Raw genomic sequence first — 70737 nt, forward strand, 5'->3', positions numbered from 1 at the left:
CTTCTGTGTTACACAGTGAAGCATTATAGGCTTTAGAGAGATAGACTTTAATGTATTGACACAGTAGTTTTCTAATTAATTGGCTCTGTGGTTGTGTACTGGAAGGCAGAGTAATTGCCTGCGCTGGCACTTTAAATTCACACGTAGCTGATGGCAGCAGAGAGTGGTGAGAGTTTGCCTCTTAGTGACTGTCTTATGTGGAAATTACAGACCTGTGAGTTGACTTTCTTTGTGAAAACCTTTGCTGCATGTAGCTGAGAGAGTAAAATACCCAATTTCACTCAGTTGTGCATGAGCTAAGTTGTATTTTACAAATTTGCAATTCCATTAATTGTCTCTTTTTTTGTTTTGTGAGGCTTTACAGTGTATGCTCTAGCACTTACCAAAGAGAATCTGATGAAATCCTGTTTCTTATGGTCTTTGTCTTAATTATTTTACTGTACATCTGATGCTGAAATTATCTCCATTTGGAAGTTTAGGTGAATAGTTGGAGTAGCCTTGTAAAGCTTTGAGTAATGCAGAACTCAGAGCGGCTGAGACAGGGGACAGGTCTGTCCTTGTGAGAAAATGGATTAAGAACCTTTATCTGCTTTTCAGGTGTCCATGGGCAAAGCATCTTTGCAATTTCTTTCACAATGCGGTGAGTATCTCTAGTTTAAAATGTAACAGCAAAGCATGTCAATGACAACTGTATTACTTGTCAATTAGATATTTAAATATATCATTCAATAGATCATGTATCAAATATATCATATGTCAATGTAATTTATTATAACATTATTATAAAAATTACTGAAGTATACTAGCAAGTATGCTAACTAGTTTTTTTTCCTCTGCCCAGGGATTAAGGCAGCTGCCCCTTGGCACCACAGCTCATCATGAAATCTTGAAGTTCATGAACATCTTTGAAAAACTGTAGTTTGGCAAAATCTTCAGGAATATTTTCCAGTGTATCTTAACCTGAGAAATCTCTTCCTGAAGTCTCTTGTGTTTTACTTCGGTTGACATCTCCAAAATCATTCAGCTAAAAACTGACTTCAGACAAACCCACACCTGAGATCCTGGGTGAAGATGGTGAACAGTGGCTGCATTGTAGCAGATGTGTTTGGGAAATGTCGTCTCCTGCAGGTCTATGTATTAAGTAGCTGTTTAAAGAGGGAGTGGGTTTAAGTCTTGGATTGGGTTTGTTTTGTTTTAAAATGGTCTACAGAGAGATGCTGACCAGGGAGGAAGGAGGAGAGAGGCACACAGATGAAGTAGGAAAGCACCACAAGTCTTTACTTCTGTGTTGCACAGATGCGCTGTGGGCGAGATATTTGCAGCAGAATAACTGCTGAGAGAGGAAATAAATTTTAAAAAGAAACCTGTGTCTCCACAGGTGTACAACAGTGTGTGCTAAAGCTCAGTTTGCACACTTTTACTTAATGTACAGGGTGTTTCAAAGAGATGGACCCGATTTTGTTGAATTGCAGGCTTCAGATTGGGTCTTTTTGAAACACCCTGTGTAGTTATAAAGAACAAGCTACTCTTGAGATGGAAGGACACGAAATGAGGCTTTCTTGCTCACTTCAAGAATCAAGATTCAGGAAGACTTAATGCAGTAAATAGCTTCTTTTCTTTGTAAATAAAAATGGAGGTCTAGTTTTCGAGGTTTTTCAATACTGGGGCTTTGCTTTTGTTTTCTGCGGTAGGTGACTTAGACCGATGCTGACGGTTCTCTGGGTTTCTCAAATCCTTATTATAACGGTAAGTTTAGGAGTTAACTTTTGTACTGTGGAAGGAGAAAGACAGCAATATTTCTGGGCTGGTTTCTGCCCTTTGCTACGATACCGTCTGCATTGGCTTGGCAATAAGGGGAAAAAAATCCTAATACGCGATGAGCTGTATTTTGCACATTTAAGGCTTTCAGTGGCTTTTGCTGCTTTTGTCCTAAATAAGCAATGCTATTCAAGTCTTCTGCTAATGTGTACATGCATCTAAATCAACATAATGTTCAGTAAAACTCTAGAAATTCTGTTGTTGGTTCTGTTTGGGTATTTTTTTGTGGGTATTCTGGGGTTGGGATTTTTGAGGGATTTTTTTGTGTGTGTTTTTTGGTTTTGATGGGGCTTGGAGGTTCTTTTGTGGTGTGCTGGTGTTGGTTTTGTTTTGTTGTTTTTCTATAAAGCAGTTACTGTACCTTTATCTCGTGCTACCCATGTTGTGGCTGAGGGAGAATAAAAAAGGGAGGAGGAGGCTGCAAACACTGATCTTTGTAGGTGCTGTATTGACATTCTCTGCTGTGCCCCGGTATCGCAAATGCTCTGAGGCTCTCCCAGCCATGCAGGGCTTGGGCAGCCAACTGCTCTGAAGGCTCCTTAGCTCCCCAAAATAATCTGTAGGGTGTCATATCATGCTTTGTCACTTTGCTGTGGGTGTAAAAAGGCAACAGCAAACCCCTAAATAATACCAGCAAACCCACGTAAGCCCTGACTGATGTCAGACTGAACCTGGACTGGGCACAGACCTCATTGTCACCCTGTTCGGTGCCCTGTGCAAGAGGGCGCAGGGAGAGGGGTGTTTTGTTACCCCTGGATTTACCAGCACAAAGAAAGGCTTGGAACTCCTTATTTACTGTAAGTAATATCATATCTATTCATTATTTATCCACTTCTGAATTGTAATGAATGATGGCAACCCTTATGGTGAGGGTTATACTGTAGATAATGATATAATCTTTTATGTATGAGAAAAAGACTTTCTCTGAAGATCTGCACTTTGGACACAGGTTGGAGAGACAAGTATCATCATTACAGTCAACCCCAGCAGAAAACATCTTCCCGGTACCCGGAGACTGTGACTAGTGTAACCCCAAAGGTAAACTGGAGGCTGATCTTGTCTCCTTTGCTCCAGGTATAACTGAGATAAGCAGAGCTCATTAAAAATGGAAATGCGTGGTTTGGAGAGGAAAACAGGCGCCTGGAGCTTTCTTGTCCAAATATTGTATTTTAGCAAACAGAACTCTGCTGTTTTAGCAAGTGTGTGTATAGCTGATCCTGCCAAACAATAAATAGAACATTGGCAAAGAAGTGTCAGTACTGAAAATGAAATTTCATCTGAAAATAGTGAAATTGTCCGTATGTTCTTGAGGTCTGGAAGGGGAATGCCATCAGCTAATGGCCTGATGGGCCTGCGGGCCAAGGAGCTGCCTGCCTGTGGGCAGGAGACCTGACTGTGCATCACCATTGATTAGGGACAGGGTTTCTGAAATATATTGCTAATCAGCTAATTGTTTACAGGCCAGAGGGGGAAGTTCTCAGTATAATATTTAAGAACAAATAAACAACCCCCCCCAGTCTAGTGCTGCCAGGAACCCCCTGTGGCTCTTCCATCTCTGCTCAAGGGGTTGGTGATGGGTAAGTGAACAATGAGGCTGAGAGGATGAGAGTTGTGGGCAACTTTATCATCTCAACTAGATGGACTAGATGATTGGGATTGGACTAGATGATCTTTTGAGGTCCCTTCCAATCCCAAACATACTGTGATGGACAAAAAAATAGAGTTTGCAGCCTCAGCACCAGCATTATCCTTCCTCTGCTTGGGACAGTGCTGACAGCATTTCTACCAAGGACACTAATTAACCTCTGAAATTAGTTTATCCCTTTGGAGTACGCACCAGAGACCAGAGTTCTCTAAAATACCATCCCAAAGAGCCAGAATTAGCAGCTGGTGCTGAGGAGAGACCCTGCACTTCCCTGGGGTGAAGGTGGTGGGAGCTGGTGGTTCCTTGCTCGTGCTGTCCCTCATCCCTTGACAACACCCCGGGTTGTGCACAGTGTTTGTCACCCCCAGCATCCCTGTCCTCTCCCCCAGCATCCCTGTCCTCTCCCCCAGCATCCCTGTCCTCTCCCCCAGCATCCCTGTCATCTCCCGCCACAACAGGGAGGGGGATGCAAGTCCTTCCCCAGCTACCCCAGGACACGAAGCGGTCACACTCCTCCAGCTGCCTGCCAAACCAAAAATACTCAGTTTTAATAACTGGAGTAAGCAAAGTCAAAAATGGGCTCATTGCTGGCTGCCAGATTAACAGATGGCTACAATCATTAATATTGCAAACCTTCAGGAGTTCATAATTCTTTAATCTACAAAGCCAGTGGGGGTGGTTAATGCAGACCCAGCAATCTGCTGTCCTGGGAGGTGCCACCCGCCCCGTCCCCATCCGTCCCAGACCCCCAGGAGTCAGCTGCCTGGCCAGGACAAGGCTCCTGTCTGCAGCAGTGGATCCTGCAGCTGGGCAGATGTTGCCTGCAGGAGGAATGGGCTCGATGAACCCCCAGGCTTAGGGCTGGTGTTGATGGTGGCTCTCAAATTCACCCGTGTGGCTCCACCAGCCCTACTCAGCCCTTGCTGCCATCAGATTGTGGAAAATCCACAGAAACCCAATAACCCGTCTCCAGCGTCATTTTCTCGTTAAACCCAAGCCTTTCCCATAATTGTTTGGAGGCAGCGCGGGGAGATTACGATTGATGTCAACAGCGGATAATCTGCCCCTGATCATCAGCGCTGGTGGCGTTTGGAGCATAGAGAGGGTGCCCTGAGCCCCAAAGGAGCCCCACACCACGCCACTATTTGCAACAAAGAAAAGCCCAGCATTGGTGTTACAGCAAAAATATCTATTATTTCACTTGGATGAAAAAGTATGCAACGGGTTCAGAGTTCGGCCCCAAACAGCTCCATTGATCCCTGGCCCAGCCCCAGGCTCCAGGTTTCTCTAGAAGGGCCCGTGGCTCCGTGAGGCTGCAGGAGCCTCTTCCAGCATCGATCGGGGCTGGGGGAGCCTGGCTTGGCCCCCATGCTCATAGAAGTGTGTGTGTATTATTATATATGTATATATATATATATATATATATATAAAATGTATTTATGTATGTTATATAGTATATAATACATTTTATATAATATAAATTCCAAATACACACATATATCCTATGAATGTATCTACCTCCACATATATGATATATATGTTTTTATGTGTAAATATATATGTGTATTTATACACACACATACTCCTCTTTTTTTCCAGTGTATCTGTTCATTAGACATTTGCATGTGTTTGCATAATTGGCCAAATCCTGCCCAGGTGTGCTGCAGAGAGGACAAACAGCCACCCATACAGACACAGGTAGGCTTAGGGCAGCTTTTCCTTGTGCAAACCTTGCTTTCCTTTTGCTTCAGCAGAAAAGCTGCTATCACCAAAATTACCTGAAGTTGGTTTTTTTAAATTTCCTAATGAATGGTAGAGGGCTGGTGGAGGATTTTTTCACTTCTTTGTGGTTTTGCTTTTGCATCAATTATATTCCTTTAATCAGTTAACTCCTACCATGCTTTTGTCCCTCCCTGTAAGTTGCACATTATTATTTTTTAACATTATTGCACTTTTCCCTTTGTGCTGACCCTGCCTCATCACCCACCATATGTTTAGTCTCCAACTACTCACTTTGTGCATTGATTTTTTAATCATTATTTATTTCTTTTAACAACCCCGTCTCAGAAGCATCCCTGCATCTCCCTGCCCCCAGCCCGGGGAAGCGGGAAGAAACAGATAATCCAGGCACGGCAGCTGGGAGGGGATGCAGGCAGGGATGCAGGCAGCAGCACCGGCCTCCCTGGGGTGTCCCACCCCGTCACCCCCTCTCCTTTTGTCCCCTAGGGCGGTGGAGGACGCTGGGTAACCCCCTTTTGACAGCTCGGCCGCTGGGTACCAGGATGCTGCTTCCATCCCGGGCACTTCACGTTCAGCGGAGCCAAATCCCCCGGGAGCAGCGGGGGGAGGACGTTCCCATTATCCGGCTCCTGCCGTGGCGGAGGCAGCTGGACCAGCTGCGCATTAATAGATTACACGGAGGATTTGGGCTCTTCGGCAGCGAGGGGAGCGCTCGCAGGAGGGAAGGCCAGGGCGGCTCGGGGACGGACGCAGCTCCCGCTCCACACTGACACCTTCTCCAGCCAAGGTCGGTGGAGGGCTCGGCCACGGGGCTGGGGTGCTACTGGGATGGCTGGAGCGGGGATGCTGGTTCGTGGTCAGCGGGGAATAGGAGCCCTGGGGAGGCCAAACTGCAGGTGGGGGTTGCTGGGCACTGGGTGCTTGTCTTCCCCCTGCCTGGCTGTTTTTTGGGGGGATGCTCTGCAGAGAAGTCGGGCTGGGCGAGCTGGGGCGGCTGCTGAGCTGTGCCAGCGTGTGGTTGGATTTAAGTTGTGTCCGTGCATGGCTGGATTGGAGCTGCTGTGTGGTTGGGTTTGTGCCGTGGCACTGGGGGCTGCAGCTTGGTCAGGTCTGCAGGATGGGGTGCGTGGTCATCCCCAGATTTCAGCCCCCCCAGGTGCAAAATGAAGTTGCTGGATGCTGCCTCTGCATGCTGGAGGGTCTGGGGTCACGGCAGGCCATGGGCAGGGGACGGTCCCCTTGTGCCACCAGTTCTTGGGGTGCTGCATGGAGCCAGGTGCTCACGGGTTTCATGTGACTATCATCACAGCTTGTGTCCTATCAGTTGCTGTGCCTCAGTTTCCCCATCATTCACATCCTCACTGTTAGCTGCTACCCAGGGCCACTGGTGTGGGGTGGAGGGAGAAAATGCCCATGTGGAAGCCCAGAAATTCCTGCTGGCCCTGCTTGGGGCTGTGTCTGGGCAGGCGAGGGACACACACCCCCCACTCCCCAAATAGCCTCGGGTTACTGTTTGCTGCTCTCCATCCCAAGCAACAGCAGCACCCAAATTCAGTCAAATCTGGCCCAGCCCTCGGGTTTTGCATGTACCCCCAGGTGCGGCTACAAAAGGGCAGCACAGGGCACCTGCCCCACACCCCCAGGTAAGTGCAGCCTTTGCCTTGTGAAATCAACCCCAAAGGCTCCCAGAACTGTGGGTTTGGGTTGGAAGTCTCCCCCGGAACATGGTGACACGCTGTCCCCACCCTGGGGGTGCAGAGCTGTTGGGGTGGGTTGGAGTAGGACACAGCTGTGGGGCATGGCACCAAAGTTCTCGTTTTCAGCCCCGCAGAGCCCCGAGCTGAGCCATGGACGAGTGGGACCTCCCGCAATGGAAGAAGGAGGTGGAAAGCCTCAAGTACCAGCTGGCCTACAAGCGGGAGATGTCCTCCAAGACCATCCCTGAGTGAGTGCTGCCCGCCCTCCCCTCCCAGTACCCCCAGTCCAGCCCAGTAGCAGGACATGGCTTTGCCCAGCCAGGAGCAGAGTCCGGCTCTTCTCCACCCCGTCCCTCTCCAGATTCACCTGGGAGCTCTCAAAATAAGTCAGGTTTAGAGATTTATTTTTTTTTAAGTCACTTTATTGTTCAAGTCCTCCAACCCCTGGCACTGGGGTTTAAGATTTTAAGCTCCCCCTGAGCTTAAAGACTTATAAACCTGGAAAACAGTTACAGAAAGGTTTTTGTCTCCCCTCCCTGGTTTGTACCTTGTTGCCTGGGACAAGTCTCAGCCCATGGCCCTCTCATCTCTTAAAAGGGAGGGAAATAGAAAAAGAGCAACTTTAGTGAGTAAGTTTTAAAACCCAACACAAAGTCTGTCCCCATGCTGAAAGCCACAGATATGGGGACAAAAGGCTTTTATTAGAATTTTCTTGTGCTTAACTCCCCCATCTGAAAACGCGTGCAGCTCCTGCACGCCGCCCCCAGAGCCCGGTGACACGTTCACAAAGCGCTGGGGGTGCAGCTGGGGGCTGCGCCCACCCTTGGCTCCGTCTCTGCAGGTTTGTGAAGTGGATCGAGGACGGCATCCCCGAGGATCCCTTCCTCAACCCCGAGCTGATGAAAAACAACCCCTGGGTGGAGAAAGGAAAATGCACCATCCTCTGAGGGACCGACCCCCCGCGGCACCTCCTGCTGCCCTCGCTCCCCATCACTGAATGTACTTTTTTATTAGCTAGCTTCCGAATATGACTACCTGAACAAAAACCCTACCCTCATCTGGTCTTATTATTTTTAGAAGTGTTTCTTTTTTATATAGAGGGGCAATGGGGAAAACAGGGGGGTGGGCAGGGTGGGGGGACAGGAGCAGCAAAGGGTCCAGTCTCAGCCCTGCGCTATTGCCATCGAGCTGGCACGTTTGAACTTGCAAAGGAAGAAAACTTTTATAAAACATTTTCAGTGATTTTAAATAGTCTTTTGTATATTGTAGAATACAATTTTGCAGGGAAAAAAAAGGGTAAAATACGGCAAACAAGCGATTATAAATGAAATAAACAGAACAATACTTCATGATTATTTTATATATATATATTTTATTTTTTTTTAACAAAATAAATGTATACCAAAAAAACAACTGGGGATCATGCACACACACACCCCATCCATGGGTTAGAAAGTCAAGTCAGCTTTATCCCTTCAGTTCCACCTATAGAATGTCCAGGGGTCCATCGCTGCCCCGCTAGAGCAGGTCCCTGATGTAGATATTCCTCCTGACGGCATTGGAAACCCCTTCGTTAAAGCGGAACCAGACATCGCTCTTGCCCACCGCCTTTCCCATCTGGCTCTCGATCGACTCTTCCTTGGAGGCCTGAGGGGCTGCGGGGGGAAAACTGATGTCAAAAACTTGCAGAAACTCTGAAGCTGTGACGTTACACCCTGCGCAGGGAGGTTTGCAAGGGCAGAGCTGATGCTCCTGAAGCCCAGATCAGCAAACACATGTGGTACCCACATCAGTGCTCCCCAGCTATGGGTATTTTCTGGCCCTTTGGATGCTGCCAAAATTTGAGGGGCAGTTCCCTCAAATATTCCCACGCCACTGATTCCACCCCACCCCGTTCAGCATTTGGAGACAGAACCCTAGTTTGGGCATCAATGTGAGGTCCAGGGACCACCCCAAAGCAGCACCCATGGTCCCCATATCCCTCTGCCACCTACCTGGAGCTGCAGCCACACGCTGAATCGGCCGCCCGAAAAAGTCAGTCTCGGGCTGCAAAGAAAAACAACAAAAAAGCAGGAGGTGAGCACAGCTCCCATTCACAAACAGCCAAAAGCCACCCCGGTGTCTCTCCATGCAAAGCTAGACACTTGTGACGGGCCTAGGCAGGGTCTAAAGCAGGGTCTAAGGGTCCACTCGCTGGGGTCGTGCTCAGGGCTGCTCCAGCTCCTTCCTCCAAGCCCCCGGTGCTGGAGCTGGATGCAAATCCTGCAGAAAGGGCCAGCGGCCTCAGGAAATAAAAAAAAATGCAATCTGCATTCAAAATAGGGTGGGGAATACAAAATGTAAGGCTTGTGGTGCTAAAGCAGGTTTTACAGACAGCTGAGGTCTCAAAGCTGAGCCTGCAGAGAGGGGACGTGGCCCAGGACCCCTCTTGTGTGCAAACCCTCCCCAGCACACAAGCAGCTCTTCCACTGAGCCAAAATTCAGCTTTTTGAGCCCAAACATCCCCCTCTCTTTCCCTCCCGAGCCCTGAAAGCTTTGCATGGCACATAATTGCAACCCCCCCAGCCCGGATCCAATTCATCCCCATCTTTAAATGCAGTGATGCATTTATGGGACATGTGGTGTTCAACTACTCTCATAAAGGAAAATGTACTAAAAATAAATAAATACCAACGGAGCCAGCCAGTCTCTAGCACACGCTGGTAGGAAATGGGGGTGTAAATCTCAGCCCCCCCCTCACCTTGTCCTCCCGCGCAGCCGCTCTCCGGACGATGTGCTCCAGCCACTGCTGGTGGTTGGGGGGCTCAGCGCCCCCATCAGCTGGGTCCCCTGCCTCGCCATGGCCATTCCCAGGCTCCTGTGGGGAGGAGAGATCTGAAACAGGGCTCTGAGGTTTGGGCATCCCCCTTAGCTGCTGCAGGCTTTGATTACAATATCCAAACAATACATTAAGTATTGTTTTTAGCCTTTTCTGCCTCACAGCAGCACACGGGATCAGCCCCGGTGACGCTTCAGGCACGTGCATGTTTGCAGCCCTTTCCCTGGGCCTTCACAGTCTGCACTGTGTAAACAAGGAGCCTCCAGAGATGTTCTTACAGCATCTCTTTACCCCATACATCCCCCAAGATGCTCCAAGAAGAGGCTCCCGGGGTTTAATTATCCCCGCAGCACCAGGGCAGGGCAGGCAGCAGATACACCTGAGCCACTTCTCAGCTTTTTCCACCCATTTCTACCTTCTCCTGCCTTCTGCCTGCTGCTCCACACAGGGTTTGTGGCGGGCAGAGTGATTCTGCTCCTGCCGGGGGCTTTGGGAATAGGTAAGTGAAGCAACGAGGGAATGTGCAGGCAGGAGAGGCGCTCGGCTCCCTCATGGACATGAACAAATCACAGCCAGATGAACTAAACTTCCCTTCTCATCGCAACCCTCGTTAGAGAGTTTAAAGCTTTAATTTACAGTGAGCATTTCCTTCCCGAATTCCTGCACAAACATGAGCCCTTCAGGCTGATGACCCAGCACAGCTGTGCTGCCCGCAGGCAGATGTGCAACCAGACGCTGCGCCTGGGAGGGGGGGGTTTAATCCTGGATTTCCATTTGCAGAGCAAAAGCCACCGAGTCCCCACCCCAGCCCTAAGAACTTTATCCCCATCAACAGATCCACCATCCCCCCCAAACCCACAGCCGTCCCTACCTGGCCCAGGTTTCGCGCCTGCAGCAAAGCCTCCGTCCTCCTCATCTTCTCCAGCTCGATCTCCCTGGCGATGAGCTGCTTGGCCTGGTAGCTCAGCTGCCGGCGAGCCGGCAGGTCCGGGAACCGGCACACGGCCTCCACGTTCCTGCACCGTGGCGGAAACAGACAAAAAACCATCAATATTGAAAATCAAAAAGCATTCTGCAAACCACAGCCTTGCACAGAGAGACCCGCCAGACTCCAAGCCCTGTCCCCACCAGTGTGATCCTGGCCCCTGTGCCTCAGTTTCCCCATCACTGCTCTCTCCGTTATACCTGCTACAGCGGAGCCAGGCTGCTGCAGGGCATCTCAGCTGAATGGGAACTCAGAAGGGATTAACGCGCTTTTTTCATCTCGGTTTTAATGCAAGAAGAGGAAACCACAGGCAGGTCTGTGCCGAACAGATTGCCCTGAAGAAGCCGTGGTCACATCCCAGCGTGGGCACAAGTGGCACCATGAACCTTCATGTGAACACTGAGGTGTCCACAGGGAGCTGTTTAATTAAGATATGGCCATAAGCAGTAGTTCTGGCTACTCAGAGAAGTCCTATTGCTAACAAGGCTGGTGCACCACGTCTGGAATGAAGCCTTTTCCAGCACTGCGACAGCCCCGGTTCCTCCCGGTTCCTCCGCCAGCTGTAAATATTTCACACTTTATGCACATTCAATATTATTCCCCTTAAAATAAAGGCAACAAAACAGATTACCAGAGAGCTTTGCAGTCATTCAGAAATCAGCTGTCAAATCTATGATTTAAAAAGTTTTACAGAGAAAACATGAGTTTTGTTGTCAACAACAACTCTGCTTGTCAGAGAGATGCTGGGACGTGACTTGCAGGTGGCACCAGTACGTGACACCCCCACCATCCCGGTCATCACCTGCATGGCCTGCAAACCAGCTCAGACTTTGCCAAACAAGCAAAGCAAAACAAAGCAAAGCAACGGGTCTGCTTGTGCCACATGGCTCCTGGTGTCTCATGGTTTCCCTATGGCCACATTTTGGTGGCACAGCCTGGCATGGGGAGGGCAAGAGAGGACGGTTCTCTGCAGCCCCTGCAGGCCTTTCCATGGCAAAAAAACCCAAACATAAAGTGCTTCACTGTAATTAGATACAGCTGCTCAATTTAACAGAGGCTAATTTTTGTAATTAACTTTGCACCAGGAAGACATTAGCCTTGCTCCTAGCTGTGGATGGGTCTGTATTACTTCATTGAAGCCTTGGGAGTGTTTACAGCTCTGTATATACTTAAAGCACAGTGTATACACTTAAAGCGAGACTTAACTCTAGCAAGGGCTGGCTATTAATATACAAATTAACTGTGGCTACAGTGAGCTCCTGTGTGCGATGTGCCCAGGTGGACCTGCTCTGCTCAGCAGCTTCAGTCTCTCCTCTGCCAGCTCCGGTGAGAGCCAAAGGCAGCTGCTGCTTTTCCTTTAATCCCATTAAAGCAAAACCAGCCTTGCTTTGGGTTCCTGGGCTCCTCTTTTTAAAAAATTACAGCAGAAAAACAGAAAATCCCTGCAGAGTCACTCTCATGGAATCATAGAATCATTTTGGTTTGAAAAGAAGCTCAAGATCATTAAGTGCAGCCAATCCCCCACCTCCCTGAGAACGTCATCTCCATGTCTGTTCAACCCCTCCAGGGATGGTGACTCCACCACTGCTCTGGGCACCCTGTTCCTTTTAGGAACCCCCCAGGTCCCTCAGCCGCTCCCATCACACCTGTGTTCCAGCCCCTTCCCCAGCTCCGTTCCCTTCTCTCAACTCGCTCCAGCACCTCAAGGGCTTCTTGGCATGAGGGACCCAAAACCGAGCCCAGGATTCGAGAAACCTCTGGCTGCAGGAAACCAGCTCAAACCCACGATGCCTTTGGGCTCAAACTCCTCTCTGAACTCTCTGCTGTTTCTTTGGAGCCCAACACCTTCTCCCCGCCCTCGGGACTTACGGGTCCAGCTTGTAGCCGTAGTGGCCCTCGGGCAGGCGCTCCTGGCGGTAGGTGAGGTTGTAGGCCAGCATGGTGCTGATGAGCTCCGCCAGCTGCTGCTTCTCCTTCAGGCTGTAGAGCTGCGTGTTCACCTGGGGAGGAGAGCCAGGCCCAGCATCACTGACCCAGAATGACTTTGAAACATAAAAATAACCTGAAGTGGGAGGTTTGGCTCTATCTGAGGAAGGACAGTTAACACCAGCGAGGTTCAGACCAAGTTTAGTTTCCTGTCACAGAATTACAGACTAGTTTGGGTTGGCAGGGACCTTCCCAGCTCCCCCAGTGCCACCCCTGCCATGAGCAGGGACATCTTCACCAGCTCAGGTTGCTCAGAGCCCCGTCCAGCCTGGCCTGGGATGTCTCCAGGGATGGTTCATCCACCACCTCTCTGGCCAACCTGGGCCAGGCTCTCACCACCCTCAGGGGCAACAATTTCTTCCTTGTGTCTGGCCTGAGTCTCCCTTGTGTATCAGGGACACAGGTACATCACAGAGCAGGGACAGACCTTTCTGATAGCCTAAAGGGTAAACGCAACCAACACAACTGTGTGTGCAGGTGAGGTGCTGCAAGGAGACAGTGACAGTCCCCAAACCCACGCTCAGGCCAAGGCCACCCCTGGTGCAGGTATCTGGGAGGTGCAGGACACCGTCTCCCACCCCCAGCACTTGCGTATCTCAGCACTGTATCACCGGCTTTCACCCAGCCTCTGCTCCAGGTGTACATCAAACAGATCCCAAATTTGGGACAGAAGTCTGGGTCAGGGAGAGGGGGCCAGTGGGGACTCACCGGTCGGAGCTTCGGGGCGATGATGTCCAGGAGCAGACACAGCACCTCCAGGATGAAGGACTGCTGCCCCGTGCGGCTGCGGGCGCTGGGCGTTATCCCCAGCATCATGGACATGACGAGGTTCTGCATGTGGTTCAGCTTGGCCAGGGCCTGAGTGGGGAGTGCAGGGACGGCTCAGCCACGGCTGCAACCGCAGACATCCCCGCAGGGGACAGAGCTGGAGCCACGCAGCCACCATGCCCTCCCCCGTACTTAGGATCATAAAATCATAGAATCATTTTGGTTGAAAAAGACCCTCAAGATCATCGAGTCCAACTGTTACCCCACTCCTGGCACTACCCCATGTCCCTGAGAAGCTCTTCTCCGTGTCTGTTCAACCCCTCCAGGGATGGTGACTCCAGCACTGCCCTGGGCAGCCTGTTCCAATGCCCAACAGCCCTTTGGGGAAGAAATTGTTCCCAAGATCCAACCTCAACCTCCCCTGGCGCAACTTGAGGCCGTTTCCTCTCGTCCTGGCGCTTGTTCCTGGGGAGCAGAGCCCGACCCCCCCTGGCTCCAAGCTCCTTTCAGGCAGTTCAGAGATCAGAAGGTCTCCCCTCAGCTCCTGTTCTCCAGCTGAACGCCCCAGGTCCCTCAGCCGCTCCCATCACACTTGTGCTCCAGCCCCCCACCAGCTCCGTTCCCTTCTCTCAGCTCGCTCCAGCACCTCAAGAGCTTTCTTGGCATGAGAGGCCCAAAACTGACCCCAGGATTCTAAGTGCTCACCTCGTGCTGGCTGCTGGGATAAGCCAGCCGGGGGACGCTGGTGGCTGCGAAGAGCAGGTGAAAAGCCACGGGCAGGAAGGGCAGGTATCGCAGCAGCTGGAAGCTCTGCCGGTGCAGGACAGCCTGGCCCAGCAGGTCGGAGAAGCCCAACCACTCCAGCGCCAAACAGACTGAGCCGAGACTGGAGTCCCGCAGCTTCATGTTCAGGAAATTCTCGTACAGACCCTAGAAGCGAACACAGGATTAGAGAAGGCTCGAGGTCATGCAGATGGTCATAGAATGATCAAATAGTTTGGGTTGGAAGGAATCTTTAAGGCTCAACCAGTCCAACCCCCTGCCACAAGCAGGGACATCTTCACACAGATCAAGTTGCCCATTGTAGCATCCCACTACAACACCCCAACGCTCCAACCCAAATTAGCACAATCCAACTGCAGGGAGGGACCTCCCCAGGCACCCATCAGCCATGGACCCACCAGATCAGGAGCCATCCTTGCTCTGGCTGGCACAGCCCAGTTCTTACTCCCTAAACCATCTGATCTACCTGGGCCAACTTCTCCTGCTCCCCCGAGGACGTGGCGAGGTGCAGGACGTGGTGGAAGCGCTGGGAGGACACGTTGAAGCCAGCTGTCCCCCCGAGGTGTGCCAGGTCCTCATCGCCCACCAGTAGTTGGGTTGGCAAAGTGGGATCCATCCCGATCCTGTGCCTGGGGGGAGCACAAAGGGAAGGAAGAGCTTAGAGTGCCCTCAGCCCTATAATGACCAGCAAGGAATATTTGGACCCTTGCAAACTGGGCTGAAAACAATAACAACGCCAAATTATTGGGCAGTAAAGAAAGCGGCCAAAGAGCATCTGGACACGCAAACCTGTGACAAAGCCAGGTCTGCTGCAACTCTCCAGGATCCTTCAGGTTTTTCTGCTGTAGGTCTTGCAATACCACAAATCAGCGTGCCCCAAGCAGACAGCAGACCTTATAAATCACCCCCCTTTACCTCTGGACCCTTGGGAGCTGGAAGATCTCTTGCCAGATGGAGAAGAGCCCCTTGTTTTGGTCCTTCAAGCCGATCTTCATGGTCTGCACCATCTGCATGTTCAGCTCCTTCTGGCCCCGGCCATGCAGGAACTGCAACAGGAGAGAGGGGCTGGGGGGACACAGCCATGGAGAGAGGAAGGGGATGCCCCCCACAGCCTGTTGGTGCTGGGAAAGACACGGACACCTTGCTCTTCCTCATGTCGTAGGCGAACTGAGGTTAAAAATAACACAGGGAACAGGGTGGATCTGCCTGGGACACAGATTTTTTCCTCCATCCCCATCTGAGCCACAGCAAGTCTGTTGGTGATTGTTTCCCTGTGCTAGGCACTAGGGAAGCCAAATCTTGAATCCTGGGGTGAGCTTTCGGCCTCTCAGGACAAGAAAGCCCTTGAGGGTCTTTTCCAACCAAAATGATTCTGTGATTCCAAGTCTGTGTCCCCCAGAACCCTCCAGCGACCCCTGTACCTGCAGGGTGTTGATGCAGGAGCGAATGTCGTTCTCTGTCTTCTCGCACAGGGCCAGCAGCGCGCCCGTGTCCGCCCGCATGCCCTGCCGCAGGGCGATCTGCGGGAGAGGGGGTCAGGAGGGGGGTTCCCTGCCCGGGGAGGGGCAGAGGAGCCCTGGGCTGTGCCGCACCTCGCAGAGCCGCTGGGCCAGCCGCGACGGGGCCGTCCGGGGGAAGGTGAGCAGGAAGGATTGCTGCCGCAGCGGCCGCAGGGCAGGGACGTACCTGGCAAAGGGAAGCACAGGGGTCTCTGAGTGACCCTAGCAGAGGAAAATATCCAGCTATTAATGCTCTGTTCTGAGAGAGATGGATTATTTATCAGCTGCACGGACATCGCTGCATGTCTGGGCATGCACAAATGCAACCATACGCCCACACCCAGCTACAAGTCACCCCAGATACAAAACCTGGAGGGGTTGAGGAAAGCTGAGCATGTTGTAGTTTTACTTTTCATAAAGTACTTCTCAGCTCTCCAGCCCTCCCCAGCCCCGCGGGTGACACTCACTGGTCGTTGCAGATGCAGATGATGGGCCGGAGCAGCAGCCCACCCTCGCGCCGTCTCCTCCGGCCCGCGCTGGCTGCTGCCTCGCCCTCCGCATCCTTCTGGTTGATGATGTTGAGCAGCACGTTGATAGATGCCTTGGGGAAAAAAATACAAACTCAAGGACAGAAGGGATGTATTCTTGCTGTTCGGTGGCAAGAACCCACTCGTAAAGGGGATGAGCTGCCAAGAGGGCAACAATCAGCACGGCCTGTTGTGACAGGACAAGGGGTGATGGTTTTAAACTAAAGGAGGGAGATTCAGGCCAGACATGAGGAAGAAATTTTTGTCTCTGAGGGTGGTGAGAGCCTGGCCCAGGTTGGCCAGAGAGGTGGTGGATGAACCATCCCTGGAGACATGCCAGGCCAGGCTGGACGGGGCTCTGAGCAACCTGAGCTGGTGAAGATGTCCCTGCTCATGGCAGGGGGGGCACTGGGGGAGCTGGGAAGGTCCCTCCAACCCAAACTATTCTATAATTCTATGAATTAAGTGGTTACTGCAAAAGCTGGCCAGGTCTATGCTGGGCTTACCGTGGGTGCACCATCTATCTCATCGATGATCAGGCAGTTGGGCTTCTCGTTGGCACCCAGCACAGACTTCATCTGGGTGGCAGCTTCAATGCGAGTTTTGAAGACCTCAGGACTGCGGTCATCACTGCAAGACAAATCAGTGACAGGCTGCTGTGGCATCACCTTCATCGCAATATCACTTTCATCAAAGCATCATCTCCATCACAGCATCACCTCCATCACAGCATCACCTCCATCACAGCATCACCTCCATCACAGCATCACCCCCAGCAGCTCCTGGGCTGTGCAGCCAGTGCAGACTCACCTGGCATTCATCTCCACAGCGTTGTATCCCGCATGCTTCGCGATGACGTGGGCCAGTGTGGTCTTTCCCAAGCCAGGCGGGCCACAGAGCAAGGCTACCTGAGGCAGGGAGGGGGGGTCAGTGGGGCAGCGCTGCCTCCAGCACCCTCCGAAGCTGCTGAGCAAGGAGATGAGCATCTACAACCTGAAAAATGGGCTTGGAAGCTGCTGCACTGATTTGCAGACACACAGGAAGAAGGGAAAGTCACTGGACGAAGTAGACTGTAACAGAAACTCATCCTGGCAGTTATCTCTTGTGCATATGTTCAAGTTTGCAGAGCAATAGATAGAAAAGGCTGAACAAAATCCCTTCCCGAATTACATTCCTGAGAGGCAATGCTGTTAACATTTATACTGGTTTCCACTTTTTTACATCCTCTCACTGGGCAGGCTGAAGCTGGTAAGCTGGCCTGGGTGTGTTATGTCTGCTCCCTTTAGGTTTTGAGCATCATTGCTCTTTTCTAGATGCAGAAACTCTGGCTCAAATGTATGTCATATCTGCCCCTAACAGATAAAGTCAGGACCAACATCTTCTAAAAAGGGTACATCTTTCCTCAACTGGCCAATTAATTTGGCTGGAGGAAGTCTGTTCCCCTCCCATTGTTATCACATTACTCAAGCTAAAATAGAACAGGCAATGAGAAAATCTCATAATTGCCAAAAGGAAACAAGGAATCCAGTTTCTCCTAGATCTGTCCTGGAAGAGAAAGGGAAGACCCTGCTCCTCACCTTGGTGGCAGGATGAGTGGGACAGGAGAGGAGACCCCCCCAGCAGCCCCCTGTCCTGCTCACCTTGTATTTGGGTCTCTTGTGCTGGTCCAGCTCAGCCTCCAGAATCTCCTCAGTGAGCTGAACCTTTGTTTTCCACTTATTCTGCTGCTCCTTGGGCTGGTTGAACGGAGGACGAGCTTCAGTGCTGGGCTTGCTCTTCTTCACAGCATTCTCCTTCCCGAACACCACCGTGTCCCAGAGCTTCAGCCACTTCAGAAGGCAGCGGTTTGTGTACTGCATGGTGGGCAGGAAAGCAAGGAAACCACATCAAACCTCGGAAGGATCCAGCCAAGGACAGAGAAAGGCCTCTCCATGGCTTAAATCCAGCATGGTCTGCAGAGGAAGGAGCAGGGAGGCAACGCAGAGCATGTCTGCCCAGAGCAGACCCATCCCCACCGTCCCTCATCTGTCTTGGCTCAACCCAGCACTTCCCAGCCTCCTCCATAATTTCCAATTCCCTAGAAAACTTACAATACTCCAGAAAAACCAAAATAGCCAGCAATTCCTAGCTAAGGTCCACCCAATCTTTTTTTGTGCTGAAAGCCTCACAACCAAAGGCAGCACCTTTGTGATCCCACCGCATGAAGCGTTATAGAAACGGTAAAGCCACCCGAACCCCAAGCCCCCACCTATCCCAGCACCTCACATCATCACTGAGCAGCTCCATGTAGCGCCGGGGAGTGAACTTGTCCACCCAGAGACAATGCAGCCCAGACTCCTCCTCGTCTGCTGGCTCCACGTCCCCGCTGGGCTCCGGGCTCTCGGTGCTGGTCTCGCTCTCGAGGCAACTGCAAGAAAGAATTAACTTGACCCAAACCACCCAGAGAGTCACAGAATCATAGAATCATTTCAGTTGGAAGAGACCCTCAGGATCATCAAGTCCAACCATTACGTAGGTCCAGCACTAACCCATGTCCCTAAGAACCTCTAAACACCTTTTAAACACCTCCAGGGACGGTGACTCCACCACTGCCAGGGGCAACACGTTCTAACACCTGACAGCCCTTTTTGTGAAGAATTTTTTCATAATATCCTTTTAAACACCTCCAGGGAGAGTCAGAGCAGAGCTGGGAATTACAGCCAGACTTTCCCAGCTGGGGATGCTGAGAGCAAAGAGGCTCCTCTGCCTACCAGTCCCCAAAACCTGGACCCCCACTGGAGCATCTTGACAGCGTGGCAGGGATAGGAATACGATTTCATCCCAACATCTCACCTGTTAATTATCTCTGTCAGCTGCTGCGACGCCTGCAGAACGTGTCTTCGACGCTTGAGCACAAGGAGGGCAAGAAGGGAATCAGAGACACCCCGTTAACCCACAGCTGGGTGGAGCAGGGATTCGAGAGCCAACGCTGTGTCTATCCAGGGGTGGCAGGGGAAGATGGGAAGGTGGGCATAAGATGTGATACCTCTTCATTCACTTGTTCCTTCAGGTAGGAGAAAGGCACCCCCAGCAAGTGGAGTGGTCTGCGTGCATTCCAGCCCAGGCAGCTGGAGAGCTGCGAGGACCAGAAGACACACATCAATGATGCTCAGCACAAATATCCCCTCCCGAACTGGATGGAGGTCACTGAGAAGCAAGCCCAGCATTCAGATCCCTCCTTACCTCCACCCCTGTCCTGGAAGGATCATCCTTCACCACCATGAAGACTCTGGTGCCCTCACTGGACGTCACGTTGACATAGTCCTCCAGGATGGGCGGCCGCTTGAGGACTCGCTTCTTGGAGGATGGTGTTGTCTGTAGTGGGACCATGCCGCTCATCTCCAGGTGGTCTGAGCTGGAAAGCATCAAATTCCTTTAGCAGGGGCGAGGGAAAAAGCCCTCGAACCCAACCTTTGGTGGGGTTCGAGGGCTTTTTCCCTCGCCCCTGCTAAAAGTAGGGTTCAAGGTGGCCAACCTGGTAGTGTGGGGAGCAGAAGGTGCCTCTGCACCAGCATCCTGGAGGATGTCAGAAGCCAACTCATCATCCGCACCAAAGCTGAGCTTCTTAACAGCTTCCAGGCGCTGCCGCTTCGGTTTCGGGGCTCAAGGAAGGGAAGAGGAGAACAAGAAGGGGAGGGCAGAAGGAAGAGGAGAAGCACCGTTGGTTGAAGGTTGGTACCTGCTGCTCCTCTAGCAGCACCAGGTGGGTGGGAGAGGGGTCAGCAGCACCCGGGGAGCCACCGGGGCTGCTCACCTGGCTTTGACCAAACCTACTGTGGGCTGTGGGTGGCGATGGGGAGCCGGGGGGGACACAGCCCCGGTCCCTCTTCCTGGGGTTGGTGCCCCCAGGGTCGCTGCCCTCGGGGGGGACGTCGGGTTCATCCGGTGGGTGCCTCCTGCCCCGGAATTGGGAGAGTTTGGGGCCAGCGAGTGGGGATGGATCATCTGCAAGATGTTACACGGCGGTACCGATCACCGGAGGGGACGCGCGGTAGGGCGGGCACAGGCGGCTCCGCTGCCCGCCGCGCAAAGCCCGGCTCCTGCCCGCGCCCTCCCTCCTTCCGCCACCGTCTCCGGTACCGGACACGGCGCCGCAGCAGCACCCACCTCCCAGCTCGGCCAGCACCTCCAGCTCGTCCGCGAACCGCTCGTAGAAATCATCGTCGGGACCCTCCTCGATGTCCGCCATGGGCCCCGCTCCCGCCCGCCCCGCGTTTCCGGCCGCCGCGCCGCGGCGGAGCCGCTGCTGATTGGACACAGCGCATTGGCCGGAAGCGGTGGCGGCGCTGATTGGACGCGACGTGCGGCTGGACGCGGCGGCGCCGGCGTTGATTGGACGCGACGCGCGGCCCGAAGCCGCCGATGGATGCGATGTAGCCGCTCGCCGCCCGCCCGGCTCGGGGACGGCGCTGCAGGTCGGACCGGGGGGAGCGGGGGTCGGGGCGGGGAGGGTGGTGTTTCCCTCCCCGAGCGTGTCACCTGCACCTTGTCCCAGGTCCTCTCCGCCGTGCGTGACACTTCCGCTGCGTCCCGTCTCCTCTCCGCCGTGCATGTCCCTTGCGGGCAGCCGAAATCGCGGTCCGGTCCCGGCTGGCAGCGGGCGGGCGGCGGGACTGGGGCTTTGGGGCGGTAGGACAAGAGTGAGAACTAGCCCCACTGTCGCACCGGATCGGCCCGGCATCGTGCGGCTGCGGGGCCTGCAAGCGTGACAGCGGGCCGGTGGCAGAGCTGTGCGGTGACACCGGGAGGCGGCAGGACCTGTACGGTGTCACACGGGGAGCGCTGTGGCTGTAGCGCTGCTGTCGCACCGACACAGTGGTGGCACCGGTGGTGCTGTGAGACCTGCACAGTGTGACACGGGGGTAAGGCTGGGAGACCTGTGCGGTGTGACAGTGGTACCGGTGCAGCACCGGTACACGCAGTCCCACGGGGGTACCCACTGCCAGGTGCTGCTCCCTGCCTGCTCTCATTGGGTCCCCTCACTCCCCTGGGGTGCTGTCCCGATCCCGGGGGTGCGGGGGCTGCGGCTGGAGCTCCCACTTGCCCTGATTCCCGCCATGCTCCCTGCAGGGCGCTGGCCATGGAGCCGGGCACCATCGACAACCTGTCCATCCTGTACCAGAGCTCCGACTTCATCGTGGTCAACAAGCACTGGGATATCCGCATCGACAGCAAGATGTGGTACGAGACACTGACCCTGCAGAGCCAGCTCAAGTACCGCTTCCCTGAGCTGGCTGACCCTGACACCTACTACGGCTTCAGGTGAGTGGCTGGGGACCAAACCGGGCTGTCACTGGGGCTGGCCTGGGCAGGGGACACCGCCCAGGCATGCTCCTCCACCTCCCATCTCCTCCCCAGGTTCTGCCACCAGCTCGACTTCTCCACCAGCGGGGCTCTGTGTGTTGCACTCAACAAAGCAGCGGCTGGAAGCGCCTACAAGTGTTTTAAAGACCGGCTGGTGACCAAAGCCTATCTCGCCCTGGTAAGCCCCCTCCGCCAGGTCCTGCCTCTGGACTGTCTTACCTTCTGGTTTTGCAAAATTGCAGCTTGGCCTCTGCTTCTTGTCCTCCCGGGGCTGGTGAGTGGCAGGGCTTGGTTTGCAAACCGGTTTTCTGCCCTGCAGGTCAGGGGCCACGTGAGCCAGAACCGCATGACGATCTGCTACGCCATAGGGAAAAACACGACCGAGGGCATGACCCACATGATGTGCATCGACGGGACGGAGGGTGAGCAGCTCCCGTGCCCTGCCCACACTGCTGGGCCGTGCTGGGGGAGCTGACCCCCCTCCGCATCTTGTTGCAGGCTGTGAAAATCCCAAACCCTGCCAGTCGGAGCTGATTGTGCTCGAGCACGGTTCATACAGTGGAGACCCTGTGACCAAAGTGCTGCTGCAGCCGCTGACAGGTGGGAGGTGGGGGCCAGGGCAGCACAGGGGGGTGCTGAGGTGGGCAGTGGAGGTGCTGGAGTGGGACCTGCATTTGGAGCCCCAAGCTGTGGTTGCAGCATGGTGCCATAAAAATAATAAAGCCTAAAAAAAGGGGTGAGCAGAGCCAAGAGCCACACTCAGCTCACAGAGGACTCAGGTTCTCAGACTAAGGGGACAAATGCCATTTGGTGCATTGTCACCTTGCACCACTGTGCCTTTGAGGAGGGATTCAGGGGTAACCTGTCCCTGCTTCTCCTGCTCTCCTCCTAGGGCGGACTCATCAGCTGCGGGTTCACTGCAGCGCCATCGGCCACCCCATCGTGGGGGACTTCACCTACAGCCACAAGAAGGACAGCAGTCCCTACCGGATGATGCTCCACGCCTACTACCTGCGCATCCCCACCGGCAAGGAGCTCATCGAGGTCTGCGCGCCCGACCCATTTGTCACCACGATGGACAGCAACTGGGTGCCTCACCAGGTCACTCACCGGCTGGATGAGATCATCCAAGAGCTGAAGGACAAGGTGATGCAGAAGGAGGAGAGCCAGGAAGCTGTGCTCGGCGGTGGAGGAGACGAGGCGCTGAGCGAAGCCAAGAGCCCAGAGACGGAGGAGCAGCGAGCCCAGTGCGAGCAGTGGTTGGCCGAGTGGGCTTTGGAGTGAGCACACACCGCATCTCTGCGTTTCCAGCCCAACGCTCCCATTTCCGTCCCAGTGGGTATCCACAGAACCCGGCGCTGACTCCACATCTGCACTCTGTACACCGTGGCTTCCCTCACTCCTGGGGCTGGGGTTAGACAGATTTTAGCAGCGATTAGGATGGGTTTATTTTTTAATGTACACATCGTCTATCTGGCCGCTGGATTCCCCTTCCCTAATACTGGGCCTGAGCAACAGAGCCAGTGTGTCACATACCACCTTAGAGTGACCCCAAAGCTTTGTGTCTCTGTCCCAGGGCTTGGGCACAGCTGGGGGAACACAGATGCAGCGTTTGCCGTGAGCACGATGGATGGATCTGCAAATCAGCACTGGGATGCTAAAATGCAGCCCAGCAAAAGGAGGAGGAGAACATTCTGGACGCAGCTTCGGTGTCCGCATTCCCCCGTTCCCTTCACTCCAGGCTGCTGCGCTCGCTGGTGTGTGGGAGGTGGGAGATGCGGAGGCTGAAGTGCAGCCTGTGGGGGGAACAACAGCCCCCCCAGTCCTGAGGCAGCGCTGGGTGTTCTGCCTGCAGAGCTGGGCTGTGTGATGGGCACAGGAGAGCCCTTGTGCTTCCCTCCCTGCTTCAGCCCACACGTGGGGTTTTTTTAAGGTTTGTGGAAGGCAAATGAGTTGTTCCAAATGGGTTTTAGACTTTTTTCAGATTTCTTACAAGAAGAATCTAGTCTTTTAGTGGTTCTGGAATATCAGTGGGCTCAGGAATGTGTGTATTTTTTATACTTCTGTGGTCAGAATAGCCACCAGCCCAAAGCTTTTTTAAAAGACCTTGTTATTGTTTCTCCTAGCATTGCCTTTCCCTAGTGCCCACTTTTATCCTGGATGTGGATGTAAACCCTGCTGAGACGGGTCAGGAAACATCAGCCCCTTTCTGCTGTACCCAAATGAGGGGCAATCAGTTTTGGTCCCGTCGCATGACCCCTCGCTGGCCAGTTCCTGTGGGGGTGTCAGGGCCTTGGGGTGGGCGCTCTGGGGGGGCTCTAGAGCAGCCAGAGTGGCCAAGAAAATGGTTGGAGCTGCAGAAAAGGCTGAGCAGTGATGTGATGGGTGGGAAGGAGCTCGAAGCTCATGCTGGCACTCAGCTTTGCAAGATGTAGAGGAGCTTCTCTGGAAATTCCTTTGCTGTGCCAGCTGATGTCAGGCTGGTTCAATCCCTCCCTCACACCCCACTTTGAGAATGAAGAGAGGGGGCAGCTGGGCTGGGAGGGATGGGGGGGTGGAGCCCGTTGCACCCATAGCACCCATCCCCGTGGTATTCGGCACTGAGCCGCCACATCAGCACGTGCCTGGAATTACCATCATGCCACGAGCCCTGTCCCATTTGAAAAGCACCCACAGTGGTTTCACAGAACTTGTATCTCTGCCCTGAGGAGAAATAAAATGGCAGAGCCCTCTTATTGCAGGTGAATGCACCCTATAGGTCACCGAAACCTCACAGGGTTTTGCATCAGCCATCCCTGGTGTCCCTGGATGGGTGCGGGGCCACGGAGGAGGTTACCATCACCTTGGTTTCATGGCTCGGCACAGAGCGCTGCCGTCAGCTGTAGGATGAGGACCAGTAGAGAGCGCATGGCTCTACCGGTACCTGGGGACCGAGCAGGGACACGGGCTCAGGAGCTGGTGGCGGAGGTCTCAGGGTGGGGTTGGAGGAGCAGAAGAGCCATCTCCTCCCTCCCAAGGCCTGTCTCTGCCTGTCCCATCGCCCAGGAGCGGCTGGGGAGCGGACAGGCAGCCACAGGCGGGTCCTGAAGCTGTAAATTAAACCATCAACCTGTTTGCCAAAGGATGAAGCTGTAAATTAAACCATGAATCTGTTTGGCAAAGAATGAAGCTGTAAATTAAACCATGAATCTGTTTGGCAAAGGATAAACATGAGTGACACGCATAGGAGGCGCATGTGGGGACAGTTCCCACTGCGTGACGGGACGTGTCCTGCAGCTGCAGGCTGGGGACAAGGCTGCCTGTGGCCGTGGGGCTGGTGGTCACTCGGGTGGTACATGGAGACATGCCGGTGCCCATCCACAAGGTGGGGGACCGTCACAGCTGGGGACTGGCACCCATTACTCTCCCCAACATCTGCGTGGAGGAGCCCCTGCCCCATGCATTGCACTTTTACCCAATACTGCGGCAACCAGACATATATATTTTTCCTTACCCTGCAGAGGTGTTTTCCTGGTGCCCTTCCCATGTCTCGTGCAGTCCCGCTCCCTCCTCTCTGCCATCACGGGACCATTTCTGCATTGCGTGTGAATCCACTCCTTTTGGGGGGTTGTGATCAGGTGTGTGTTTCGTGATGTTCTGTACGGCTTGCAATAACCCTTATTCCTTGTTGCACATCACCACAGTAAAACCATTTACGTCTGTACCCTGCGGTTCACCCTCTGGTCTCTCCATCCTGCACGGGCCGGCGCGGTGCCGGGAGCTGCCAAGAATGAGCCCGGACCGGCACAGCGGGACCTGCTGACCTGTTGTGTGAGCACCCGCATCGTCCTCGCCCTGCTGCAACCCCCCCAGCCGAAACCACCCGATCAGCAACCCGAAAACCCTCCTGGATTTAGAAACCCTGACACAGATGCCCAAGGATGCCCGAGATGGCGGGGGCAGATGGCACTGCCCTGCCCGTCCCTGCCCGCTGCCCATCCCAGCCAACAGCAGCAGCTGGGATTGTCCTTAACCAAATAGCAGAGACGGAAGAAAAACTCCTAATTTTGAATCATCACAGCTCTCTAGCAGGGAAAGGGGGGAGCTGGTGTTTAGGGGGTGTACAGGGAAAGCCGCTGCAACACAATTTCTACATAACTTGTGTACCTCAATGGTCATTCCTGGGGTTGGTGCAGCTGGAAAAGTGAGTGAAGACCCAAAGGAATTATTTGCACTCTGCAGACTGGGAGGTTTTTAAGATTATAAACCCAGCAAGGGCGGAGAAGCAGTGGGTTAAGTGCAGGGGCATTTCTACCTTACCCAGTGCACGGGATGCGGTCGGAGTCCCCAGGGAAGGGGATGGGGCAGATGCTTCCAGCACATGGACATTTAGGGTGAGTGCTCCTGTGCCTGTTCCTCCACAGCCCCCGGGGTTGTTCTGGGGCCAGTCTTAAGACTCATGGGGACATGGTGGACACAGTGACCCCCAAAGGGCCCCCGACGTCCCTCTGCCCTCCCATCCAGCCACCTCTGCCCAGCAAGCCCGCGGCAGGGGCTGTGTCCCACCAACAGCCTTGTAGCAAACAAGTTTCTGCAATTCTGCCACTCCAACAAGAGCTATTTTTACAGCAAATCATCCCAAAATAGAAACCAGTAACACCCGCGGGGGTTGACCGAGCGCTGGTGCTGCAGGATGGGTTGCTGGGTGGGGGACAGGGACACTGGGGATGGCAAACCCTGCTCAATGCTGTGCCAGCGGGTCCAGGGACACTTTGCAAAGGCTGATGTCCCCAAACCCGGCCATGCGGGTGGTGGAGTCTGGCCGACCGCTGCCCATACCTTTGCCCGGGATAAACGCACAGATAATGTGTGTGCGGTGTCAGGCTCCTCGGGTTTTCATCATACAGCCCTGGAAAAGCTTTTCTTCATTTCTTCAAGTCTCCTTCTTCTGGAGAGCGGGATCAGAAATTACTGGGAGAAAGCTGGAAAAAAGGCAAAGGGATTATCCATAAACAAGTCAAAAAGGATGGACACGAGGAGAAGAACCTCCTGGGAGTGCTGAGCCTACCACCGAGGACTCACCTGTTCTGCACCCCACTTGCACTGTAAAATAGACCCCTGAGTAGCTCAAAGGTTTCTCACTAACTGGGAGGACCTTTGCCTCCAACAGGAGCATAGAAACCTCTAACCCAGAGGATTTAACTAATTCACCCCGAAGTTCAAAGTGACCCTTTACAAAGGGGAAAGAAAACCGAACAAACCAAAACCAGGAGAGGAAACAGCTTTACAAAACACTGTTGAGAAACTGCCCCGTCACACCCCGTTTTCACAGCAACATCCCCACCCCGCAGCACATAAGTGCCGAGACGTCCCTGGCGCTGCTCATCCCGGTCCCCGCGGTGGGTGAGCACCGTCCCCGGCACAGAATCCATCATCCCCAGCACCGAACCCGCATCCCTGAGCCGAATCCAGCTGGACGGAGAGCGACTGGCAAGGCCACCGGTGAGATTTGGGAAAAATAACGAAACTTAGTGGGAAAATGGCTCACGTCTGGTTGGAAGGGTGATAAGCTCATTGCTCTGTGCAGCCCATCGATGGCATTTCTAGAGCTGGGATTTATTTTCTATGGGGGTTTCTAGCTGAGAGCTATAGGGTTGGGTATAGGGGGAGGGCAATGCCTGTGGGTGGCCCTCCACTGGTTTATAATGGATTTCTCCCAATCTGCAATGGTGTGGTCCTGTGAGAAAGCAGGGGATGGAGGGGGACCCTCTCCCTGCAGCATCCAGATGGGAACACAGATCTGGGTGTCAGAGAGGGTAATTTATTGTGGGGTTTCATTTGATACCAGACAATGATATTCTGTTTTCTGTCATATAGGATTAAAATCTGTCCCCTGACCTGCTCTGAGGACGAAGCCCCAGCACAGGCAGCATGGTGTGGGCAGTCCCGGCAGCCATCGCCCTCGGCCTCTGTAAGTGACGTCTTGTGCCCCCAAACCAACCTTGCCTGGACCCCCATGCCTGTCCAAGGACCCTCTGCCACCCTGGGCACTGGGGATGCTCCAGCCCACGGTGCTTTTCATTCCCAACCCACTTGGCTTTGGTGCTCCCAGCAGCATCTGCAGGCAGTGGGAGTTTTTCCCAGCCACAGCTAGAACAGCGTTAGAAATCTGCACAAACAGATTTCTGGGGGCAGATTTATCTCTTTTTATCTTCTAAACACACCCTGGGTTGCCCGGGCTGGCACAGGCTGCAGGGCGGTACAGGGGCTGCTCTGCACTGTGTTTGCCAGCATTTACTAAATATTATTAAACTGACAAAGAAAAGGCCCTTCCCAAACTGTAAACCTGGAGCTGCTTTAGAACAACCCCCGACTGCCTGCACATATGGTCATGAATATTTTATAACAGAGACGTTTTATAACAGGGATGTTTTATAACCCGCTCCTGCTCTGTTGCAGGTTTCTCTGCAAACCTGGGGAAGGCAGCAGCGGTGAGTCCCTGATGGCTCCGGGTACACCGGAGCTCTGCCAAAACATCCCGGCTGGTGCCAGGAGCAGCAGAGCTGCCACAGTTCCCCTGGTCCTTTGTCTCTGGGAAGGCAAAGCCATCATCTCCTTGTACAGCCCATGTCCCTGTCCCATCCCGTCCCTCACTCCCTGCTCCAATCCAAGGGCTGGGACACTAACCCTGAGGGCCACGCAGCCCCCAGCTGGGGGAAGCAGGGCCAGCCCTGCTGTTGGAGGGTCAGGTCCCGTTTCCTGCTTGGTCCCTGCATTTAAAAGCCATTTGTCCCGTCCCTTGGTGGGGCTGAGCATCCCCTGTCCTCATCCCCAGGCCACCTTGATCATGGGAGCCGTCCAGCTCACCACTGAGCCACACCCCGAGTAAGTACCAGACCCCAGCATGGTCTCTGACAAGTGGGGGGTCTTGGGGGACACGGGTGGTGGGACAGGTGTGGGTGGGTGTTGCGTTTCTCCCCACATCCGTGTCACGGCTGCTGTGACAGGTCATTTGGGCTGGAGGATTTAGAGCCTTGCAGAGCCAGTTCTGGTGCTGGTGCTGGGATTTCAGCCGCTTCAGCTTTTGTATCGGCACAAACACACCAAGAATTTCCTTCCCTTTATGGGGCTGATGCAGATGCAACAGGAACCTCCCTCAAGCTGAAATCCAGGCTCTGCTGATCTCCTCCTCACCCAACTGCCCAGGCACCTCTGCCATCACCCCGGCCATGGGGATGTGGGACAGCCACCTTCAGGGCTGCAGGGCATCCCCTTCGGTGTCACCACAGCACTGGGGTTAGGGAGAGTCTTAATTACACCCCATATTATTCCTACTTACCACACCATCAGGGCAAAGGGGGATTTCCAGAGGGAAGGAGCAGGTTCATCCTCCATGGGGTGTTGGGAACAGCTAGAGTGAAACGCAACCGCATCTCCCCATCGCAGCCTCTCGGCCTCGCTCCTGCAAGGATTCCCGTGCGTCCCGGCCAGTGACCTGCCCGCTGCCACCGTCCTCGCCTTCGCCCAGGGGCTGCAGAGCGACCTGGCAGAGCTGAGCGCTGCCCAGGTGGGCAGGAGCTGGGGCTGGGGGGCAGAGGGGCTCTGCTGCCTCGGCACTGACTGTCTGAGCCTCTCTCTGCCCAGCTCTCCTGCCTGGCCAGCCTGCTTGCTGCCAAGAACCTGACAGCCGATTTTAGCCAGTACCCACCAGATCTGCTGCTCTTCTTTGAGTGAGTACAGAGGGTTTGGTGCCAAATCCCACCATCCAGCACTGGCTGGCGTGGCCATGATACATCCTGGGACATGCAGGAGCTCTGTGTAGGAGAAGAGAATTAGGAAAATTTTCTGCAGGCATCAGACCAGCACAGGGCATTTCCAGCCCTGCAGACCCCTGGTCCTTCCCTCACCCTGCTCCTCTCCGAGGCTGAGACATGGGGCATGTGGGGTTGGGAACCCCCAATCCTATGCCAAGACATGGAGAGGATCCCCCCCCAGCCCTGTGCAACTTGGCAGCTCATTGCTCAGAATGGAGTGACCATTGAAGACAACTCTCCCCATGCCCTCTCCAAAAAACACTGAAGGTCATGACAAGCCCTTCACCCCAGTGGTTCTCTGCAGTTTGGCTGAGCTGGATGCTGGGACCTGCAAAGCATTTTACGCCCGGGCGTCCCGCGGGAACCTGAAGCTGCTCCCCAGGGGCTCAGCCCAGCGGACGGGGCTGCTCCGTGGGGCTCTGACCTGCCTGGTGAGTGGGGGGTGAGGTGGGGGCTGCCAGAGTCCCCCACATCCCCCGGGTGTTTGTACAAGGGCCGGGTGGTCTCTCCCAGGGGGTGAGGAGCAGCCACCTGCGCCCCGAGCAGCTGAGCAGCCTTGGGGGGCTGGTGTGTGACATGGAGCCCGAGATCATCACGGCCTCGGACCCCGGCGTCCTGGAGAACCTGAAGCTCTGCCCAGCACTGACAGCAGCCCAGCAGGATGCCCTGAACACCGTGCTGCTCAGGGGGGGCACAGCGTACAGGTAAGGAGCTTCTGCTTTGCTCTCATGGGGGGGATGCCGTACCCGAGAGGATGCTGAGCTGGTCCTTCTCCTGATGGCTGCAGGGATCCTTCCAGCTGGGATTTACAGACTCTGCAAAACTTGGGGCCGCTCATGCTGGCTTTGAACCAGACCACGCTGAGCCTGGTGGCCGAGGTGAGTCCCCGTTTCTAGACCCCGGGGTGAGGTGCCCATGAGCCCCCAGGCTGTGGGACCCAGCGTCCTCTGCCCCCCAGGCAGTGCGGGAGGCTTTCGTCAGGAGCATCGTGGCCGCCTACGGCAGCCAGGGACGTTCCCAGCGGGAGAAATCCCTGACCATCCTCAGGGCTCTCACAGCTTCGTCTCATCCCAGGCTGAAGCGGAATGCAAATGGTGAGTGTTCCCCTTCACCACAGCCAGTCTGAGCTCTTGTAGGGGGGGGACAGGGTGGGGCAGAAAGCTGTGGGATTCTCCTAAAGTAACCAAGGAGATGGGGGGAATGTCCTTTCAGCACGCTGGGGTGTTTGCTCGTACCTGGGAGCAGGAATATAGCAGCAGCAGCAGCTGGGACAGAGGGGGAAAACTCTCAGGCAGGGGCAGCAGCTGGGGAGGATGCTGCAAGACCAGAGGATGCTCATGGGGGGGATGTGGGAAAGGGTTCACCTTAGCAGAGTGGTTTTAGTTACCTTTAACGGGACAAAGTGCACGTCACCCGCAGAAACAGCAGCAGGTCCTTCAGGAATAACTTCAAGGAATGGAAGTGAATAAGGCATCACCGTGGGCTGGGGACCCAGGGGTGGGAGGGTGATTCACGGTCCTGCCTGTCAGGACAGCTTCATCTGCAATTCCCTGTTGGTTCACTGGGGCTCTTCTGAGGGGCTCTGGGGCCTCATGGTGGGGAGGGACACCCTGACACTCCTCCCTGCCCACAGGCTGCCTGTACGGTCCCATCACGGCCAGCACAGTCTCTGATCCCTTCTTACTCATTGACTACGACACCGTTGAGCAGTTTGACCTGTGCCTGAGCAGTGACGTTGTAAAAACAAGCCTGAAAGCTCTGCTGGAACAGCCACTCCCCATGGTGTACATCCGGGTCGTGAGAAAAAAGCTGGACCAGGTGATGGGTGCTGCAGGACAGGAGCCCCCACCCAGCCCCAGTTATTGTGGGCATGCTCTGGGATGGGCCAAACCCGCTGTGGGAACAGGGATTAAAACACCTGAGCAGGTCCTTTGTGCTTGTTTCTGCCTCCTTTTCCCTTCCCTGACCCTCCTTTCTGCCCCCCTGCCCTGGCCCTACAGGCTTACCCGTTGGGGCTGCCCGATGAGCAGCTGAAGCTGTTGGGGTCGCTGTCCCGCCTGTACACGCCGGAGGAGATCAGCCGGTGGTGGGTGACATCCAGTGACACGCTGTTAGCCCTGCTCAACCCCATGTATGGCAAGTGGGAGGATGCCCAGGTAAACCCATGGCAGCAGCGGGGGATGGGGGCTGGTGACTCCAAACCGGCACCGCTCGGTGCCCAAGCCCAGCTCGGGGCGGAGGCACCACCCGTGGGCAGCACGGAGGGTTTGCAGCACAGCGATTTCTACCCAGAGCATCTTCCTTCCCGTGCAACCATGTGAACTGTTTCCCAGGTCCAGCAGCTGATCAGGAGGTACCTGGACCTGGGAGGCAACTTGACTGGGCTCTTGCTTCAGAAAATCGGTGGGAAAAACCTCTGTAATCTGCAGGAGGAGGACATCAAGCGCATCTCTCCAGAAGCAATCAGGTAAGCCACTTTTTAGGGATACTTTAGGTTCATGTCCCCCCACCAATAAAAGGGCTTTAGCTGTGGATTGGGGTGCTGCCCCCGGCTCTAACCTGTGACTCTCCCTCTCCCCAGGACTGCTGGGCGATTAAACATTTCTTCTTGCTCTCAAACCAAGAAGGATCAACTCTACCAAAAAGCCCGGGAGGCCTTTACCAGCCAGGCTGGCAGTCCCGCGGTGTATTTGTGCCGGATTGGGCCATACCTGGGTAGGTCCTTCAGCCTTCACCCTTCTCCCCACAGAGGCCGGGTACCTCCTGCTTGGCCAGGGGGGTTGGCCACACCAGAGACATGTCCTGCAGTCTCCAGATCCCCTCCAAATGTGTTGGGAGTGTTCAGGTGCCCCATATGCTTTGTTTAAGGTGGAGCTCCAGTGCAGGACCTGAAAGTCTTGGCTGAAGCTGGTGTTACCATCAACATCACCACTTTCCTTGCCCTAAATCCCGATGAGCTGCAGGTACGTCCCCACTCCGCTGCTGCTCTTGTCCCTGACAAAGGGACTAATCGAGGGCTGAGTTTTGGGTCTACAGCCTCATCACATCTCCAAGTGTCTATTTTTTTACCTTTTTAAATTTTCTTTTGGATGTTATAACTTGTTCTGAGTCCCATTTTGTGGCAATGCCAGACGTGATGATGAACGGAGATGCTGTTGTTCGTGTGTTGCAGAAACTCAGTGTCACGGATGTGAAAAATTTGCTTGGGGAAAACCTCCCTTACCTGAAGGACGTTGAGAATGAGCCCTTGGTGATACGTTGGGTGCAGAGACAGTCCCAGCGGGAGCTGGACTGTGTCCTGGGAATCGGCCTGCAAGGGGGGACGGTCCCCTCTCCTCACACCCCCACCTCGGCCAGTGTCACCCCCACTGCCACCGTCCCTGCGCCCACCACCCTCCCCACTGTCCCCACCCCTACTGCCATTAGCAGCCACCCTACCACTCATTCAAGCACCGGCCCCCACAAGGTCCCCCCCACGAGCCTGACCCCCCCAGGCACTGACACCCCTGTCCCCAGCACTGCTGGGAGTCCCCCTGTCACCTCCACTGTCCAATCTGCTCCCACCACTGGCCCCATTGTCCCATGCTCCATCCATCCAGCTGTCTCCTCCAGTACGGCCACCCCCCCAGCTGTCACCCTCCTCAGCACCATCCTGGCCACTGTCAAGCCCAACACCACCTCTCCCAGCTCTGTCCCACCCCCGGCTGTCACACACGGTGCCACCACCACCACCAGTGTTGTTTCTAACTCGGTGGTTAGCACCCACAAAACCAGCACCTTGCTGGTGTCCTCCAACCCCCCAGCACCCGGGGGTACCGTCCACCCCTCTCCTGCCACTCCGAACACTGTCACCCCCAGCACCCACAGTGCTCCCAGCACCCTTGTCCCTCACTCCCCCTCTGCACCCACAGAAGTGAACCCCCCTTCCCAGCCCACCCCCAGTCCCCACTCCACCCAAAAGAGCGTCGTCTCCTCCACGGCCGAGACCACAACGTTGGATTGCGTGACCGGTGCCCCGCCAGCATCTCCCAGCCCCTCTTCCACCAACACCACCACTGAGACCAGTAAAAAAACAACCGCAGTTGCACCACAGTCACCTAGACCCACATCCACTGGAAGCACCAACCCACAGTCTGAATCTGGTAAGGTGGGAATGTTCGGGGTTGAGAAAGGCTTAGGAACCATCTTCACCAACAAGCAGCAGCTGCTCCACCTTCCTCCTGGGCAGACCCAGCACCACTGGCTGCTCTCCACCAGAAACCCCAAGCAGTTACTGGTTGGATTCGCAGCGATGTGTCTATGGCCATTTACAGCCCTGGGATCTGGAAAATTTTGCCTTCAGATCCACTGTGCTCTCAAGTCCAGCACCTTAAGATGTCCCATCACCTTCTGAGCATGCAGCCCCCATCAACCCTCAGCTGGGTTTATGGCTGGACTCGGTGATCTTGAGGGTCTCTTCCAACCCAAATGATTCTATGAATCTGTAACTGCCCTGCAGAACACTGGAGTAATTCTGTTAACGCCAAGGCACTCAGTATTTTTCACAAGGCAAGGATATGGCCTTCTGTATTTCAGCTGCACGCAGTGTTTCTGACAAGGCGTTGCTGTAAAAGCCCTAAAATCCAAATTACTCTGTCCTGACAGAGCTACATCCCTAATTTTAATGAGTCAAACAGATTTAGTCTTGCTTTATGCTGGTGGAAGTCAGAAAAGCCTTGGCCAGGCGACATTTATAACAGGGTGCAGGTGGGTACAGGTGTGGGCAATGTCTCAAAAAGCACAAAAGCGTTGTCTGGACTCACGTGACCCTCTGTGGCAGCAGCACAAAGCTGCCCTGCAGTCCTGAGCGCTCACCTCTGCTTTGTTGGATAACCCAGTTCTTTCCCTTCCATTTTTCCCCCCAGGATCAGGATCCCACCTGTCCCCCTGCCTGGTGTCCGTCCTGATGGTGGCCGTGGGGACATCCCTGCTGCGGGGGCTGCTCTGACCCCGCTCCCCCAGCACCGCCCTCACCTGCAACCCTCAGCATCCTGCAAATAACGGTGCTGGCAACATCCCTGCTGGAAAGCAGAAACCCAGGACAGGAACAGACTTTGGCCATTTGGCACCAGCCAGAATTTGCTCATTATTTTTGAGGCTGGGGAGTGAAGGGAGAACAGATCTTTTTCCAGCCCAGCAGGTACTAACTAGCTCGTTGCTCTACATAATGCAATACTGACCAGTGCTGATAGCAGGCCCGGTTCTGCTGGCTTTACTCACATAGAGTGCTGTTTTACTTCCAAGCAGTCCCACTGGGATCCTTTGAAACCGTGGGACAACTCAGGGATTCGAGTCACCAGTGTTGCAAGAGCAGCAGAATACGGCCCAGTAACACAGACTGAAAGCTCAGAGGTCCACTAAATTGCGTTTGTCTTGTTTCAGGAACTTAGGAGATCTTTGATCCAGATTTGTTCCAACTATGCCAAGCCTAGTTAGAGGGATGATTAAGTGAAGGTAGTTTATCTTGATTATTGTTGCAATGCTATAAAATAAAACATCAACTTTTTTTCCCCCTCCTAATCAAATGTGGGTTTTGATGTGTTTAGTTCTTTGCATTGTAGTTTTTCTGGCTGGCTTAAATCTGAAGTTTCCACTTCAGCTCTTTCTTAATTATCTAGTATCTCGTCCTCCGATATCTCTACTACGAGTGAACGTTTATCTCTCCAACTTGCAGATCACCCACTGAAAATCTTATACAAAGTTCTTCTGGCCTCCCCACGAGAAACTGAGAACAGCCTCAGCTCTTTAGTGTTGAGTAGTCGACAGCAAAGAAAATTAACAGGCATATTTGGGGGTTCTGACCATTTAATTTGGACTGATACCTGCAGACACAAGGTTTGGGCAGCCTGAATGAAGAGCAAACAACAGCAACTCATCAATTTGCTTCTGGTATTTTTTACTTAGTTCCATTATTTATTTACAACCAGCTGGGAAACTTCACTCCCACTCAGAGATCCTGGCAGTGTCAAGAGATGAGGTTCTTTGAGAAACTTCGTCATTAACATGCGGAACAGCCCATTTGCTCACCCTTAAACCCACCAGGGTTGCGCAGTAAAATACTGACATAGTTTGTGTTGCAATAATATGACTCGGGCTTACCTAGGCTTGGTCTGTACAAAAGGCAAAGATCCTGCTCTGAAGCGTCTGAAATCTTCCCTTCAGATAGAACACTGATTTTTTCTTTTTTTTGAGTGATTTGAAAGATAAAAGTACCTGAAAGCGAACACTGGGCTGTATACGTTGCCTGCTTGCACTGAGCACCCCTCACCCCCCGCGTGGCTGTCCCCAAAGGTCTCACGACAGGTCACAGGCTGGTCCCCCCTCGTCTTGCTTTCTCTCGAGAAAGATTTTTAAGATAAAACCGACATGATCAGGAAACTGGTAAGCAGAGCAGGCAGGAGGTGGAACATCATGGCCACAGGACCCAGAGGGGCTGAGGATGGTGCTGGAGAAAAAAGAGAGGGTGTCAGTGCCAAGAAATCAAGGATTGAAGCATTATCCCCATGTGGTGGGGCATCTCTTTATGTCGCACGAGTCAGGGCCCCGTAAGCTGCAGCAGCTCAGTGCACCCACGTCTCTTTACAGACAACTGAAAGCACTTTGCTTCCATAAAGCAGCTTTTCTGCTTGCTGTAACACAAAAAGAAATATTTAAAACACAGAGGGCCAAACAGACTACGTACTCTGAAATTTGGGTGTGACGATGTTGATGTAGCCTTCCTGCGTTCCCCCAGTGAGCCCAATCTGCAGTTTATCCAGTTCTGATTGTTTCTGCACCTGGATCCAGTCCCAGATGGGAGACTTGTACTGCCACTTCTTCAGATCAGCAAGATGCATCCCCAGCAAGCCTCGAACCTCAGAAGGTGTCAGGCTCTAGGAGAAATCAAAGAGCAAGAATTACAGATGTAAATGCAGGAATGGAAATAATACATCTGACCAGGGAATCTGTGAGGTTTCTGTCAGCAGAAGCGTGAAGAACAAAGACAAATTTCTGGTGAGCAGTTGCAGTTGGGACACTCTTGCCTTAGGTTGAGGGGACGAACACAACAGTTCTTCAAAGCCTATTTCTTTGTCCTCTGATGTCAGGTCTCCTACAGCCAAGTGGGGGCTCCAGTCGCTGCCCAAATCACTGGAGTTTCTTCCAAAATTGATGATATTACAGCTAACACTCTCATTAGAAGATCTGGCACATACCTGTGGACTGTAGTCTAGTGGATGCCCATACTCTGCTCCTGCCACTCCTACTATGAGAGCCTGGGCTAAAGAAATTCCCCAGTAAGACTGGCTTAGCATCCACATAGGACTCCAAATTATATTTTTAACTAAGTTTCAGGCTGGTTTGCCACTTTGTACTGGTCTAGCATCATGCTGACTTTGATGGAGTGACTCCTGATTCACACCAATGGACAATGCAACCATAACAAGAATGCAAGGACTCAAACAATTTCAAAATTCAGCTCACCATCAAAGCATCTCTTCTTAACCCCGCCAAAGTACTAACATTCATGTTCACATTGTCCTTGCTTAGAGCTTGGAGATCCACACCAGGAGCACCCCCTGGGACCCAAAAGAGAAAGCATGTCAATGCAGGGGGAACAGCACTCACCTGAGCAGGGTTGTATACCTATATAAGCTGGAGCTACAATGATGAATCCAAAATTTATTAGGCTGTGGGTGCTAACAGAGTGAGTTCCAGCTGCAAAATATATGGATGCTACTCCAGTTGGCTGGGCGGTATTATTATATTGGCCATTAAGCCAATCTGTGACAATGCCAGATGTCAGGCAGAGGTGTACAAAGAATTTGCTCAGGCTGTGAATAAATTCTTGGCTTAACAGGGTAAAATCCATGTTTTGTGACACGGCTGTGAGATAAGCATTAAGCACGAGCAGCTGGATTTCTTGTGGACCTGGCAGATCTCACCCATCCCAGCAGTCATGAGTTTGATTTTTCCCTGTGACAGCCTGACAATTGATGTAGGCAACATTAAGTCAGGTACAGAATCTTTCCAGAATATTTTATGCCAACTACAAGTTGGAAAAGCCCCAAACTCTCCCAAACTGGTAACAACTTGCCTTGGAAAATTCCCACATCTTCGGTAGTATTTGATAACCATTCAGCTTCTGGCTAAGGCCCCTCCCTTTCCCCACACCATCCCCATCCCATCCTGTTCTTTTACATACCTAGATATGGTACAATAAGCTGATAATAAGCAGGTGTATTGTGCTGGTCTGAGAAAGCACGTTTGGCTTTAACATACAAGATGTCTTTCGTAGTCTGCGAACAGGCTGAAAAATTCAGAGATGCCAGTCTGCAGAAAAATGAAGATATAGGGAGAAAACATTTTTATTATATTCAATTTCAATCTTCAATTTGAATAAACTATTCTGACTATCTCTCTGGGATTCTCTAGATAGGGCAGCTTGCCCCCTCTTCCCAGTAGACTGAAGAGGTATGGGGAGAAGCTAAGCAAAAAAACCATAACAAATTACTTGGCCTCCTGCTCAAAATGATGTGTCTTCTAAGTTATAATGACTCAGGTAGTACATGATAAGTTTAAGCGTATGCAAAGATAGAGTTATTTAATTAATTTCATATAGCGGTCTTTCAAATGAATTTAAATCACATTTAATGAGAGCTCTCTTGTGCCTCTGCATGCATTCAGACCGTATCTGTTGTCAGCTGAGGTACAATAAATAGAGTTTGACCGCAAATCTGAGCCCTTCCTGGTGGGAGGGAGAACAGTGGGTTCAGTTGGTTCCTACATTTCCTGTCACTGAATGGAGAGAAAAGGAAACCGCACTTGCTGATGGGAAAGTGCTTTTGCAAGAAGCCAAAAACATCACATTATTTGACTCACTTCAAGCTGTTGGGGTCTATCATGTTCAAATCAGTCGCATTTAGAAGGCACAGATATCTTGTACCAATTGCATTCAGTGCAGTGGCATTCAAGGGGTTTCCCAAGTCAATATATCGTCTAATTATTGATGAAGCCTAGAAACACATTTAACTTGAATCAGAATTTACGTTTTCATCCTCAAAAGAAAAACAAATGCAATTTACAAAAATAAAATTGAATCATTTCAAATCTGTTTGTTTGGCCCTCAAAGATGGGGCCAATCACTTCTGAACCCTTTAAACTCGTCTTAAACCAGCAGCTCCCAAACCAGGAAGCAAACATGGGCAGGAAAGCAAACCCAAACCCAAACCTGATCATTAGGGGGCTCATTTCTTAGCAAGAAAGCCAGTGTGTCAGCTGAAGTTATCTTCCATTTGGCAATGTCCTTTGGGGTGATAAAATCCATGAGGGGTCCCAGGTTGCGAAGCAGACTTTCAGGATACCCATCAGGATATGTCTGTGGAAAGATCATGGTTGTTGCTATGAACACTTGTTATCACGCCTGTGAATTTATATTCTTTGCAGAATTAAGGTGGAAAAGCCCTAAAGGTCCACAAGGAATAAGAAAGCAAAGCCAAAGAGATGCCATGAGCACGTGTGTCCTTTTTCTGCTCGATAGCTCAGGCAAGCAGGTCCCCAGGGAAAGAATAAACCCTGAGAAGATTTTATTACTGTCTTTGACTATCTAATGGAAGATTACAGGGAAGAAGAAGCCACAGTCTTCTCAGGGGCACACAGTGAAAGGATAAGGGTCAACAGGCAATGAAAATTCTGATTAGATAGTAAGAAATACATAGGTGGTCAAACATTGCAAGAGGAGCCCACAGGGGTGGTGGAGGCTCAGTCCTTGGAGATACTTAAAATCAACCAGACACGTCTCTGAGCAATCTCATCAGTAGATAATTTGACATTCTTCAGCCCAGCATTACCTCATCCAGATTCTCCTTCAGCACAGCTAATTGCTGAACACTGAATGGGTAGGTCAGTATCTGAGAGAGGTGGTTCTCCAGAGAGACGTTCTTCAGGCAAGCACGTAACTCCTCAGGTGAGTAGTAAATAGGCATCGTGTCATCGTTAAGAACCTCCTCTGTTACCTGCTTGTCAGCTGGGCAACCTGTGGAAGCAATTATCAAATGTGTTCAGTGTTAAATCCTTTTGTGTCAGGCTCTGAATGCTCCCTTGCTGCAGAGGGACAGGTATGAAATCACGGTTCCCCCCTCCTCCTGGGTCACCCACCACCAAGGGTTTCACAGTTCAACTCAGACAGATTCAGGGAGACCCACAAGCACTGGGGGGAATCCTGCTGTTAGCATCAGGAAAAGCTCCCGTACCATCAGCACGCTTGTGCCTCGTGGGCAGGAGCTCCTGGACAACAGCGGCCACCTGTTTCCTGGACAGGAGCGAATCGCGTGCAAAGTTTTTCAGCCAAACAGTTAAAGCTTTCTGCAAAGAAAATGTTTCATCAGGGGGATATTGCAGTTTTGGGCATATCACTAGCGTAACAAGTTGCTACTCAGACAAGCTTCACTGGTAAAGCACTATGGGCAGCAGAGCTGTTGCCGTAAGCCTCAAAACCAGACCCTGGTGAGCCAAAGGCTAGTTTATAAATGCCTAAACTCTACCATATCCCATGCCCAGTAAGAGTTTTTACCTCCTCACAAAGCATTGCATATACTTACTATTGCTTTCCATCTTCAGTACTCATCCAACAGGTACAGGAGTAAGATGACAGTGACCTGGATCTGCAGTTCCAGGTTATCAGCTTGGTCAACCTCACTTCCCATAGAGCATCCATCCCCTTTGGCACCACACTTTTAATGAAGACACTACTGAAAATGTATCAGCTGAACAACCCCACCATATTTCTTCCATCCCGCAGGACCTACAAGTGCTTCCCAAATTCCCCACACCTCTGTGACCAACCCACCTTGGGGATCTGCTGCAGGATACTGTGATCAAAGACAGGAATCAATCCACTGAGCTCATTCAAGGTAAAAGCTGACCATGCTGCAGGAGGCCTGCACGCAAAAATCAGCAGGGATCAGCTTAATAATTATAATAAAATTTTAAAACTCACAAACAAACAAAACCAAAACACTTTAAAAGCTGCCAGGATTATGTCCTTTTAACATCTGAAGTTAAGAAAATACAAGATTTAAATCCTAGAACTTCTCGATCCCTTCCTGTTACACAAAACTTCCTTCGTTCCCTGAGAGCAGAAGCAATTGTTAGTAACACAGATAAGGGCTGGTGGATGGGAAAATGGCACTTAACAAATATATTACTTTCTCAACCATGCAAACCAAAGAATATCTATTGCTAACTATCACCCAATTCAGTGGCAAGATCTCAGGGTATTTGCCACAGGAAGGGAAAATATGTTGTCTCCCTGGACAAGGTCTCTGTTAGATGTAGCCAGGGGTTCATCAAGCACCTGTCAGCTTGACAGGCAGAAACAGAACTTTTAAAACTAGAGCAAGTGAGACACAGAAGTGACAGCGTATTTTTCAGTGGAATTCCAGCCAACCTTTTCAGTTGAAAGAAATGCACATAAAACAATGTAAAAGGCCAAATGTGAAATCCAAAACAAGCAAATTATTCAAGTTTTTGATAAAGCTATTTGGTTGGAGTTCGCTCAGATCTTAATAGGACAATGGTTTTGTTTAGGAGAATTGTTTTGCTGATATGCCCAGAAGAAAAATTCATACCCAAACGTGGTGTTACCACCAATGACGACGCTCCTAATGGCCTCTTCTTGATCGGGCAGGAAAGATTCACACCGGCTTAACTGCTTCAGCAAATTCCCACCAGAACTTCTAATGTATTCTCCACCCAGGTCACAGACCAGACGTCCCAGAATCTCTGTATTTTCTGTGTTTACTTGCGTGCCAGGGATTTTCTGAAATAAGACAAGACAGAGGCGTTACATAGAACTGGATGCTGCTGTACAAGGGGATGCTCAAAGCCCACGTTGTCCCCAGCCCTGTGCAGAGCTGTCCCCTCACCACATACCAGACACGCTAATGCTTCCAAGAGCAGCTGTTTCCGCTGGGATGACTCTTTTTGCAGAACATGCAGATTTGCTTTCCCGATTTCAGCAAAGTACTGCCGACAGCTCCCTGTTGCTGCATAGTCTGAAGGACTAGAAAGACAAATACTCCATAAATTCCAGTGAACGATATCGAACGGTTGGTCAGGGTCAAGGCTGTTTAACATACACTGTGTCCAATATAACATCTCCCACATCCACAGATTCAACTCTATTCAGCTGTTGTTCTACAAGATCCTAGTCTGCATTTTTTAACAATTCATTTTCACCTTAAGGAGCGTTGTGAGACTCGGCTTAAAGTTGTTCAAGGTTTGGATACAGAACCATGGTGGGTAGCTACTGGAACTAAGAAATCCCCTCTACTGGCTGTTTGCTTTGATGTTGTCAGGGAAAAGCACATTCAGGGAAGCCAGAAAGTAAGAAAACCCCATATGGGTTTTGTATCCAAATGGATGTATTTAAAAAGAGCTTCATAATGTTTATATTAATATGATGGATGGTTGAATTTGAAAGGACCTTAAAACCCTTTTGAAAGGTTTCCGCAACCTGTTTTTTTTTTCCCTGTAACGAGACCCAAACAAGTTTGAAATACACATCAAATATGAACTAGTCGTTGCCAGCAACGTTACAAAGTAATACCTCTTTTCCCCACTAAGTTCTAAGGCAAGAACACAAAAACCATAGCACAGTTACCTTAAAAATAGCAACAGGTCTTTAGGATAGTTATCTAAATCCTTGGGAATCCCATTCAGCGTCACCATCTTCACTAAGCAGCTCAGCTGAAAGGACATCACAGTTTACATCAAAGAAAGGAAACAGCAGGAAAACATAAGGAAACAAACAAACCCCAACCAAATATAAATATTTTACTCTGCTCCAAAGTAATAATAACAAAACATAGAAATCAGAGGTTTTAGTTCCTGAGAAACCAGTCAACTGGGTTTTGACAACTTCTCTCTTTGGGGAAATTCAGAACTGTGGGACAGAGACCCAGGACCAGTCACATTTGTTCTAGTCCCTTAAGCTGGAAGTGGTTTTGTTTTGGCTGAGCAATCCTCATCGCTATCTTCACGTCAACATCAAACACCGCATTTCAAAATATGGAAACTGACCTGGTCTTCTCCTAGCTCGACATTCTTCTCCTTCATGGCTTTGGCCAGGTCCTGAAGGCTTTCTGCGTCCAGCTCACGTGCAGCTGCACAGGTGAAGCCTTGGAGGACCGACTGGGAGAGTCTGAACATTGACAGAAAGTACATCAGAGGGGTGAGGACTTCGGGAGAAAATTCAGTGCTGATCTCCCATATATATATAATGACAAATACAGGAAGCATAAACCTCTCCCGTTCCCAAAGCTTAATTGTCTCCAAACTCCATTCCCTTAAAATTGTGAGTCTTGATGAATGTGAGAGATCAAGAAGCCATCACTGGTCAGATAAATATCATCTAGAGACTCATGGGGGAAGCAGAAATACAGGGACAAACTTTCCCCGAGCAGTATTACTGTATCCTGAATTACAAGACCAGTCTCCTCCAGGAGTTTTCAGTACATGCCACACGTTGAAAGCGCAGTGGAGTTGTGCAGATCCCCAGCACTGAGCACAGGCTGCACAGCCCAGGAGAGCTCAGGGAGCAGGCCCTAAAACTTCAATTGCTTTCTATATGGAAAAGCTTCTACTGTGAAGTCAGCAGGACACTGATGCCAACTCCACTGTTTTTCCAGATACATACAATGGTTTTCATAATTTCTCATCTCAGATACGAGAGCTGACAAAATCTAATCCCTGAAATAGTGCCATGAAAGACTGACATATTCTCCGATTCGAAACACAGAGGCAGTCAGAAGCAAGGCTCCAGGCACAGCCTGAGCCAGCAGCATCGTCTTCGAAAGCAAATGTGGCTTTGGGGTGTATTTTACAGCTGATACCCTGGTAAATCTTGGTGCTTTTGCATGATATTTCCCATCTGTTGCTATGGATTGAATATGGTGGGTCTGCCATACGAACGAAAGGAAACACAAAAATTGCAATCAAAGCAAACATGGAAAATGGAAGAAGATAAGAAGAACACTACCTGGTGAAGTCAGGCTCTGTCTTTATCACATCATTGAAGAACATGGCAGCCTGTGAAGCAAAGCCAGAGTGTCAGTGGTTACAATGCTCCTCTGCAACATCCACCTGCATTTTCTGATGGATTTACAGAGCAGACTCACAGCTCTGGAGAGTCCAAGGCTGATGCTGAGGGGTAGGAAGGGCACAAGCCACTAGCATATTACCTGTTCTGGGGTCCACATTTTACTGTTGAAATCCTGAACACTGGGCTTCTCTTCCCCAAAAACAAGCAATGATTTTGGAATATAACTGGCCAGAGCATCAGGGATATATTTAACCAGGTCAGCAGGGTGGCCTACACTGGAGGAAATCTTTAAAAAAAACAACCGTATCATTCAAACATTGTGGCTAAAAGAAACAAGTGCCAGAGGAGAAATGACAAACTGGAAAGAAGCCAGGAAAATTGCCCTGCTGATCATTTGGGCATTTCTGAGAGACCTAACGCTATCAAATATTTCCTGTTTGACATATTCATCAGACCAGGAGAGCTGCTTGGACCTAATAGCTGGTGTCCTGATGAATGGGAACAATTCTGTCTCTTATCAGCTCCCCACCTCCTGGCTTCATGCCCTAAAAATGTTTAACCAGCCAGAAAGGAGGGATAAGTCTTTCCTCTCTGCCAACCCTAACAATGTCTCAGCTTACCGAAGGCACACAGCAGAACAATGCTGCGGTAAATGAGATGTTATTTCACTAATGCTTCACACAGAGCCCTGGCAGCCCTGTTGGCCCAGGACATGCTATAGGCAGGGCCTGGGGGGCCAAAAACAGGTCAGAGTCTTTCCTACCAGAGGAAGGACGAATACCAACAAACTTGAATGCTAAACATGCAGCTTGAAGGCTAAAGTCAGTGAGAATAAAGGCAAAGAGGTGTCCACATCCTACACAATCACATGAAGGAATGAAATTCTGCGCTGCTGGAGGATCAGTCCAGCTTAAAAGCTATTTTCTAAGCTGCCTTCACTTGTCACACAGGTCTCACTCTGAACCATGACAACAACCTTTCCCTGCAAGCAACTCAAGTCAGTGGGGAGCAGTTTCCAGGACCGCCAATAGAACAGTTGTTTCTCCTGCCCTCCTCCCCACAAGGCTCGGCTGAACATGCTGGCTGGCAGCCAAGGACACGGTGACAGGGACCTGAGATGCTTGTCCTGCTGCACACTCTGTTTAGCAACGCCAGCCCCCTGAGGGAATGTGGTCTGGGTGTGCACCTGTGTGTCAATGCCTGGCCCCAGGTAACCAGTGTTCTTAGCTGGGACTCACTGGAGCTTTGCTAATTTATGACGTCTGAAGAGGAAAAAAAAAACTTCACCTTTTCCACAAATGCCATTTTCAGAGGAGAGGGCAGTGTTGCCATTTGCTGAACAAACTCAGGCAATTTAATGGCTTCCAAAATGACTTCTGGAGGCAGATTTCGAACTGTGCTGCTGTTGAGACCAGCCACCAAGCTCCCCAGCTTTGCCAGGCTCTGTCCATCCAGGATCTGAAAGGTAACGCATGCAGGCATGAGTACATGAAGGGCCAAATATCATTTGTTTGCAGCTATAATAGCTATACCAGGGGTGAGGTGCATTTGTGAAACTTATCCTTTGTACCTGATAGCCAGAGCTGAGCAGTTTGTTGATAATAGCGCTGGACTGCTCAGCGTTCCAGCCGCGAACTTCACCCAGGGCAGGAATAGATGCTTCAAGGTCCTTATCACGGATGTTGTTCTGGATGTCGGGTACGGACAGCCCAACCACAGCCTGGCCCAGTGCATGCAGGGTCTCAGCAGAGAAATGCTCAAACTTTCTCACCAAAGAGGATGCAACCTGAAAAAGTCCCACACAGAAAGAAAAGAGAGTCAGAGGACTAATGAATTGAGCTTATTGAATCCTACGGCCTTTGGACATCTTAAATCACTGCCTCCATCTTGTGTGATGAAGCCTGTGACAGACTGCATTCATCCCCTGAGAATTTTCAGATTACGAAACACCAGCCAGATGCCCCAGTAAAAAAAAGCAAGATGACCTACAGGAGTGTACACAAGAGAAGGTATGAAAGCTGAATCCTCAGCCCTCATAAATTTTGTCCAGGAGAATGAAGAGCTGAGTGGTGGGGCTGGACAGGAGATTACCTGCAGTTCCTCTGCGAGCAGGGAGGAGGGAGCTCGCTCCCTAGTTATTTGTCTGTGTGTCAGGTTCCACGGGCAGTTCTTAGTGATCCTCTGGGCCAAGCTCAGAGCGTCATCTCTGCTCAGGTTGCTCACTGCTGAGGGGCTCAGGTAGCAAACCAGTCTGTCTGGGACACTGCGGGTGGGAAACAATAAATTGCCAGTGCAACAGACAGTGGCTCTGCCAGACCTTTCCTCTTTTTACAAAAATGCTCTTTTCCAGTGCACATTTCTGCTGATTCATTTTAGCTCTGATGATGCTGATGCTCCTGCTTACAGAGAGTACTGCTGTGTCACGTAAAACTGCATGAACATGCAAGACATGCTATTGGTCATTAGTTGGTGGCTGGCACTGTGTGACATTTCCCAAGACTTGTGGTCTGGCCCTTTCTGAGATGCAATGCAATGATTTGAGGAACAGAAAAATGCTTTACATGTTTCGTGGAAGCAGCCATCAGAACGGTCACACAGCAAACATTTGCTAAGTCACAGTCCCATGAGAAACCGTAAGTCAGGTAGGAATTCAGGTCAGGTCCCATACCTCGATAAGGGAAAACCAGGTCCGGAGGTCAGCAGCCAAGTGTAGTACACAGCTGTCTCCCGCAGCAAGGTGAGGCTGCTGATCAGCTGTATATTGACTGGATCCCTGGCAAATTTTTGAAGCTGAAGGTATGGACATGGAAAAAAAATAAATTAAAAAAAAAGAATAGAATGGTTACTTTAATCCTGACAGTCACTGAGGACAGTTTGAACAAACCTCACCTCAAGCAATAAGGATGTTTTCACCTGGCTTTAAGGTTGTGATAAAATTTATTTTCTTTTTTCAAGTAATACAGTTGTACCTGGTTTTATTTATCTTTGCACTCCAAGGACATGTAAGCCTCTCTCTGACTGCTGTGAGGCACAAAGGTGGGAGAGCTGCTAAAGGACGTGGCCTCTCCAGCACCGCTCACACACACAGGCCTGGTACAGTCTACACTAAACCAGGCCCAGACATTGGTCCAGTCTGGAGATAAAGTTGGGGTTTGCAACTCTTACTGACTCCAGTTTGCTTTCTGCGGAATTACCCATGTGCAACCGACTTCTGTGCAAGTGCCTCTTATCACAAGAAATCATAATGTGGGGAAAAAATAAGAACTGAAGTGACTGTTCACAATACATAAACAAGAAAAATGTTCCTGCCAGCAGCATCTCCATGAATTTTGGTCAGGGCAGGAAGACAGCATCCTAGGCATAGAGTATTACGATCAGCCTGCACTTACTGTTGGTTCATCACCAAAAAGCTGCATGTCTTCAACAGTAGCATGTTCCAGAAAAGATCCCAGATAATTTTCAAACCATGCAGTGGAATTCAGACCTGGCACGGCTGCATTGTAGCATTTCTGGTTTGATCCTGCAAAACAGGCAGACACCATAAAACTACAGACGTACTGTATCAGGAAATCAGTGGAGACTGGAGATTTCTGAATGTGGAACAGGCTTCAGTCTATCAGAGAACTCAGCAGAGAGCTCCCCAAGTGCCTCTGGTCACACATTATGTTCAAATCTGCATGTTTGTGCATTCAAATGACAAATGCACATGGGACAGGAGAGATGCCTCATTCCTTCACAGCCCACCACCAGTCTCTTTTCTTCCCCCAAATCGGACAAAAACATTTAGCAGGACATCAAATTTTTGTATGCAAGGTACTGTCTGGAGACAGGGGAGTGTCTCACCTTGGTCCCTTTCTGAGCTAATTTCTGACTGAATTCTTTAGGTCTCAGAACCAAATCCTGCCCCGTTCTTTCACACCAAAAGCCATAAATGCCATTTGCACATGATGTAAGTCAGCACGGGACTGACTGTGCTGCTTTATAAAAATCTTGGATTAATAAAGTTTTCAGGCATGGAAGTTATTCCTGATACCACTTATCACTGTCATATTGCCAGCCTATTTCCATTGAAAAGACGATAAAAATTCTCAAAAAAAAAAGTGAAGCCTCAGCCCTTTAAGAGATGGCAACTAAGACTGTAACATACAACAGTGGCCTAAAGCATTCTGTTGTTTCCTAAAGAAAAATCAAGTCATTTACCATCCTGGGTGAGATAGTATTTGATTCCAGAGTAAATCCTCCTCTGTTCTTCCACTGGAAGGTCCGAATATATGTCATTCAGGGCAGCGACTCTAAAGATGGATAAGAAAGGCAGACATATCAAACACAGCTGAAGCCAAGCCTCGAAGACTGATATTATCCATCATATTCCTCTTCAAAGCCACCAACATGTGGACTGATGCCGAGGAGCAGTTACAAGGTCAGTAGGTGTGTTATGAAGCCTTAGAGAGATGTTCTCAGAGACTCTCCATCAGTTCCAGGTGCTCACACAGTTTAGCCCCTCGCTTTGGGGGCTGGAGGAAGGGCCACATTTCTATCTCAGCAACAACGGACTGACACAACGCTTGTGTTCAGCACTTACATGTTCTGAAAGGTCTCACACAAGATGTTTTTGGCATGGAGGCAAGCAAAGACCTTGGGTTCCACCAGGAATGGCTGAAGCCCCTCATGGACCCACTGAGACAAAATGGGCGGGCTGTCTATGTTGGGTATTTGTAACATCTTCTCCCACAGGCCATTAATGAAGACCATGCTCCACTCAAGAGAAAGAGGCACATGAGAAAACTGAAGGCAAGAGGTGAGAAGAAACATATTAATTCAAGTGAATACAGACTTCTAAACAAATGTTATTTCCACCTTCCCAGCTATTTTCAACAGTACAGGACTTTACTATGTTGGTGGAGATCTGTTGATTGAAATGGTGCCCTAAGGTAATGTCAATTAACGCCTTCTACTGGCATTAATGTCACAGGTGAACAAACAGTTGGATACGTGATACCCACCCGCTGGCTGAACATAGTCAGGGCAGCTATAAGCTTCTTGGCATCATACTTGGAAAAGAACAAAACAGAGTATTCCGCATCCATAGGACTGGCAGGTTTAGCAATAAGGCAAGAATATAAGGATATGAGAAAATCATCCTGAAGGTCCTGGAGCCAAGCACTCTGAAAAAGAAAAGGGAAATCCATATAGAGATATGAAAAGGTGTGTGACATTTAGAGATGCCGCAGTATGCAATCTGCTTCAGGTCTGCGTCACAAGCTCAGCTACACGTGAGCATTCAGCACCGTAAGGTGATGAAACCTCTTGGCAAAAGAATCAGAAGCAAGTTCAGCTTACACTGACTTTAAGCAAGCCTAAACTCATGCAGTTCCAAATGTGGGATCCTTCTGTTGCCTAATCTGTGTTCCCCCCCAGGCAAAGAGTGGCTTTAAAAAACTTTTTTCAAAATAGTTTCCCACCAAAAATAAACGGCTGTTTGATCAAAGTGGAAACTTCCATAAGAAACTTCCTTGTTCCAGAAACATTTTTAAATTAACAAAAACCACAACAAATACCTGAAGAAATTACATCTTTTTGTTAGAAACACTTATGGGTAAGTACGTATCTTGTATCTTTGTCAATTCGATTGCAATTAGTGGTAGCACAGCAACTTAAGAGATAACAATAAAAGCAGGAAGGGAAGTAAACCTGAAATACCCCAGATGACACTGCAATCAGTGTTCATTGTGCTCAGAAGTGGTTTACTCCCACAGATCAGGGTTACTCTCATGTACAGATTTGTTTCAGCATTATGATACCAGTTTCTAAGAGCTAGTTTGTTTTAGAAATCTCCTTTGTCCCACTTTCTCATTTGAGACGTTTGGAGAAGATAGCATCCCCCACAGAGACCAGCTTTGGCCACTCCATTCACAGCTGACAGTGGGACTGCTTTTAATGCAGAAACTGCACTATTGTCACGGAAAACAAAACACGCCAGCCCATAAGAAGAAGGTGACTGCTATTACCTGCGCGCAGGCGTATTGCCCAAAAGTGAGGCTGCAGGGGGAAGCTTGGCCACGAGCTACCTTGAGAAGCATCTCTTGACTGACCCTGGGAGGGAAAAAGCAAAGACATCACCTCAGTGCCAGCTGCCCCAGAGCTGCAGCAGTGGGGGCTGAACTGGCAGGGAGCTGGGGGCTCAACTGGCGGGGAGCTGGGGGCTCAGCTGGCGGGGAGCTGGGGGCTCAGCTGGCGGGGAGCTGGGGGCTCAGCTGGCGGGGAGCTGGCACTCCAACAGCACCAAACCTGCAGATGCAGGCAGGGAGCAGAGCTGCCCGAGCCCTGACAGGCAGCAAAAGGAGTCTGAACACTCCTGCCCACATTTTTGTTCACTGAAGTTTTATTCAGCTGCAGCAGGGAACTACTTGCTGGCACCATTAGGGAGCAGGGACAAGATACTTGTAAACGGTTGACCCTTTGGTAGAAATTAAGTTCCATGAAGGCTGGAAGCAGACCTGTGGGAGTCATAATCTGCCACCACCAGCCAAGCCAAGCTCAGCACTCATGTCAAGGGTTTTGGAGCAGTAAATCCCCCCGCGTCAAGCTGGCTGACACAGCAGAGACTGGCCCTGCCTGCCTTTGTCCTGCACAGGCACAGAGCCCCAGGAAGGCACTTTCCCTTCACTGTTTCAAGGAGCACAACTAGAGCCTTCCCTGCCCAAGGGCAACCCTGGAACTTTGTGTGGTGAAAGATGGTACATGTGGTTTCAGAGGCTTCCTGCTACCCAAAGTGACATCCCTGACAAACCAGTGTCACTCCCAAGGAACATAGTGCCAAGAAAATTTGCTGGTGGTTCACATACCTCTTCACTGAAGCACACACGGCAGATTCTGATTCCCAAAAAAAAGAATGACAAAGATAAATGAACTGTTATAGGAATATGTTTACAGAACCATGCCTGAATCTTCCCCATGGAGAATATGTGGTAAGAAACTCACCATTGACAGGGTAGCTGGAGCACTGCACCGGGAGAAAAAGTGAAAAAGAGATGATTTTATCATGCAGTTATAATGGTAGCACAGCATTATTAGTGATCATTGCATACAGACACGCATGTTATCTGCAATCTTTTGTACTTGGATCTGGCCTGAAAACACACAATTGCCAAGATCCAGAGGTTCCCTCTTGCCATGCAAGGTAGTTGCCATCTGCAAAATTTATATTGCTACTAGCTCTGCACTTCCAACAGCCAGAAAGCTCAGGGCTATGTGTGTGCTCCCATCAGGATGAGGGTCACTGCGATGGACTGTTCTGATGATTTCAGTGTGGTTGATGGGTGTCACCCTCACTGCACTGCAGACAGGCAGGGGGAAAGGCATTTCCCACCCACCTCCATGCTCAATGCACCAGATCTGGCTTGTAGCAATGGTTTCCCATCAACACACAGACCACCAACCCACACATGCTTTGCAAGTAACAACATGGATGACACACATGTTAAACACATGAGTTTGCCTTACCAGGTATGTTCCAGCAGAATCTGCAGTAGCAACCTGCCAACCTGGAAGACAATGTGCAATTTTAGACAATTTTAGCAGCAAATACAGGACAAAACTCATTCCCACAGTCCCGCCCCTATCTGGCTTAACAGATTCTGAACATCACTCATCTTGCTACATGATTTTATTTCTCATTCCTGATACAAGATTTCACAGAATCGTTTCTGTCAGACCTTTCTGCTGTTTCCTCTTTGACTCTGCTGACCGGGTGAGCAGACATGAGGTTCTCCCTGTCCACCTGGGTCAGTCTGACAGGACAGAAATGTGGCCTCTTGGATGACATGAGGGATTGCATGCATCCCTGTCCCCAAAAAGGAAAAAGCAGGGAAAGGGGCAAAAATAACACTTTGGGAACAGTCTTTCCCTTCAGGACTTCCTTGTCCTGTACCCCTCGTGCACCATGGCCATCCCATGCTCACCGATCCACCCAGGGACCAGGCTCACCATGCTTGTATTTCCACATCGCTTTTAGCTTTGCAGCCTTCTTACAGGATCCCCATCAACAGGTCAATTGTAGCCAAGCCTAGGATGGATTTCATACCATTTTCCTGCCAAGCCTTCAACTGGATTAAAATCACGCTGTGCTGCAGAACTGCAGAGGACACAGGTAACTCCAGTGCACACCAGCCCTCAGGTCGGTCCTGCCCAAGAGCTTGATTGGGATTTAGTGAAAGAAGAGAAGTCAACCCATCCCTGCTGCCTCCCAGCAGGTCCATACAAGCCCTCCACTTGCCTATTCCTTGTTTCTCAACTTTTACATTGTTCCTGATGGCAATTTGTATCTCCCTCTGCCAATGCCATGAAGCTGGAAAGGTGGTGAAACACAAGCTTAGAAAGTCAGTAACAATATACAGACTCAAATCTCCCTGGCATTAGTATTATTTACTTGAGATTAGGAATCTGCCAAGCTCAGCATCCCCTGTGTACAGAAAAAAGGGGAAGGTAGAGATTTCCCACCGGTTTCAGACAGGACAGGACAAGTGAATCCAACAAACACTACATGAAATGAGAGGGAGAAGGGAATGGTCAGAGTGACTTTGGGTCAGGCACTACAGCTGACAGGAGGCTGAGGTGGCCACAGAGGTCACCCCCATCCACATCTCATCTCCTGCACCCACAGAGCAGCTGGGCAGAGCCCCACAAGCACATGGAGATGCAGCAGAGCTCAGGCTCAGCACGATGGCTCCATGGCTCTAAAGCATCCATGATGTCCACTCCTTATCACCCCTGGGGGAAGAACGGTCAGGATTGGCGTTATCTACAAATATTTGGTCAGAAGTGACTCATGGGGGGAACGTGGAGGAGCTGAGCCTCAAAACCAAAACACAGACACAACCTCCTGTGGTTCCTCCATATCACAAGGCTAAGGGATGGCTTCCTAACTAGTATAACAGCTTTTTTGATTACTAGCTGCTATGCCTTTTAAATAATTTAATTAACAGAGAACTGTCGCTAAGTAACAGGCAAAGGAAACATACCCAGAGCTGGGCAAATGCAGTGCCTCCCTCCAGGCTGCACACACATTGACTTCACTCTTAGAGAAAGTCCCGAAGGAGTCACCCAAACCATACCAGAGCTTGTGCCAGCACTGCCCCACGGCCATGCTCCCCTGCCTGCGGACAAAGCCACCGTGAAAACCACTTCCTGCTCACCTCGGACCCGCGGAACACACAGCCAAGCCCTTTGGCCCCACTCTCGGAAAGCTCCTACACACACGTTTAACCTGAAGCATGCAAATTGTTCCACTGACTCAAAAGAGCAGCGTTCAGAAACTCCCCCGCAGGAGAAGGAGGAAGAGGAAGGGCGGCTTCTCGCTCTGCAAGACCAGAGACGACCCCAACCTACTATTGCACAAGCAACCTGTGCACTTCTGCCGGACAAAGGCATCCCTCCTTCTACAGGATGTTACCAGAAAACTGGAAAATCACATTTTCATCAGGGTGTCCACAACACATTGGTCAGTTTTGCACAGCAACAAGGGCTTAATTAAAGAAAGAAAGAAAAGTTATCTATTTATTTTTCCTTCCTATACTACTGGCCATTGCAGAGGAAGCAACAGGCCCTTTATGGAGCTACTCGCCAGTTGATGGCTCAGGAGCTTGCTCATAATGTTACAGGTTCATATATTGTTGCCATCAACATTCACTGCAAACATGACCTCAAGTCTGATAAGCAAAGTAGAATAAAGCGCTGACACTTTCGGAAAGAAACAAAGATCCTTCTCTAGAATTCCTGACTACCAAAAAAACATCTAGAGGGAAAGTAGGGGAATATAAAGGGTTAGCAGATTCAGGTAAGATTATTTTTTAGGTGCTTTCTCAGAGATACCTGGATACTCCAGCAAAAGGAGCAGTGGGCAGACAGCTCTGCAATGACAGGAGGAGAATGAATTCCAGTTTTGTCTTTCCACCCTGTCTGTTACAAAAACTAACATATTTTTGTTCACAAATAAAATAATAGACAAGCACAACTAAAGGCTGGGGATTCAGAACAACCACCAAAGTAATGTTCAATGGTCTTTCAGCACAATTTTCCCTTTCGAGGATTATCTCAACAACATCTGCTGGTAAGGAAAATCCTTTCAGGACACCCGTCACCCTCCTGGTAATACTCACCAACCAAAAGGAGGAAGCCCAGACTTTGGAATAACGGCAGCATTTCTGCGAAGGTCTTCGGAGAGCCCAAACATGCAAGGAATCACCTTATTGCAGACAAGAAAAGAAATCAAATGTATTTCTTAATCACAAAACCAAACTCAAGGGTAGGAAAGTTACAAGGTGACTGTCTCACAAGCACACCCTTCACAAAACCCATCTGACACTAGGTGCAAAGCACATGAAAAACTATTGAAGGTCTGCTACACCTGGGAAAGCACAGAGTTGCATGCAGAAAAATCAGAATTAGTTCATTAGCTAATTCAGTGCTATCAAGCTAGGCTTCCCCCTAGTAGAGGAGGAGGAGATGGTGACGGTGGTGCTCACCTCCAAGCCGTTAGTCGCCAGCACTCACTGGGCAGGGCTCCGATCAGCGGCTGCTTTTCACTGAGCAAACCAGGGTGTGTCTCTGGCTTCACAAAACTGCATCTGAAATTACAGGATGGATTTGGAGCACCAGACACACCTGCAAGCACTTGAGAATACAAATGTGTAGCAGTACAAATAAATGTGTTATTTGTTAATGCTTGTCATTCCTAGGACATGGCAGGAAACGCCGAGACTACATGGAGTGAGGAGGAGAGCAGTGAAAAGCTGCATTCTCTCCCTGCCCTGGGCTCGGCATTTACAGGAGGCAACCAAAATAAAGCTGCACTCCCAGGACAGAGCTGCTCTGGGATCACCTTCCTCCTGTTACTAAAGAAATACTTGTCATCAGGAAATTTTGCATCAGTGGAGCATGAAATATTTGGCCATTTTCTTGAAATTTCTACTCACCCTAGACATCTCCACATGGGAAATCCCAAAGAGAAACCCACAGCAGCTCCTCTGCTGCTCAGACAGGCCATTTTCAGACCCCAGGTACGTCAAACTGGGAACTCTGCTCCAGGCTCAGCAAGGTCAGTCAACTGGAACACAGGGCAGAGGAATCAGGAGAGCTGAAATAAAAAAATGCAGCTCTGCAGCAGGACAAAAGGCCAGGACTATGCAGGCAAACCCCACAGCATGGCCATCAGTCTCCTTTCCATGATGAACCTTTGCTCGCTGAGGTGCTTGGGGTGCAGAGGACACACTGGCTTCATGCCCAGAGGCCCAACGTCTGCATCCAAGTGCCACCTGGGCTCCTGCACTCACAGGGACCACAGCAGTTAGATGCAGGGATGTTATTATCCAAGGCTCCAGAACTATAACTCCAGGGATCCCTGTCTCCCTATCACCAGAAATGGCCTTTTTCATTTATTTCATTGCTGCAAAGCTCCTGAGACATCATTTAATGGGCTTTCTGACTCCTGCAGGCTGCTCTGTTTAAAAAACTAAATGATGTTCTTATTAAAGAGACCATATTTGGTTTTAAGGGGTCTTTATACAGTAACTGGATGCTGTAGGGGCTGAGGGTTTGTTCTTCACCTGAATCCCATGTGCTGTGGTTCCCCACGACCCCCCCAGGACCTGCACAGCAGCAAACAGGAGGATCTGACTTCACCTGAACTTGTGTTCTCCCCAAGCCAATCCTCAGCCTGGCAGCAGGTCAGCAAGGAAAACCTGGCAAGTATCATCTGCATGAAACGAGAGCTGCTGCAGATTCTAACAAGGGATGGATATTAAATTATCTTCCACCTATTTCAGACTTTTTCTCCCCCTGGATCTGAGGCCTCAAGTCTCTAAGAAATTGCCCACTGTAACTATCTCAATTTCTCTGGATGCAGCAGTTATTTTGCATCCTCAGATTTGAAAATCTTTCTTTGGTCACTTTATTGATGCTTTTTCAGGAGAAGTTTTTTTCCCATAAGCCAATTATGTCCCAGGTTTAGACTTGTCCCATCACGCTCACCTCTAAGTCACGTGTTACTGGCAATACTAAGAAAAGCCAGTATCAACACACAACATCACCAGGTACCCAAACACCGTCTCTCTCCCAGTTTTCTTACCACAATCAACATGTTTTGCAGCTATTTTTGACCTAGTGCAACACTGATCCATAAACGTAGTTTGTGTGACTCAGAAGTGACTCTCACCAACACCCATCCTAAGCTACCCAAATCTATATAAACGTGAAATGCACTATTTTGTAAATAGTCGGATTCCTGGAGTACTAGTACAAAGCAAGCAGCTTCTTCTCCAGGAAACCCAAATGAGGTCTCCTTGGGAAGGATGGTAGATCCTCCAAATCAGGTTTCAAATACCAAAGCTTTCAGTGTCTTGCACCTTTTGGAAATTCGGCATTGCAAGCAGGCTGTCCTGACAGAGGGTTGCCCACACCTGGGCAGACGAGTCTTTCAGGAGACAGAGCCAAGAACTGTCCCTGTCATTAGTCTGATGTGCACCATGTTCCCTTCCTAAGCCCTGCTCTCCCCACCCCTTCTGAACTTTTCTAATTTTGCAGCATCAGGCTTCTCGGCTGCAGGCAAATGGGAACATGGAACATGTACCAGGAATGCCACTAGAACTTGCTCAGTGGGAGACAACTAGAGATCTTCTCTTGTCCAAGAAGAACAGAGCTGGGAAGGGACTCAGACTGCCCAGTCCAGTCCTTGTACCACAGGCCATTTGTAGAATATACCCTGAGCTGACAGAGGTGCAGCCAGCCTGCCCTTGCACAGGCCTGGGAGGGAGATTTTAGAGCTCACACGTAGTAACAATCACTTGTAGCTCAACACAATCACACAGGAGACCTCTCTCTGCCTCCCTTCCCTCTTGCATTCTTCCCTCTCCACAAGCTTCCTTTTCCCTAAACTGAACCTCGTGTCCCCCCCCCCAAAAAAACCAAACCACACCAACCAATCCCTTTGTGTCACCTCCCTCTCTTTTCAAATGCATGAATTTCACAGTGATAGCAAGTGAGAAGTGACACCCAACTCTGCATCACAACCTATAACACACACCCCAAAAAACCTGGGGCAGGAGGGGAGGCAGTGAAATCAGCAGGTGGGCAGGAGTGGGACAGGTCTGAGATGGGGTTTGTACCATGGGAAAAATGAGTCAGAACTTCTTTTCACCCGACCTGACTGTGCATGTGTAGCATCAAGTCTGGCTTAAGTGTTCTTCAGTCACATCGAATTGTACAATCGATTGCTGAGGTGTTCCTGTCGTGCTAAGCCAGGTGTGGTGACAGACAAAAACTCCCTCCCCATCCCATCTCTTCCACGCACACCACACCCCCTGCACAGCCCAAACAACCACTGGGCTTCCCTGTGGTTTTCATCCTGAACAAAAGGGGCTTTGTGCTTTATCAGGCTCTGTTGGCCTCTGTCAGGCTCTGTTGGGCTTTTTCAAGTCCTGTCTGTGCATATTGAGCCTTCTGCTCCCTTTAGTACAGAAATCTTCTTTGTGATTATCCCTTTTACTTTCTTTGTTGTTGTTTGCTTTTTTAATTTTTCCTTTGTTTTCTTTGTTTTTTCTTTCTTTGATTTTTTTTGCTTGCTTTTTGGGGGTTTTTTGCTAAAAGACCAAAGTGTCGCAGGTGCTCTGGGAATTGTATGAAGACATATTGAAGGCTGAAAGCAAATGCAAACCAGCTAGCAAAGAAAATCAAACTGTCATAACTGAACAGAAAAGCAAAACAGGCTACTGGAAGTAAGAAAGTATCTTTCAGAAACTTGAAGTTCTTTTTGTGTTGAAGAAGGAATCTGTCAGGGCCCTGCTGGGATAATGTGGGCCAGGAATAGAAAGAAGATCTGGAGATACACAGCTCTAAAAGGAAAACTAAATTCGTTCTTTGCATCCATCACACTAGATCGCTTTGTTATGTGAGTGCATCTAAGAATGAATCTCACATAGACACTAACAGAAGAGGTAACAGAACAAAATCACACCAAAATGCCCAGACAAGGCGATCACATCGCAGAGCCCTGAAGGACAAGGATGTGATGCATCTGGCATGTCCAGCCCTTTGCTTCAATTACATCCTGTGGACCACAGGTTGGAAGGTGACAGACACAGCAGCAGGTTTTCGAAGGATCTCCAAAGCAGACTGGACAGAGAACCAGAAGGAAAAAGGGAGACGTGAAGGTCAAGCCTCAGCCTAGAGCAAACCTCTTCTCTTTGGTGGGACAAGAAACAGGCTTGCTGCTGAGTCAAGTGAGGTGTGTGAGGCCCCTTCCCAGGGTTGTGTCTCGAGCTGACAGAAAGTGATAGATACAGAAGTGATGCAATGCCTGTGGTTTGAGGTATAAACAGCTCCGAGCCCACAAAAATGGCGTTATGATACAGTAATCACTTGCACTTAGCTCTCCCTTTTATCCTCTCTGTACAGATCTCAGGTTTCCTGGGACTTGGCACACAAAGGAAAACTCCCCAATAACTGAAACAAACCTGTGGGAAGCCTCTCCCATCCTTATCTCTCCAAAAACACAAACAAGGAAACGCTGCTAAAAAAAATTGCCGCATGTGAGAGCTGTGATTTCAGTGGCAGCAAACCAACGTGCATTGCCCCACGGCTCAGTGCGTCCCTGCACGGCCGTGTCCTGCCCTCACTCCTCCGCTCCTGACCAAAACCACTGTCACCTACCGGTCAAGTCACGCAGAGAAAGTCGGGAGGGCTCTCAGGCGCTGATGGAACATCTCCTGCCTTCACATGGATCAGTCTCACAACTGCTTTGCTCGGATCAATGCTCTGGGCTGGCAGCCCGAAAGGCTCCAGGTTAAGGCAGAAGATGCATTTTTTGAAAGCCTCAGGTAACCTATAAATAAGTTTTTTCCTTGAAGCTGCTGCTGTGGTCGGTGGTGGTAAGAAGAGAACTATCAAATGAAAAGGAAACTCTGATGTTTGCATCACGAAGCCTTTTGGTCCGTTTCAGCTGCAGAACCACCTTTCTCTGCAAAACAAGAGATTCACAGCACCAGAGGGATGGTCCAGACTAGAAAAGGAGCTGACTCTCCACACTGGCTATTAAATTGCACAGCTCTGTCTCCAAGAGTGGCACATACCAGAGGTTGCCACTAGTCCAGAAAGCAACCGAGCAGAAATTATACCCTCAGATTTATTATCAATGCAAGTACAGTTTCAAATCAACAGAACTGATTCTTATCTCACTGTAGATCTTTACAAGCATGCGTAAGCGCACAGGTCACATCCAGCTATGTGACTGCATGGTATTATGTGCCCGCTTGTTAAATGTCAGCCAGAGAGATTTTATAAACAGGGCAACATTTGGTTCAATAAGCAGCTTGTCTCACCTCTATTTGCTTAAGCATGCACTTACTCGCAGGGAATATGTGAAAAGAATCATTATTGGCTTCAAGATGTTACTGTGCCCACACCTACAAATGCCAGTGGGGTCACCAGAACCCGATACTGAAAGTGTGTGCTTTACAGCTCATGCAAGACCATTTGTCCTCAGCTGCCTGTGCTAACAGGCCTTCACTTGAGGCTGCTTCTAAGTTGAAAAGGAGAAGAGAAGAAAGCCAAGGGTCTCAGAGACCTGCCTACCATCAAACACATGAATCCTCAGTCACCTCAGGACTAAAACTCAATCCTGATTTATCCCCCATTGCAGTGACTCAAGAGCAAACCCTGCTCTGGCCACACAACACTCCTGGAGTTTTACACAAGAGATTTTCCTTGCTTTCTGCCTCCCTCTCTCCTCTGTAATGTTTGTAGTGCACAAAGTCAAAACTCACCTACATCCAAAACTCAAACCTTGTCCTAAATTATAAGCCAAACCAAGGTAATTACTGACATCTGATTTTGCTCTCTTGGCAAGGTTTCTTCATGCTGGTGACCAGCTGGCTGCACTTGAGAGCAAAAGTGTTGTTTAGTAATGCCCTAACCTTACCTGTTTAGCTTCCATCAGGGCAGGGTCTGCAGCCAGAAATAAGAAGCATGATCAGTTTTAAGGCCATTTACATTACTGGGAGACCAGTTTGCAGCTGGAAGAGGCTCAGAGCTGACATGTGCTCCAGAAACCCAGCCCAGCCTTGAAAAGCTGCTCAGGAAAAAACAGGTTATCACAACACTGGCCCCTCAGCCATCAGTTCTGGCTGTAGCACAGTGGTCATGGTATTTAAAGTATTTGGCACCCAGCACTCCAGAACAGCGTTACGGGTGCCAGCTGCTGTGCCATGTTCTTGCAATTCCCACATCCTTGGCTGAGAGGGTCCTCCCAAAGCACACACTCACCTTCCAGAGGACAGACAAGAACGGGTGAGGTGCTTTGGGCACCAGCAATGCTCCTGTCCCACCTGGCTCTGACGTGAGTATCGTCTGCACTTGGCCACCTCTGCCATACACTGAAGTGCAGCAAAATATAGCTCTCACTGACAGGCACTCCTTATTCTCAAGCACAAAGAAGCTCTGCCTCTGGATTTTCCAGCTTCACGACAACGGTCTCATGTGTGAGTCAGCCCCTTGATAAGAACTTTGCATGTTCTCAGTCGCTTCTCCCTACAGCAAGGCTGACACCTCGCGACGCAACACAGCAGTCTAACCTGCCCTCTCCTTTGCATATAAATAAATATATATATATATACAAACATGTGTTCACATGATCACCTGTAGTAGCTGACAGATCACACACAGCCCTCAGAAGGAAGGGAAAACACAGAGAACACATTATGAAAGTCAGAGATCCAGCTCATACACTGGAAACCTTAACTCAATTTCTAGCATGACTAAACCCCATCCCTCACTTTTCCTAAACCCCTTCAGCCAAAGGCCACCAGCCCTAAACACTCTTCTTAAGTACCTTCTCCTCACAAATACTTAGCACCTGCTATGCGAAGCAGCTGCAAGGGATTTAGGTCAGTTCAGAGTATCCAGCCAGTGACTGCTCTGCAGGGTAAGGAAGGTTTAACCCCTTACTGCTGCATGTCTGCGCCTGCTGAAAGCAAATATGTACCAAGCAGGACAATCAATGAACCTGAATGAACATCACATTAATAGAATCATAGAATCATTTTAGTCGGAAAAGACCCTCAAGATCTGAGTCCAATTGTTACCCCAGCCCTGGCACTAACCCATGTCCCTGACAACCTCATCTCCATCTGTTCACCCCTCCAGGGATGGTGACTCCAGCACTGCCCTGGGCAGCCTGTTCCAATGCCCGATAGCCCTTTGGGGAAGAAATTGTTCCCAAGATCCAACCTCAGCCTCCCGTGGTGCAACTTGAAGCCGTTTCCTCCCATCTCATCAAACATCTCCTATTTCAAACAGCACATGGAGCCACAGGCAGGTAATTTGCTTGGCTGTGTCCCTATTTTCCAGGACAGGAAAGGCAGGAGGGACACAGGACATTAAGCAGTGTGTTAAAAATTACACGGCAAGGTCAGAGCTGTAGAGAGACCTGGGGAGGGGGAAAGTAAGAAAAGCACCGCAAGGTCAGTTCTGGTTGTTCCTGCAACCATCAGCCCCCCAGGTACCACCCTGGGGGTGACTGCACTGTGCAGCAGAGGCCAGCTCAGCCCTGCTGCCTCCCCAGCACCTCTTCCTCATTGTGGAGCTCAGGACACCCACCCTGGGACCAGCACCTCCCTGTGACAAGGAGTGTGCAGGCACCAGAGGGCACCAGGAGCTCAGCCCTGCCAGCTCACAGCTCCTGCCACCACTGCAGGGCTCTGCTAAGTCACTCACCTGGGCACAGAGCCGTGGAGAAGGTATTTGAACCAAGCTGGAGGATTTCACAAAACAGTATCTGTTCTTGTGGAAACTCTGCTGGAAAATATTCAAGACAAACACTAGTCATTTCTGTTTTGTTTTCAGTCATATATTCTTGTACTTCCGATTTCCTTCCCATCCAGAACAAAATGCCCACATTTTGAATTATGATTCTTCTTCACAGACAGAAAGCTTTCCCACCGCTGCACCCCTCTAACAGATGACTGTGTGGCCGCTATTCCTGTATTCAGCCCCTGACCCTTCTGGATGGTCCAGCAAGTTTTCTACATCTCTATGAGTATTTGCTGGTGACTTGTCAAATGAGGAAAAGTAAAAAGCTGCCTCCACAGCTGCCTCTATGCGAGAGCAACAGCTTCTATGAAACTGTAGTAAGTGGGATGGACTGATGTTACTGTCAAAGCTGACTTAAGCACAGACATGGAAACTGAGTAATGTCTGCAACAGCTACTGCCAAAAAGATTTAACTGCTATTGGAAAAAAAAAAAAAGTCTCTAATTATTGCTGACTTTGCCTCCTTAATACTCTGATTCTTCAGCCTGTACTGCAAATCTTTCCTTGATGCTCATTTATCCTCTAGTTTCATGTACTTAGATTATACATTGGACAATACATTGCCCTTTGACTTGCCAAGAAAGTCCTTCTCCATCCCTAGAACAAAACGTTGCCTGGCAAGAGTGTGAGTGCGTTGAGGACGTGGTTCAAGAAAAAATCAGTGTCAGCAAATCAGACATTGATTGAGAACTCGCAAAATTCAGGAAACAGCCCAGATCAGACAAGTTCAAGAAAAACTGAGCAGCTGAGGGCTTTTGGAAACTGGCCACTCAGGGCCACCTTCAGCCAATGCCTGTTTAAAATGGGAAACTGCTTCTCACTGGATCTGATCCAGATTTGAGTCACCAATTGGTTTTTAATTTTGGGCAGGGTGTTCAGTGTCACACCCTCCTAACACCGATGCCTTTGCAGGGCAGGAACTCCCTCCGTGTCCCACACCCAAGGGTGGCTCCACAGGCACACGGCACCTTCACGACGTGGGGACTTTGCCAGAGCGTGATAACACATCGCAAAGCAGGGAAGAGACCAGCTGAGCCCCAAACCTGTGATCCCCATGTCCGCACTAAAGACTAAAAATGGACTTGGTCACGTAGATACCACTTCCATAAATGCAAAATCCCAAACACTTTTGTCGTAACTCCAGCAATGCAGAGGAAACACCTCTGTGTGTGTGTAACGGGCTATCACCATGTAACAGAGCGAAGGGAAATATTTCTCAAGTGTTGTCATATTAATTCAACTTTATCAGTTACATAAATTCAATGAGCTCTGGGCTTATGGTGTGGAATTTTGGCCATTCTATCTGCTAACTTTAAGTTTAGCACTTGGAAACATCAGGTTCTGCTAAATGTGCAGGGCATATTCACTTCCTGACATCTTGGGCAGAAAGCTGTGACCTGGGCATCACAGCCCTTTATGGAGAACCTCCGTGCTCCATAGAACACACTGACATTTTGGAGGAGGAAGAGCTTGGGCTTTGCTCCAGCTGATGTTGGGGAGTTTAAGGTGACAGCGAGAGGAACACACAGGTTCAAATGCAAGGTGAATTTTGCTGTGCTCTAGTTTCATAGTCTGCGAGCAGCAGCAAGCCTTAAGACCAAGAAGTGCCAAAAAATTGCTTCTGTAGCACTGGAAAAAAAAAAACAAAGCAAAATGGCTACAGGCCTTTAAAGTTAGCAAAGGCCTCTCCCAAATATCGCTCACAATTTGCCTGGAACAAAAGCCAGAGCACCAAGATATGACTTGTTGGGATGCTGTGGGTCCAAGAGTTATCAAGAGACAAGATTGAAAAAGAATAAATATGGACAAATGCAAAACTCAGCTCCATCACTAGGGATGTTCCTCTTCCTTAGAGTGAAGCACAGAGGATCCCAGAAAAGGCCATTTTATGCTGGAGGTTGACAGACAAGCAGTGATTTGAGCCAAGGTCAGTTTGTAGCACCTCTGCTGAGGGCAATCCGACAGTATCTCCAACAGTAGGAGAGATACAATCCAACAGTATCTCTAAAATGCCTGTGACCATGCTTTCAAAACATAGCTGCTTTTTTCATTTGCAGCTGCTACATCTGGAGATTGTCACCTCCACAGTTAAGCACCAATGAACATAAATGGCCTGTTCTGTTGTGTTGTTTCCACTTAAAACAATTAAGAGCATTCCTGAGACAGGCAAGGACATGAAACTCAAACGTCACCTCAGCAGCACAATAATTCTGAAGCCACTTAATGCTTTCATGCCATGGTTCACCGGGATTCCCTCATGTGCTGAGGTGCATCAGGAAATGCTCACCTGTAGGCACAGAATCACATTCGAAGTGTGAGCAGACCAATGCACTACAAGACAAATCCAAAATGGAAAGAGCATCCAAAGCAAAGAGTAGGTTAATGTAATGATGCTGCGGAGACCCCAGGTTCCTCATGACAACGGTGCTGCAGAGGACAGTGGGGGAATCCAGGTAGCTTCCCAGCTGAGTCACAGGTCACCTCAGCGGGAAGGAGGAAACACGGAGGTGTGATGGGTTCTGCTCCAGCTGCGCTGCAGAGACACAATGTCAAAGTCACTCAAGCGAGTCCACAATCATATAAAAGCAAATGAGAGTAAAATCCTTTATTTTTTTTTAACCGCTTCCACTGTGACCGCAAAAGGCTCACAAAGAAGGACCATTTTGTCACAGTATTGTCTTGTTATCAGTAGAAATGGGCAAGGCAGATGGATGGCATAGAAGCAGTGGGGCTGACAAAAGCTTTGGGAGATGAAGCATAACAAAAATATCTCAGCTATGGGGTGCTTCTGAAACGCATTTCTGCCAGGTCATTCATTCTTGAGAACTAAATAAGCAAAAAAACTAACTCCAACTGGCCTGTCGTTTCTACTGACCTTCCTTTCAGTGCCCTGATCCCATTAGATGGTCTGTGATACAATCACTCTCTCACTGAGATTTTTCTGTCCCTTGTTTGACACAAAACCCCTCCGACATAAGGTGGTGGTTAAATGTTGGAGATAAAGTGTTAGCTGGATGAGAAAGGTTGTGCCAGCTTAGGGCAAAATGAGAATTTCAAGTGGTCTTGTTTCATTGCAGCATATCCATGTGAGGACATCACCTGAAAGGTGATTCAGCTTTACTACCAGTTTTAATACCAAGTTTTAGTCAAGCCCTCAGTAGGCAACTTTATAGGGCATAATCCCCAACCCATTACACTCCCTTCACACCAGACAAGAGGGTCTGACCCCTGTGAAACAGTCAATAGGGTGGCTGTATGTCCACATTTGCTTGCCCTAAGAGCAGCCGCCTCTCAGTTACCACTAATTACAACAGCAGTTCATTAAAACGGTTTATGTGCTGCCTCTTTGTTGGCTTATCATAACTTCAATTGCATGAGACTCCAGAGAGCTCTAATTCTGCCAAGGGATGCTAAATTGGCCCACACAAACCCACTCAGGAAATTAATACGGAAATTTTCCCTGTGCAACTGCACCACCAAGTCTATCGATTCTCTGACCCTGCCCACTTCAAAGCTGCTCCCAATTCAAGGCTGCTCATTTTCACACTCAATGGGTGGAGGAGAGAGGCTACTACTGGAGTTTGATTTTTTTAACAAGTGACACGAGTTACGTGACACCCGAGGATGAGTCAGGAAGGGCTGGGCCTTTGCCCCTTGGACCAGCCAAAGAAGTCACCTGGCATCACTCCCCGTGTCCCCCGCGACCAGCTGGGCAGCGCGTATAAAGAGGTGGCACCAGAGAAGGAGTTGCTACTGCAGTCGAGCTGCTGGACTACATGTGGCTTCCCAGGATTCGTGACGTTCTGGAAGGAGAAAAAGTAAGTTTTGGGAGATGGCTGTTTCTCTTTCAGCTAAATAAGTTAATGATTATTAATGAGCAAGTTGGTACTTTCTGCAGGAATATGCATGTTGCTGCTCTTTGAGGTAACCTGGTGGAGCAACTGATCTCCGGTTGAACTAGAACTAGAAAGTTCTTGGCCAATTCTGGCCATTCCTCTACCACTTTCAAGGTGGTGTTGTTCTGGTTTTGTTTTTTTAAATAATAAAGCAATGTGCTCAGAAACAAGAGAGAGGCACAGTGAAAAAGATGGGTAATATAATTTCAAAATAAGTAATCTCAAAATGGTGATTTATCAGTGGTTGTGGCTGTTCACAGCTGGCCACACAGGACATACGATGCTTGAAACTTTGCTCTATCAAAGCAAAGTGTTATTAAACTGACTGAAATATTGGAGGGACCTGTGGCCTGGCATCTGTGTTGTGTTGCAGTGAGATATGTTACAGAGGAAAAATATTATGTTTGCGTTTGAGGATTTCTAATGCAAGCAAGGTCTGACTGTCTCTGCTCACCAAGCAGAAAGTGACGGCTGACAGAAAGTGCACCAGGAAAAAAAAAAAGGGGATTACTTAGAAAGCAAGATACTCCTATGATAACATACAACTAAATTTTGGGAGTCTCTTTTAGTGCTGGAGGAATGTTTTTGTTCCCCAGTGATGAACACCAGCTTTGACCATCTGTACAAGGTGCCCACTCCTCAGCCCATCTCCTCTCACAGTGTCGAGGCCACTGGACCTTTCCCAGCTCCCCCGGGCAGGACGGAGAATTTTCACTGAACTTCCAGAGTACCTGCACTCCAAAGAGATAATTCACCAATGATTTATGCTTTTTTAGGCTTGAAAAGGTGATCCACTCACAAAAAAAGGAGAATGAAGGGAAAAGAAAGGCCACCACTTTTCACTGCGCTTATAACTTTACTCATTTTAGGTAAGTCATGTCAGCCCTACAACCAGGCTGAGCTGAATATACAGATTAGAGTGACAGAGCGAAGTATCTCTGGTGTTGGCAAGACTTTGCAGTGCAGTTTGGGCTCCAGAACTGAAAATGTAGTGCTACATAATAAAAACAGCAACAACAACTTGGATGCGTGCTCAGTACAAGTACATAACCAGTAAAGGATGGAAAATGAGCTTAGTTTCTTAATTTCATATTTTTCTGGGCTCTGTTCTTGCATTTCTGTGGGGGTCTATGACAGAAGAAGATCCGTTTATTTCCACTCATCTAATTATTCCCTCTGTGTTTGTTTGTTTGTTTTTTCCTAGGGCCATGTGTAAAAGGTTTAAATCAGGTATGTGTGTAACATCAAGGAATGCTGTACAAAGTTTGTTTCTGGGTTATTGGTCATTTAGCAGACACTTAAAAGTAACATCAGTTACCTGCAATAGCCACTTAGAGGCAAAATCCACTTTTAGACACTCAGCATCAGCCATTTAGAGAAATCTAGTGCAAGGGAACCTCTATGAGGTTATAAACAAACACCCGCATGGCAATACAGGAATCACTGTACTGTAGCGAGCAGCCTGTGTAAATCACACCCTATTCCATGTCATGAATACTCTGTCCTAACTACTGCTCTCCCTCCTTTCTTCCCACAGTGTCCAGCATTCTTCATATGTAAGTAAAATTTTGTTTGTATCTAAGGTACCATTTCTACACTTGAGATGTTGGGCAGGGTCTCTGCACGCACGGGAGCAGAATTAAGCATTGAGGAAGCTGACACCCCTTGGAATCATCCCTGAATAGAATCCATGTAAAAATTATGCATCATTTATTTAAGGACCTTTCAGGGGTCTCAGCCCAGCACCGAAAAGAAACACTCACTGTTATACACCCGCAATTTCCCATGTAACGCAAACAGCAAACACAAGGAGCTGACGGGAGAGGGTGTGGAACTGAAAGGGCTGGTCAACACTTTCTGCACCCAAAGGAAAGCATCACATGTATCCTCAAAGAGGCTAAAATATTAGTGTCATTCATTTCTTTCTTCTTCCACAGCTCCAACTTACTGCTCATCTGAAAGCAGGTAGGCATCCCCGAGAACTGGTACCCGCACTGCTTGAGAACGATTCTGCTGGTGTTAAAATACCAGCTCCCAAAAGCTGCACCAAAAGAACCTGAGCCCTTTGCCACCTACCAAGCTCTTTCCTCCTCAGACATTTAATGGAAAATGTTCAACATTTCCTGCTTCCTTTCCAGTTCCAATCTAAGCTCCATCCTGAAGAGCGGTGACTGGTGCAGCCCTTCCCTGCGGCAGTACGCCTGTGCTTCGGTACGTCACCTCCAGCAGGTCCCACCAACTCCCCAGATATTCCTTTCTAGCTACTGTGAGCCATTCTCAGTCAGATTTGCCTTCCCCTCCTTTGGCACACCAGATGAGTTTGCTCTGAAATCACTGCCATCTGGCAAAATGCAGCAAGCCAGGCCATGCCTCTGACCCTGGAGAGCCAGAGAACTGCAAACTCTGACCTTGGATTTGCAGATCTTTACCCTTTTCCTGATGGAATATCCTTCTGTCTGTCCCAGGGCACCAAGCTGACATCAAGTCAACTCTTCTCCATCCTCTCGTGCTACATCACAGATCCTGCAGCTCTCCTGGACCAAGGGGCTTTCCTGCTCTTGTTCCAACAAGTTGACAGTAAAGTGCTGCAAGCTGCTCTGAATGAAATCAGTGTGCAGGTAATTTTAGCATCACAGGGAAGACTATTCGATAGTTACCTGGGGGCTCTGCAGCCCCAGGTCTCTAGTATGTCATTACTACAATTACACAAAAACAAGAGCTCAGGTTTCAGTACAAACCAACCTATTCTTCCCTTCCAAATCCTCCTCAAAACTATTTTCCTATTCTCCTTAACAAACACAGGAGTGGAGTCTGGCTACTGAGGTGATGAATCCACTTCTTAGTCAGCTGAACACCTTCTCCTTCCCCATCTACATTCACTTCTCTCTTTCAAAGAGAGCACAGCTCACCTGAACAAGTGACTGCCTTTCAGTCCAGACACAGTTCCTGCCACGTCCCTGCTCTCAGCACAGTGTCAGCACCAAGGAAAATCGGTCTGCTCTGTCCGCTCTCAGGAGTAATTTTCAAGGCAGTCTAGATGAACCGATTTGAGGTAACATTTGGAGATTAGAAGCACAAAGGCAATTTCTGTATCTTCTCAAGAAGAGCTAAGTTGGACAGTTGGACAAGCAGCCAACCTGAAGATCTCGGGAAAGAGATGCCATTCTTGTCTCAGCGTTTGTGCAGAATCACTAGCCCTAAGCACGCCAATAACACCTGTAACAAATTAGCAACACTTTCAGCATTTTCCGTCTTATTTCCAGGTTCGCAGTGACCAGATTGTGCCAGCCACCAAAGCCTTCATCTTAAACGCAGCATGGGAAGTCATCAAGTCTGATCCTAAGGTTGAAAATGCAGGTTTCCTGGCATCCTGGTTCCAGGAGACACTGCACGCCTACCTGCCCTCCATTGGCACCGGCATCCTGGACTGCATGGCACAGCTCCCGGTCACCTGCGATGGCCTGGCCACAGTGTATGTCCCATCAGAGCTCAGAGTTTAATTAGATGGTCTGCACAAGCCTGCGGTTTGATAGAACCAGGAAATACATTGCATTGTCAAACAGAGCATTCTAAAATGTGAATTTTGATGTCTATTTTCCTGCCAGTTATTTCTGTTTATAATTGGTGTTATTAAGATCAATCCACAGAAGACTTAAGATAGGGCTGGAAAAAACAACAGATGATAGAACAAGCTCCCAGGGCACTACTATTATACGTTGTGCCTCTTGGGGACCTCTCCTGCGGAGAGAGGAGCTGGTGAAGGAGATGAGTGGAGACAGGTAGCAATTTGGAAGAAGGTGTGAAGCGGGATGGAGATGTGAAGAAATAAGCTGGGATATTAAAATGGGTCTTTGGAACATGAAGGGTTATTTCAGTTTCTATTGTGCACCCAAGCACAATTTCTAACATTCAACTTAGGGAAGTGATGGGAAATACGAGCAAACAAATTGTTACTCATATCAGAAACAGGCAACAGCTTTCATGTCATCTGTCCCATTTGAACCGTAGGGTTCAAGCTCTGGACACGACTTATTCCAAGATGGACAACAGCACGAGACAGCTGGTAGCTGACTGGATAAGAAGATTCCTTACCACACACGGTTAGTGATCAGATTTACAGGGCAAATTTTCCTGGTACACTTGCAAAAGATTCAGAGATCCTTGTATAAACTACCAACATCTATTGACTGCAGAATTAGAATTAGCTGTTAGGATGACTGGATTATAAAGTACACTAACAAAAACTATTCAGTACCACGCCCGTGCTTTCAGCATCACAATAAGATTGTTTAAATAGCTCTGCTGAACTCAGGTCAAACTATTATGTTAGAGGAGAGGAGATCAGTGACAATGATGTTCTTTGGGTCAAATTCATCTCCATTTTTCCCAGTACCCTCCCTCCAAGCCTTTTCCATCCCCATGGTCTCAAGGGAGACCCATCCTCATCTACCTATCAAGAAATAACAAATTATTTTATTATTTTTTTTAGTTTGTGAAAAAAAATCAGCAAAGGAGTGGCTACTGACCAACTGGAAGAGTTTCCAAAGTTACGCATCATATAATGATCTCATTTCTTGCTGGAGCAGCTTCGATGGAGTAAGAAATCACTTTGAAATTGGGCTTCATTCAGGTGTTTCACCCAGCAGGCTGGGAAAGCTCAAGCATTAGATGAGCAGGAGGATGAAGTGACTGAAAATTTCATTTGCCTATGGATTGTAGTATGGGTGGTTGGAACTAGAGGTCAGCGAACAGTCAGACTTCAGCAGCCCACACCCATATGGCACCTACTAAACTTATGTATTCAATGATCTGATAACAACAGTGGGAGAATTCTTGCACTGGGTCTTTACTCATGCCTATCTCTCCCCAGTTCACAGCCCTCGAGGTCCTCAGTGCCCGCCAGCTGGCCCAGCTCACCGCACACAGCAACGCGCTGGCCAACCGCAGCCTGGCCGCTGCCATCGCCCCTGTCCTCAGTGCCAACAGCATCCTCTACCTTGAGGATTACCTGGCCGAGCTATCGACCTTAACCCTGAATCCTTCACTTGACCGTGGCGTGATGTACTCGATGCTGGAGACCATTTTAACCAAAGTCAGAGAGAACTTCCCAGATCTGTGCTCGCCGTCCCTGAAAGATTTGTTTCAGGTGAAACTGAAAAGGCTGCTCGCTGTTACTGATGCAAATATATTAAGGCTCTTCCCAACGAAAATAGGCTGCACTGATTTCCAAGATATGTGAGTATGTGTGTCACCTGCACTTACTGAGAAATGAAGTTAACAGATAATACATAAACAAGGCTCCTCACTCTGCCTGCTACACGTTTTTATTACCTGTGACTGCTAAGACTACCATAAAAATGAACCTGCAGCACTTATTGTCAAATGTTGCTCTGGAGATTTTGAAATGATCACATTTAGATTATGACCATAAAATAAAACAATGTTACGCCTCCTCCAGAAA

The 70737-nt window shown here is 49.8% G+C and overlaps 4 protein-coding genes across 4 annotated transcripts; 2 read left to right on the forward strand and 2 right to left on the reverse strand.

Moving 5' to 3' along the window:
* Positions 1-5736: 5736 nt before the first annotated feature.
* GNG13 (G protein subunit gamma 13) lies at positions 5737-7847 on the forward strand (the record flags this gene model as incomplete). The annotated part of the gene is made up of 3 exons (XM_080354014.1): positions 5737-5990; positions 7027-7148; positions 7742-7847. Exons 2-3 carry the CDS (start codon positions 7051-7053, stop codon positions 7845-7847), a joined length of 204 nt encoding a protein of 67 aa, XP_080210140.1. The 5' UTR covers positions 5737-5990; positions 7027-7050.
* A 571-nt stretch (positions 7848-8418) lies between these two features.
* Positions 8419-20986, reverse strand: CHTF18 (chromosome transmission fidelity factor 18; the record flags this gene model as incomplete). The annotated part of the gene is made up of 22 exons (XM_080353952.1): positions 8419-8555; positions 8895-8946; positions 9641-9757; positions 10590-10734; positions 12573-12703; positions 13398-13547; positions 14163-14387; positions 14707-14869; positions 15156-15286; positions 15662-15760; positions 15833-15926; positions 16207-16340; positions 16773-16896; positions 17077-17174; positions 17907-18119; positions 18532-18673; positions 19099-19151; positions 19292-19381; positions 19489-19660; positions 19781-19907; positions 20080-20250; positions 20413-20986. The coding sequence occupies 22 exons, from the start codon at positions 20984-20986 to the stop codon at positions 8419-8421; spliced, it is 3342 nt and encodes a 1113-aa protein (XP_080210078.1).
* Positions 20987-21379: 393 nt separating this feature from the next.
* On the forward strand, positions 21380-22893 carry RPUSD1 (RNA pseudouridine synthase domain containing 1; the record flags this gene model as incomplete). The annotated part of the gene is made up of 5 exons (XM_080354134.1): positions 21380-21567; positions 21664-21787; positions 21929-22031; positions 22108-22209; positions 22502-22893. Exons 1-5 carry the CDS (start codon positions 21386-21388, stop codon positions 22891-22893), a joined length of 903 nt encoding a protein of 300 aa, XP_080210260.1. The 5' UTR covers positions 21380-21385.
* A 12898-nt stretch (positions 22894-35791) lies between these two features.
* On the reverse strand, positions 35792-52666 carry MSLN (mesothelin; the record flags this gene model as incomplete). The annotated part of the gene is made up of 25 exons (XM_080353953.1): positions 35792-35886; positions 36124-36313; positions 36903-36997; positions 37624-37751; positions 38301-38434; positions 38650-38796; positions 39269-39453; positions 39671-39782; positions 40267-40357; positions 41048-41238; positions 41352-41481; positions 42082-42167; positions 42501-42621; positions 43459-43508; positions 43661-43807; positions 44809-44979; positions 45092-45307; positions 45613-45784; positions 46190-46311; positions 46911-47041; positions 47722-47813; positions 48104-48279; positions 48525-48686; positions 49530-49614; positions 52635-52666. 25 exons carry the CDS (start codon positions 52664-52666, stop codon positions 35792-35794), a joined length of 3261 nt encoding a protein of 1086 aa, XP_080210079.1.
* Positions 52667-70737: the final 18071 nt, after the last annotated feature.

The sequence above is a fragment of the Nesoenas mayeri genome (genome assembly GCF_963082525.1).
Source record: "Nesoenas mayeri genome assembly, chromosome: 15".
In the NCBI taxonomy this organism is placed as follows: domain Eukaryota; kingdom Metazoa; phylum Chordata; class Aves; order Columbiformes; family Columbidae; genus Nesoenas; species Nesoenas mayeri.